This window comes from Gigantopelta aegis, chromosome 10 (assembly GCF_016097555.1).
Source record: "Gigantopelta aegis isolate Gae_Host chromosome 10, Gae_host_genome, whole genome shotgun sequence".
NCBI classification, from domain to species: Eukaryota; Metazoa; Mollusca; class Gastropoda; order Neomphalida; family Peltospiridae; genus Gigantopelta; species Gigantopelta aegis.
In genome coordinates, this window is record NC_054708.1 from 24,515,984 (window position 1) to 24,588,072 (window position 72,089).

General features: G+C 38.2%; 1 protein-coding gene and 2 non-coding genes across 3 annotated transcripts; 1 reads left to right on the plus strand and 2 right to left on the minus strand.

The window, feature by feature from the left end:
* The first annotated feature begins 17,875 nt into the window (after nt 1-17,875).
* LOC121383545 lies at nt 17,876-20,410 on the plus strand. The gene has a single exon (XM_041513632.1). The coding sequence runs from the start codon at nt 17,876-17,878 to the stop codon at nt 20,408-20,410; it is 2,535 nt and encodes an 844-aa protein (XP_041369566.1).
* Nucleotides 20,411-38,467: 18,057 nt separating this feature from the next.
* Trnac-gca lies at nt 38,468-38,539 on the minus strand. Its single transcript has one exon. It is a non-coding gene; the product is annotated as a tRNA-Cys (tRNA).
* A 3,047-nt stretch (nt 38,540-41,586) lies between these two features.
* Trnac-gca lies at nt 41,587-41,658 on the minus strand. The gene has a single exon. It is a non-coding gene; the product is annotated as a tRNA-Cys (tRNA).
* Nucleotides 41,659-72,089: the final 30,431 nt, after the last annotated feature.

The window sequence follows — 72,089 nt, forward strand, 5'->3', positions numbered from 1 at the left end:
GACATCCAATAGCCGATAAATAACAAATCAATGTGCTCTAGTGGTGTCGTTAAACAAAACAAACTTTAACTTGTTTCAGATCCGAGATGTTACTTGGTTAAAGGAGAAGACATCATTTACACAGGACCTGTTAATGTCACGAAGAGCAACTACACCTGCCAGGCCTGGTCATCACAGACGCCACACAAACACAACACCTCTAAAATAAAGATGGGGGCTCTCACACAGACTCTGAATGAAGCTGGCAACTCGTGTAGACCTTCTCTTGGCCATCCGCCGTGGTGCTATACAACAGACCCGGATGTGAAATTTGATTACTGTGATATTCCACAGTGTTTCGCTGAGATTTCTGTGTGCAACCAGTTTAACTATAGTGCCGCGGCTTCATGGTATGAATCTCGTCTATGTCCAGTCTGATTCAAATTAGCTCTACTGGGTCTACCAGTAGATATAACAGCATTGTACGAAAAACTACATTTTAGGAAATAACATGAAATTTAACCTAGTACAAATATTAGAACGGTCAGAAACACGTTTAATATACAACCACTAATATGTTCTGCAGAAAAATATAAAATGTTAGTCGATAACATCTTAAAAATTGCAGCAAACTCAAGAATGTCCCTTTAAATTAAAAATCAAACTTATATAATTATGTGAATAACCTGGTGTAAGGATCTCTGGGTCAAAGCACAATACAATATGAATATCAAGGTAGATATATTTTAAAACCTTGTATAAAAACCGAAATATTATAAAAGTAATTGCGGATGGAATTTAAAATATTCTGATATATCTGTTCTCGTCGGCTTTAGACGATTACTGTGCACCAATGTGTGGCGTACTGTCCGAGTACACTGGCGATGTTCACACCGAGGAGGAGAATTCTTCTTTAAAATAAATGAATTTAATTATCTAAGAATCCGAGGGTAATAGGCATACACGTGCATCATATGCTGCTGAAATTGTTTGAAGAAAATCTGTTATAATTGTATAAAAACATGTTTAATTCACAATAGTTTAAGATCCCACCATGAAAATTAAATTCATTCATTCAGTATTAAGCACATTGCCAACCAGCGCTGTTTCTAGTCCAAAATATCTAGGAGGCAGTAGAAATATATCAGGGCACAATGATATAACAACTTCTCCAGCTTGAAAGGGACATTCCCGAGTTTGCTGCAATTTGTAAGATGTTATTGACTAACAGAGACTGTTTAACGATTGCAATTATATATCAAATATATTTCTCTGCATAAAATATTAGTGGCCGTATATTAAACGTGTTTCTGATCGTTCTAATATTTGTATTAGGTTAAGTTTCATTTTATTTCCTAAAATATTTTTTTTTTTTTCGTACATACGTAATTATTTGACGACAAAACCCAGTTTGGGCTTCTTACAAATATTAAGACGACGAGTTCGTCGTTAAATAAAACGTTTTCTTCCTTCATTGTTACTAAACCAAATTTCCATTGTATAGCCACATATTTGGAACACCCCATTAATATCGTTTCAGGCATTCGGTGTGGCAGACAGCCAAAGGTTCCCTACGCTGAGGTTGTATTTTGTGAACGAGATATGTCTGAATGCACTTACAAGTGCATGGATGGCAGCATACATATTAGAGGGAGTAAACTTATAAACTGCCAAAATAAACGGGCAATGGGGAAAACCTACTATTGTATGTGCACGTGAGTATGAGGTTGATTTAGCATATAACATAGCCATTAATTATTGCTTTTTTAAGTTTCCAAACTGAAATGGTCTTGGTAATGAAATATAAGGCACAATGTATTGTAGTTTTTAATATAAGTCAGAATTTGTTTCTTAAACACCCGTTGGTGAGGACATCATTCGTTATGTTTGATAACACATACTGGTATCAATTTAAAGCCATATGACTGGATAGTCCTAGGTGATGGCCAGGTCGCCAGTGCCACACTACCGAATTGAAAAAACATAATCGAAATAGATTACCCTGTTGTGTATAACTGAACTTGAAACCGATTTGTCTATAACACTTAAGTTAACTAAGTATGCCAAATTGGCCCAATGCCGTAAATAGGTTTTCGTTGGAAAATACATTTGAATTTAGTTTAAAACTGTTTTTTAAAGATATGTAAGAACTAAAATACTACATTTGTATCTGTTAGATACCATTTATATTACAACTCCTTGTTTTAAACTAAACAAACTGATTCTACTCATTAGGCAGATTAACCTCTTTTTTTTATTAGCATACACATCAATTATATTTGAGTTAAATTATCAATGTTTGCAAACTCAACAAATGTCTAGCCATTCTGGTGTTTGTTGTAGCTCATGTTTTCAATGATAGGTACTTAGCTTGGAAACAAAGTTTGTTTTGTTTAACGACACCACTAGAACACATTGATTAATTAAGCATCGGCTTTTGGATGTCAAACATTTGGCAATTCTGACACGTAGTCATCAGAGGAAAGCCGCTGCAGTGTTCCTGATGCAGCAAGGGACCTTTTATATGCACTTTCAAACAGATAGAAAGCGCATACCGCAGCCTTTGACCAGTTGTGGTGCACTGGCTGTAACGAGAAACCTACCTTAAAACAAGTCCAATAGTTCACAACATTAATAACAAACACAACTCATATTTAGCAATATTTGAGTGAAAAGACTACCAATACTGTGTGTTTTAAACATAATGATAATAATACAATAATAATAATAATAATAATAATAATAATAATGATTAATATAACCGCAAGAGGTAATGGCGAATTTCCAAGCTGTACTTATTTATATCTTATTTAATTATAGCAATAATTGCACCCCCCTCCCCTCCACACACACACACACACACACACACACACACCAGTATACATACATACACACACTCTTACCTAACCAAGTATCATATGTCGGCCAAATCGGCCCAAAAATTTCTGTACATAATACCAAAAAATAAAACATGATAAGACTCCTTTAAGACGGCTGACCTCAGAAAAAACAGGCAGAGGTTTCTCACAAAATGCAGACAGATGGTGGTGTAGATTGACGGTAAACTCACTGGTACCATCACTCTCCAAGCAAATGACTGCAGTAGTCACGCGTGCAGTTTGTATCTTGTCTTGCCATATTTACAAATAACATTGCACTTAGTTCATGTTCTACACAATAAAGCAGTAAATGGTTAATTCTAGCATGTAAATGTTATTTCTGTCAGCGTCATAGATTTAAAGATACAAACAGTGCCAGACTGTGTACCTTTCATTTGAAGAATCTATCTGCAAAACTTCAAACATTAAAAAGTGTAAATCGACAGTTTATTGCACTCTTACGAGTAGATTATGACAGTGAAAACCATATTTGTGTAATATTTCTCGAGTTACACTGATGTTCGTGTTGAAAACAAAATTTCCCGAAACAGGCCGGGGTCAACATTAAAAATCCCTATTTCTCCGAATGTTGTTATGCGATTAATTCAATAATTTGATACTATTTTTAGATAGGCAGTAGAAATTAAATCTACTTTTCAAGATATTTTACCTGTGAGATTCACAGAAACTGCCGTGCAAACAGAAATTATACATAATTCGCGATAGAGGTCAATACACATCACACATCACCATTTTTATACAGTCAATGTCCCCCGAAGTAATCAACTACCTACCAAACTTCAACTAATTCGGCCCAGAAGTTTTTTTTACAAAATGACACAACAGAGGCGACTAACATAATAATAATAATAATAATAATAATAATAATTTTAATAATAATAATTTTAATAATAATAATAGTAATCATAATCATAATCTCAGCGAAAAAGGCTTGGGAACCTAATAATAATGGACATTATTTGCATTGCAGCTACGATGTGTTACTTAGATAACCCGGAACACGGAATTCTCTACAGTGGAAACAAGTCCACGACTATGAGCGGCTTGGTGTGTCAAAGTTGGACAGTTGATTCCCCACACAAAATTGACCGAGTCTACCTAGAGGACCACAATGCGACTTTTGAAAACAGGCTTCAAGAATCATCAAACTTCTGTAGAGGTTTTAGGGATGGAAAGGCTCCTTGGTGTTACACGATGGATGAGTCTGTTAAAACGGAAAATTGTGGAATTCCTCAATGCAAAGGTAGACTTAGTAGGTAGTTATTGCTGTGTCTGATAATTTTCCAGCATCCCCCTCCCCTCTCCAACAATCGGTGAGAAATACTCAGCAAGCTCCACATGTGTCTGTGACATTTTTGTTATATGGGTTTCACTTAGATGGATTGGCTGTGTATAATACGTAGCCTACCTGTCTGTAAATATATAAATGTGATGTGTGTTGTCGAGAGTCCTGTTTTTATTACAGCGATCACTTGAGGTTTGCATTTACTATAGTTTGACACCCAATAGCCGATGTAATTTTCGTGCTGGTGTGTCGTTAAACATTAATTCATTTATTCATTCATTCATTTATTCATTCATTCATTTATTCATTCATTCATTTATTCATTCATTCATTATTACAGTGGTATAGGTTCATATTTAAGACACTTGAGCTAAAATGTCGTATTTTCAAATCCTGAAAGATAAAAAAATTATCAGTACCATTCACAAATATTGATATCAATATGTCATTAATTTCGCATAATCCAGCTGTTGCCATTGTTTCAGTTTGGGGCGGGACGTAGCCCAGTGGTAAAGCGTTCGCTCGATGCTCGGTCGGTATAGGATCGATCCCCGTCGGTGGACCCATTGGGCTATTTCTCGTTCCAGCCAGTGCTCCACAACTGATGTAATAAAGGCCGTGGTATGTGCTATCCTGTCTGCGGGATGTTGCATATAAAAGATCCCTTGCTGCTAATCGAAAAGAGTAGCCCATGAAGTGGCGACAGCGGGTTTCCTCTCTCAATATCTGTGTGGTCCTTAACGATATGTCTGACGCCTTATAACTGTAAATAAAATGTGTTGAGTGCGTCGTTAAATAAAACATTTAGTTCTTTGTTTCAGTTTATTGCGCCTGTGTTGCAAATTAAATAAAATGATATACCTGACATTTTTACGTGATCTGTTTTTTTCAGAAAACGTCATGTGCAATAGGCCACCAGACCTTGTTGATGCCATTCCATCTGAAGAATGGGACACAGGCGGAGTAATGTATAAGTGCAGGGAGGGATTCAACTTTATTAATGGATCTGGAGCTTCCAGGTGTCTGGCGAACGGCTTATGGTCCATACCTACTATTTTCTGTGCTCGTGAGTAACATATACTCATTTATTACATGTACCTATTCAATCTTACTATAGTGATAAAGACATTTTCACACCGTGTGATCAATTTATCTTTTATCGGACGTGTGTGAGATCTGGACCGGAACTTTTAAACAGGGAATTCCCTCTTTATCTTTACTGAAGTTAGCGCCTTTTTGTTACTGACATCATATATGATTTACAAATTACATCACATCGTATTTGAAATATTACACAAAACTGCCCGCATAGTATGATTTTTAACGTTACGTAAATGAATGAAAGGAGTATTATCCATAGATTTAAGAAATTTTTGTTGTGATGTTAAATTAAAAACCGTTTTCGTAAACCATTTTCGTGCTACAAATGGGAAGCGAAAAAACGTATGTGAAGTTCTGTATATGTATGATATATATAAATAATGAATACACTGATAAATACACACGGACTTACACAGGCTCAAAGGTAAGCAGACAAACTGGCATAATACATTATTTTATTCCTATATATGATACTGACGATACCGAAACACACGACGGTAATAATCTCTTTATCATATAATCTCAAGCTTACTATAAAATGCTTTTGTAAACTGTACTCTCAACATTCTTCTTTCCTCGAAGATGGACAACTCTTTGCCAAACTGCTACTGTAACTCTTTTAGAGAGGATAAAGTTAACATGTCCACAACACCTCTTTAGATGTCAAACCATTAACGTCATCAGTATGCCTTGTAAGATTAGTTTTATTTAACGACGCCACTAGAGCACATTGATTTTTATCTTATCATCGGCTATTGGACCTCAAACATATGGTCATTCTGACACTGTTTTTTAGGGGAAACCCACTGTCGCCACATAGGCTACTATTTTACGACAGACAGCAAGGGATGTTTTATTTGCGCTTCCCACAGGCAGGATAGCAAAACCATGGCCATTGTTGAACCAGTTATGGATCACTGGTCGGTGCAAGTGGTTCACACCTACACATTGAGCCTTGTGGAGCACTCACGCAGGGTTTAGAGTCGGTATCCAGATTACAAATGCCTCGACTGGGATCCGAACCAGTACCTACCAACCTGTGGACCGACGGCCTAACCGCGACGCCACATGGTCCACATAGGCTACTCTTTTACGATAGGTAGCAAGGGATCTTTTATTTGCGCTTGTTGAACCAGTTATGGATCACTGGTCGGTGCAAGTGGTTTACACCTACCCATTGAGCCTTGCGGAGCACTCACTCAGGGTTTGGAGTCGGTATCTGGATTACAAATCCCATGCCTCGACTGGGATCCGAACCCTGTACCTACCATCCTGTAGTCTGGTGTCTTAAACACTGCGCCACCGAGGCCGGTTTGTAATATCAATACCATTCCATTGTACACAGTGACACATGTATATTTATCATTATGCTTTCTTCAGCGAGGGGCAGGATTTAGCTCAGTCGGTTGGTTGCTCGCTGGGGGTTCTTGCGTCGCAAGATCGAACCACCTCGGAGGATCCATTCAGCTGATTGGGGTTTTTATCGTTCCAACCAGTGCGTCACAATTGGACAAAAGCCGTGATATGTGCTTTCCTGTTTGTGGGAAAGTGCATATAAAAAATCACTTGCTCCATTAGGAAAAATGTAGCAGCTTTCCTCTAATGACTTTTTTTCTTCAGCGAACACTTGTGCATATAGACATCATCTATACAAAATGGTTTATGACGGAAACATCAGTACGACAAATACAGGCCACAAATGTCAACAGTGGTCTGTCGATGTGACAAATATACGAAATCCTAAATATAAGAATCTGGAAATTAACGTAGTGGATAATTCCTGGGAAGAAGCATCAAACTTTTGCATATGAATGCTGGACAATACCTTCGTTTGGTGCTACACCACCAGACCAGATGTTGTTTGGAAAGAATGTGACATTCCAGGATGTCAAGGTGAACCAATGTTGCCTTTTTTGGTATTAATGGTAAACTTTCCCTAATTTCTTTTATGACTAGCGATTACTAACGGTAACAGTTAATAGCACATTAATTAGTATATTTCTTACTAACGATAATAAACCTAAGGGTATAATAAATATGTCACGAATATCTTCAACCATGTTTCATAAATCATCACCAGTTTCTTCTTTAACTAACGACAATGGATTTTAAGATTTATTTGCACATGTCAGATCTACATTGGAGGATGTTGCATTTAAACTAACACTAAAAATAAACGAAATGGCACAAGTAATAAATAGGCATATATATATATATATATATATATATATATATATATATATATATTACTGTAGGCTAACGTCAGACAATGTACACCGTAGAGTGCATAACGTGTATACCTATACACCTAGAATGCAATGTACACCGTAGAGTGCATAACGTGTATACCTATACACCTAGAATGCAATGTACGCCGTAGAATGCATAACGTGTATACCTATATACCTAGAATACAATATACGCCGTACAGTGCATAACGTGTATACCTATATACCTAGAATACAATGTACGCCGTTGGGTGCATAACGTGTATACCTATATACCTAGAATACAATATACGCCGTAGAGTGCATAACGTTTATACCTATATACCTAGAATACAATGTTACGAATGTACGCCGTAGAGTGCATAACGTGTATACCTATATACCTAGAATACAATATACGCCGTAGAGTGCATAACGTGTATACCTATATACCTAGAATACAATGTTACGAATGTACGCCGTAGAGTCCATAACGTGTATACCTATATATCTAGAATACAATGTACGCCGTAGAGTGCATAACGTGTATACCTATATACCTAGAATACAATGCACGCCATAGAGTCCATAACGTGTATACCTATATACCTAGAATACAATGTACGCCGTATAGTGCATACCGTGTATACCCATATACCTAGAATACAATGCTACGAATGCACGCCGTAGAGTGCATAACGTGTATACCTATATACCTAGAATACAATGTACGCCGTAGAGTGCATAACGTGTATACCTATATACCTAGAATACAATGTTACGAATGTACGCCGTAGAGTGCATAACGTGTACACCTATATACCTAGAATACAATGTACGCCGTAGAGTGCATAACGTGTATACCTATATACCTAGAATACAATGTACGCCGTAGAGTGCATAACGTGTATACCTATATACCTAGAATACAATGTACGCCGTAGAGTGCATAACGTGTATACCTATATACCTAGAATACATAATCCTCTGAAATATTTCCTTATGGCTAGATGTGTAGACATGGCTATAGACAGAACAAGCTATAGGTGTGTAGACATAGCTATAGACAGAACAAGCTATAGACGTGTAGACATAGCTATAGACAGAACAAGCTATAGATGTGTAGACATAGCTATAGACAGAACAAGACATCGACACATTTTAAATATGTGCAACTATGTTTTAGTGCCAGACTGTGGAATACCACCAGAGGAGATGTTTGCCACATGGGCCACGACAGAAGGAACAACATATCCAGCTGTTGTTGTGTACACGTGTGATACTGGGTATAACATGTCAATCTATGATCCTTTAATAAGATGTCAGAAAAATGGACAGTGGAGTCGCCCATCTTTCAGTTGTGAAGGTTATTTGGCCTAGATAATCTTGAAGTACAATGCATATAGTATTAAGCTTGTGCTTTAGTCATTCACTATAATGGAACTTTTCGGTCAGATTTAATATATTAAATGTTCTAGTTAGTTCAACTCGTATACCGCATACACTTGCAACACAGTTCCTAGTACGTCATCGTGGGCCATCAAGTCGAGGACCCAGGTTGTCTACAAAGGACAACATAGTGTAAGTGAGGAAGCTAATGGTGTTAAAATAATATGTTGCCTGTGATACGCAGCACATAATTGCTTTAGAGAATGAACAGTAAAGTGTATAGATCGCAGGTTGGAGTTCAGTACACTTGGTAGTACTAAACCAGAAACTTCCGTCTGGGTCAAGGTTCGAGGTTCGAACTTTTGATAGAGAAGTTAACACAAGTCCTGTGATTAGTGATAAATGTGAGTGTGTTGGTTGTAAAAAAAATAGCTTCATCTGAGCAAAAAAAAATGTATGCAATTTTATTTTATCTAGTACCACTGTGTGAAGTAGTCTTTTGCTTGAAACATGTTTGGGGCACCTGTAAAGAAAATACTCAAATTTTTTGTGGAACTAGGGTAGTTATACACGTTACCCGTATCTCTGAAACGAGCAGCTTCACCCCCATTTTTTTCTGATTCACTTTAAGAGTGAGGAGTGATAGTATTTATATCCGTGGTGTTTATGTCGATTGATACGCTGTATGTACGTTACTATTGTTGTCTATGGGATTTGATTTGGTTGTATACACCCACTAGTGGTTATGCTGCTATGAAAGAAAGAAAGAAATAATTTAATAACGCACTCAGTCCATTTTATCTGTGGTCATATGACGTCAGACATATGGTTAAGGCTTACCAAAAAAGATAGAAAACCCGCTGCCACCAATTCATGGGCTCCCTCAGTTCTCTTGGCAACACGGGGCGTTTGATATGCATCATCCCACAGAGACGATAGTACATACTACAGTCTTTACCCGACAGTGTTAGCTTGCCAGTTGGCACTTGGTGTTATTAAATATTATATTTACTGGGTCGACTTTCTGCTGGTGGACTATTAGTCCCCGAGTGCGCCATTAGTCCCGTTGCAATTCAAAACTTGCCATATATTAATCCTAAAACTGTTACATTAACTTCCAACATAACTTTGAACAGAGTGTTTGAGAGCACACATCGTTAACCACGGTTAATTGGTCTTCCATTCTTAAGGAAGGAAGGGAAATGTTTTATTTAACGACGCACCCAACACATTTTATTTACGGTTATATGACGTCGGACATATGGTTACGGACCACACAGATATTGAGGGAGGAAACCCGCTGTCGCCACATCATGGGCTACTCTTGTCGATTAGCGGCAAAGGATTTTTTATATGCACCATCCCATAGACAGGGTAGCACATACCACGGTCTTTGACGAGCGAGAAATAGCCCAATGGGCCCACCGACGGGGATCGATCCCAAATCGACCGCGCAGTACGTTACAATCTTACCAATTGACACTTCATGATTTTAAATATTATATTTACTACGTGGACGTTGCTGCTGGCTATACGTTCCAGCGTGCGTCATTAGTACCGAAAACGTTGTAATGTAAATAATGTAAAGTATATTATTATTATTATTATTATTATTATTATTATTATTATTGTAAAATTAGTTTTCGAACTGAGTGCCAGTATCATTTATTAACTATGTTTAATTGGTCTTCAACGTTTGTGTAAGACCTGGTTGGCCAAGTTGTTAAGTTCGCGGTCCGTCGAATCGTTGCAGTACGTTCGAATCCAGCCAATTGACACTGTATTCTTTTAAAATATTATACTATTTGTGGAGCACTGTGATTGGAATGAGAAAGAGCACAACGGACCCTCTGGTGGGAATCGATTCTAGACCGATCGCGGAACAAGCGATTGTTTTACAACTGAGCTACACCCTTCCCTCTTCTGTTATGAGTTATTGTTAGTCGGTTCTGAGGTGTTGTGAAACAGTTGGCATTTCATCATCCACACAGTAGCTTTACAATGGTATATATGTTTAACGAGATAGACCCTACCCATTTAGCAAGTATACCTGGAAAACACGAAATGAAATCACCATAAAAATAAATGTTGAAATGTTTTGTTTTTATAAAGTGCATATCGACTTGTTCAAATTAGGCCAGTAGGAACGAGGGCGTACAGAACGCACTCACACGACTACGTATACGCACTACATACATACAAGTAAATTATATAGTACATAAACCTACGGCTACATACGCATTACACACACACATACAGCATTATTAACACAGCTACATACACAATTGTAACACCCAGTCACATACATTTAAAACTAGATCTCAAGCCCATAAACAGAGAGAGAGAGAGAGAGCGAGAGAGAGAGAGAGAGAGAGAGAGAGAGAGAGAGAGAGAGAGAGAGAGAGAGAGAGAGAGAGAGAGAGAGAGAGGAGGGAGGAGGGAGGAGAGAGAGAGAGCGAGGGAGGGAGAGAGAGAGAGAGAGAGCGAGGGAGGGGGAGAGAGAGAGAGAGAGAGAGAGAGAGAGAGAGAGAGAGAGAGAGAGAGAGAGAGAGAGAGAGAGAGAGAGAGAGAGAGAGAGAGAGAGAGAGGCAGATACAGAGATAGATAGGGAGTGAGGGAGGGAGGAAGAACACATACTCACGCAAAATATTTATTTACGACAATTTGTTTAACATAATTTACCGATGTGATCTCAATGACAATCTTAATAGTTTTGTGAAATACGAGTGTTTGTTGTCGAACATTCAGTGCTAAAAAGCTGGACTGGGAGATAAATCCTATTTCAAATATTTGTCAGACTGAAATAACATTTATTCGCCCTTCCTCTCTCCTTCATCATTCATCTGATGTCTTTCGTTCCCTTCAGTACACCACGGTTGGTATATCAAAGTCTGTTTTATGTACTGTCCTGTCTTGGGAAAGTGGATATAAAAACTCCTTTGCTGCTAATGGAAAAAAGGTGGCAGGTTTCCTCTGATGACGATGTGTCAGTATGAAAAGCTATTTGACATCTAATAGCCGAATACATTAGTCAATGTACTCTAGTAGTGTCGTTAAACAAAACAAACTGTTAACCCTATTTCTATATTATGTTCACTCGGTCTCTGTCTTGTTCACGGTTTGTCTGTGTATCTCGTTGTTCTTATGTTTCAGTGTGTTTATCTCTCACTCGCTGTATCCAAATATGTTTCAGCTACACCACCTCTCTCTTTCTGTCTGTCTGTCTGTCTGTCTCTCTCTCTATGTGTGTGTGTCTGTCTGTATGTCTCTCTCTATGTCTGTCTCTTTGTCTCTGTCTGTCTGTCTCTCTCTCTATGTGTGTATGTCTGTCTGTCTGTCTCTATCTATGTGTGTGTGTATGTATGTATGTGTGTGTCTCTCTCTCTCTATCTGTATGTCTGTCTCTGTCTCTATGTCTCTATCTGTCTGTCTGTCCCTCTCTCTATGTGTGAATCTGTATGTCTGTATGTCTTTCTCTCTCTCTCTATATCTCTGTCTGTATGTCTCTGTCTCTGTATGTATGTATGTGTGTGTGTCTCTCATTCTCTCTCTCTCTCTCTCTCTCTCTCTCTCTCTCTCTCTCTCTCTCTCTCTCTCTCTCTCTCTCTCTGTGTCTGTCTGTCTCTCTCTCTATGCCTCTGTCTGTCTGTCTCTCTCTCTCTCTATATGTGTGTGTATGTATGTATGTGTCTCTCTCTCTATCTGCCTGTCTGTCTCTCTCTATCTCTCTATCTGTATGTCTGTCCGTCTCTCTCTCTCTCTCTCTCTCTCTCTCTCTCTCTCTCTCTCTCTCTCTCTCTCTCTGTTTGTCTGTCTCTCTCTCTATGTCTGTGTCTGTCTGTCTGTCTGTCTCGGTCTGTCTGTCTCTCTCTCTCTCTCTCTCTCTCTCTCTCTCTCTCTCTCTCTCTCTCTCTCTCTCTCTCTCTCTCTCTCTCTATTTCTCTCTATGTCTCTGTCTGTTTGTCTCTCTCTTTATGTGTGTGTCTGTGTGTATGTCTCTATATGTCTCTCTCTATGTCTCTGTCTGTCTGTGTGTGTGTGTGTGTGTGTGCCTGTCTGTCTGTCTCTCTCTCTCTATGTCTCTGTCCGTCTGTCTCTCTCTCTCTCTATGTGTGTGTGTGTCTATCTCTCTCCATGTCTGTCTGTCTGTCTATCTGTGTGTGTGTGTGTCTGTATGTCTTTTTCTCTCTCTCTATGTATCTGTCTGTCTGTCTCTGTCTCTCTCTATGTGTGTGTGTGTGTGTGTGTGTGTGCGTCTGTCTGTCTCTCTCTCTATCTCTCTCTCTCTCTCTCTCTCTCTCTCTCTCTCTCTCTCTCTCTCTCTCTCTCTCTCTCTCTCTCCCCTCCTCTCTGTATGTATCGTCAATATCATATATTAGGAATACAAATTGTTATAATACGTTATGTTTATTCCTGGTTTTAGTGTAGAAGCATATGTAGCCATAATAAGAACCTAACATAGTTCTTATTACTGTTATATATAGATTCAGAACAAATATGGTGCCATTTTTGCAGATGACTATAAAGGACATTTCAAGGTAAACACTAAATGTTTTAAATATTTGCGTGCCATATAGTAAAAGAAATGTCACAATGTAAAATACACTAAAATATGTTTAAATATTTGTTTGGTTGACTTTAGTTGTTGTTATGGTTACTTAAATTTCCTTTTGTTGTCATTTATTACGTGATGTACGCACTACACAAACATATGTACACACATATAAATACAGGCACCCACATCCACACCCGCACACCCAAATCCAAAACCCACACACACACATCGGCATAAAGTAACTAAACTTAATAACAACTGTGCCTTGTTTTCTTGCTTCTATTTGCAACAATATAAAATAAAATCTTATTAAATATGTTATTAGTGGTATTAAATTTATTGTTAATGATTAAGTCTACAGGTAACGCATGGCTTATGACAAAGGTAGAAATAAATTTATTTCAAGATGAATGGTGTAATACCTTCCCAAGTAGCTGAATTAAAACAGAACCGATCACTGTTTGCCAGACAGCTCATTGTTGCTAGAACTCGCTCCGAGGTAAACCTTCAGGAAGCAATTGGCTTGTATGCGTTCACCTGCCTTCCAAGATCTCTCTTCTCTCCAGATGGTTCTCTCCTCCCCTGTCTGGATAAAAGCAAGCTTATGGCCATATTAGAAGCATCCACACAGTATGAGAATCAGTCAACTAATATGTACAATAACGAGCCATTTAGATAATCATTTCATTGATGGTATGTCTATAGTCGAAGAACTATCAACATTGTGTGTAACAACATGTCAAGAATTTGCTGATCACTTCATCCGAACAGTTGCTTGCAGAGCTAAGAACTATACTGCAGTGCACCTCATCTTTGACGTAGAAACATCTTTTTTAAAAATGACAAAAAGCCATCGTTACGGAAAGAATGCCAGTGCCTACAGCTATGAAGTGACAGACTCAACACAGCTTAAGTTTCCCCTGAAGACGTTCTTTAGCGGCAGAAAGACTAAAGACTGGCTAACAGTTTATTTAGCAAGCACCACACTAATTAATTTTGAATTAGGTGACCAAAGCTGTGTTGTGTCTACAAGAAAAGGTGTTCAGTCAAATCGCATTGATGTAGATCAGTTGTGTAGCAATCGTGACGAAGAAGACACTGTGTTAATCGTCCATGCACTGCATGCTTCTCGACTAGGTAACACAGTGCATATCATGTCATATGATAATGATGTGTTTGTTCTGGCTGTAAGAAGACAACCACAACTTGGAGACGGTGTATGCATGATAGTGGGGACAGGTTACAAACGGGCAAATGTGGCACAAAGCTTGCCAGGATTCCATGCTTTTACAGGGTCAGACACTACTGGAAGGTTTGCGGGAAAGGGTAAGCTGACATGCTGGAATGCTTTGCTCAAAACACGACGAAATATTCTTGAATCTTTCAAGCAGCTTGGTAAAGAAAACACCCCATCCGAAGATGCGTTTAGTGGACTGGAAAAGTCTGTGTGTCAGCTGTACTACCCACGCTCAAATGTAGTTGACATTGAAAAGATCAGATGGCAACTCTTCAATAAAACAACAAAAACAACAAAAAAACACTCAAGCAGAAGCAGAAAATCTTCCTCCTACACGTGCTATTTTGAATTTTCATATTCAGAGAGCTCACTATCAAGCAATGGTATGACATAATGACTCGATAGCGAATCCAGTCATACCTTCACCTCTGAAATATGGTTGGACAATGGAAGATGAACGTTACATTCCAGTGTCATCAGACTTGCCATCAGCACCCACAGCCATTTTAGAAGTGGTCAAATGTGGCTGTAGTGCCAGCAAATGTGCTACAACATCATGTTCTTGCAGGAAACACAACGTAGCATGCACATAAATATATGAATATGAAGCGGACGATGCACGCTGTGAGAACATTTCAAAGGAAGCTTTCCTGGATGGTGGGGAGTCAGATGATTATACAATTATTCACTGAATACGGTGCACATTATTCAATATAACTGAGCCACAATCAAAGTAAATAGGTGATATGTTGGCTTAGAAATACTGGTTAATATTAACCTAACAATTCAATGCAAACAGATTCATTTCAATGAAGCACATTTTTTTCACAAATTTAATTATTTAAAAACAGTTTGGTAACCCTATATCCAATATTCATATGTAATATAGTGTTTTTGATAGTCTTTGGATACCTTACATGCCTATGTTCTGATAAGTTTGTGAGATATATTTTCGCTGACATTGATGCCATAAGTTAAATTTGTGTCCTGACCTTGAACTTTATTATACAAAATGGCACCATATGTTTTTAAATCTACAACCTATAACCGTAACAATCATCATTTGTTAAAAAAATTAACATGAAATTCCCACGGATTTACATATGCCCCTACACTATATGTGATATTGACGATACCGAAACACAGAAGAGAAATAATCTCTTTATCATAAACTCTCAACGTCTTTGTAATACTTTAATTCCAGTCAGCCTTTACTCGATATTCAAATGGAGTTTCAATATTTGGTGCCGTGTCTTTTCAAAAGGAATATCCTTACATTAAATAAACTAGTACCTAACATTTTTGTTTGTTTCCACAACGCTGGGCAGCTTTCAGCGTGAAATTGTTCTATTAAGCGTTTTTGTTTTATGATTATGAATGCATACGCCAATTCTGTAGTGTCGCTGTAGCACGTTTACTTACATGTCAATAAACGTGCTTCTGTGAGTTGCTTAATTTACATTTAATTTGAAGTAGTATATGTGTGTGTATGTGTATGTGTGTGTATATACATACATACATAAATACATACATACATACATACATATATATATATATATGGTGTATAGTATCCTATCTGCAGGACAGTGCACATGAAATATCCATTTTTGCTATTTCATAGGAGTAACCAGTAACATTGTAGGTTTCCTTTCTATAGCCGTAATTTAAAAATGGCAAAATAATTGATGATTTTATGATTATCTAACCAGTGCCTCGTCTGTAGGCCACTCCCAAGGCCCGAGGAAGTTTAATTACTGGAGATTTCACCCTTCTTGTAGAAAGAGGACTGCCATTTCCGAGACTAGTTTACTGAATCTAAACTAGCATAGGACAGAGCTCATTAGAATAAGTAAAGCTGTAATGACATGCACTTATGAATCACTGTCAAAACAGTGATGATATCAAGTCATTCCAATATACATATATATATATATATATATATATATATATATATATATATATATATATATATATATATATATATATATATATATATATATTATTTTACAACAACAATGCAATATACATTGTCACTGTATCATTTTCTATAGGTACTAAATAGACATAACTAACACTATACAGTTTATCTGTTATGTTCTGAATACGTCGTGTCAAACAGACCAAAAGTTATCTCCGTCACTTCATCCAAAATGATACAAAAATAAACAAAATGTGCCAGAGTTTCACCAAAGAGATGAGAATCCACGTGTGATTAATGCCTCTTGTCTCGGAGACGTTTTGGCAATGCCTAAAAAGGCCATCCTTTATAGCGGTCAGTCTTTTAACAAATATTTGGTGGTGTATTTGCTGGACACAGCGATGTATCTCTCCTTGTATGGATTCTCATGATGTATTGGAATCCACTATATAAGAGGAATAGATATGATTTTGTATTTTAAGCTCAAGCCAAAGGTCCAAACGACAGATTCGTGTGTTTAGCATATTTCTTCTTGAGATAACATACTGGTTTTATATGTAGCTCTACTCGAATTATGAACCCCAAGTATGTTTAGGAGACATTTAATATAATATTGCTTAACTATAGTGGTTATGTTATTTGATGCTTTGTCAGCGGGCCATATCATAAACTGTTCGTGTAATGTATAAAGAATGTCTATTACCGACGGCCACGACAAAAAGGGCTTTCTAACATAATTGTCTTCTTTTGTAGTTTGATTATTTCAGTGCTGTATTTTGTCTCGAAGATTTTCTTTTTACCAGTATCACACGTTCCTGTCTGTGTGTTGATTGTATATATTTGTCACCGTTAACCTTACTTTTTCCGTCTGTCAAATTGTTAGGATATATGGGGTTAATCATTGTTAGAATATATGGGGTTAACTTTAAATTCGTAGTTCAAGTTCAAGGGGGTAAATTAAGCCATATAAAATAGTTTCTACTTGGGAGGGGAGATACTGGTCCGGATGTGTGTAATTAGCAAACCCGTGTCTCTCGCAGTGCTGAGATAAGAGCGTTTATGTTTAATTGTTGGCACCAGGGAGGAAGGGCTAACCTTGTCAGCACACATTAATTTGCATACTGTTTTTCTTTGCTTGTTTTATATATTGCTGTAGTTAGAAATAAAATCAGTTTTCACTTGGTCTCTTTGGTTGTCTGATGGTGTCAGATGGGTAGTGATCTTAGAACTTAACAACTGGGGGCTCGTCCGGGATTGTATAGTGAAAACTCACCCGTTAAATTCTAAGAACTACGTTGTGCAAGATGTCAGATGTTGGTGCTGAAGAAATGCAGCCTGATCAAGAATTGGTTGAACTTTTGGAAATGGACAAACAAAAACTAACAAAGAAACAATTACAGAAAGTACATGACAAAGAAGTAGAAATGGCTCGAATGAAATTTCAACTGGAAATGGAGAAGTTAAGAATGGAAAGAGAAAGAGAGAAGGAAGAAATGAATTTTAGGATAAAAGAACTTGAATTAGACAATGCTAAACAAATTAAAACTTTGGAAGTGGAATTACAGAAATCAAAAGATACACAGGAGTTAAAATGTTCGAGTTTGTCCATGAAAGTGAAAATGCAACAGTTTGATGTGGAAAAGGAAGATATTTTAACATATCTATCCGAGTTTGAGGCTGTGGCCCAACAAGCCGGGTGGGATGATAAGGTTAAAGTGCTGCAGCTAAGAACCTTATTACCCGGTGTTGCACGAGAAGTAGCACGCGAATCAAGCCAGGACTTTAAGGGTCTGAAGAGGGCGTTGGTTACCAGGTTTGGACGGCGACCGGCGGACTACTTTGTTTTGCTTGATCAAATCAAGCGGAAGAGGAAAGAGACATACAGGGGATTGAACTCTCGTATACGGATGTACGTGGAGAGGTTTCTCGATGATAAAGATCCAACTGACCAGCTGTGTGAAGCTTTCTTTCTAAAAGCGTTACCTCCAGCACAAGCACAGTGGATTGTGAGAAACAAAGGTTCAGGCAGTGTAGTGGAAGCGGCGGAAGATTACGTAGAATCAGACACTACAATCAGAGAAAACCGAGATCAGCATGATGGAAGGAATCATTCAAGACAAATAAAACCAGATATCAAGTGTTTTATATGTCACAAACAGGGTCATCTGGCACGCCACTGTAGAAAACGATACGGTGACAGCCGAAATCAAGCGACTTTCTTTATCCAAAATCACCAGACAAATAAGCTAATCTACCTTCCTGGAAAGGTGAATGGAAAAAACATTTCATTTGTTAAGGACACAGGATGTGAACTAACTTTAATAAAGGCAAAGTTTGTTCCCCCAAGCTGCATTCTAGAGGGACAGAGCACAGTGCTGTATACAGCAGTAGGGCAACCATTCAATGCCAAACTTGCTGTTGTGGAGATAGACACTCCATTTTACTCTGGACATGTACAGGTTGGTGTTGTGCCGGGTTTGGTTGAAGATGCTTTACTTGGAATCGATATCATTGACAGAAAAGCCAAAGTTAATGCAGTGACAAGAGCCCAAGCTCAAGCAGAAGAAATACTTGAATTCCCTCAGGTACAAAAACAAATGGCTGAAACATCAGAAATAAATGAGAATATCCTGCCAAATGCTGAGACATTAGCGACCCAACAACGGGAAGATGAAACACTGAACAAGATTCGAGAAACTGCTCTGAAGACAGAAGAAGAAGCAAGATCTGAATCCAGTGCTTTCTTCTGGGAAGACTCAATTCTTTATCGTCACTGGAGAACCAAAGATAATTCCAAAGAAGGAAAGCAATTAGTTGTTCCACAGTCTATGAGAAAGAAGATATTAGAACTGGCTCATGACAGACCACTAGCTGGACATCTTAGTGTTGAAAAAACCAAACAGAGAATCATGGCAAGGTTCTATTGGCCTGGAGTACTCAAAGAGGTTGCTGGACACTGTAAAACGTGCGACGTCTGCCAGAAGTTTGCCAAAAAGAAACCAGGCGAAATCGCACCAATGCGGACAGTACCAAAAGTCACTGAACCTTTCAGAAAAATATCCATGGATATTGTCGGTCCACTGGCCAGAACAAAGAAAGGTAACAAGTTTATTTTAACCATTGTAGATGAAGCCACACGTTATCCAGAGGCCTTTGCTCTGAAGTCAATTGAAGCAGAGGTGATTGCTGATAAACTGATTGAAATGTTTAGCAGGACAGGTGTACCTGAGGTAATCTTGACGGACCAAGGCTCGAACTTCACAAGTACATTGATGAAGCAGTTATATGAGATTCTTGGAGTCAAGGGTGTGACAACATCGCCGTATAATCCCAAGGCGAATGGTGTTGTTGAACGTTTTAATGGAACTTTAAAAGCAATGCTGAAAAAGTTATCCATGAGTGGTAGTGATGACTGGGATGTTCTGTTGCCATATACATTATTTGCGTACAGAGAGGTACCACATCAGGAGACCGGGTTTGCACCATTTGAGCTTTTGTATGGATGGCCTGTTCGTGGACCTCTGGATCTTGTATATGAAGCCATGACGGGACAGTCTGAAAATGGTCAGACATTGTTGGATCACATTACTAAGGTCAGGGAACGCCTGGCACTAGTTACCAGTGTGGTTGAGAAAAACTTGACAAGACGACATGAGTATACCAAGGCATGGTATGACAGAAAAAAACAGGCCAAGGAACGGAAGTTTTGGCCTGGTGACCAGGTACTGGTTTTGTTGCCGTCCAGTTCAAAGAAGATGCTTGCACAATGGCAGGGTCCGTTCAGAGTGGTAAAGCAAGTGTCTGATGTCAATTATTCAGTTCAAGTTGGCGGTCGTTGAGTATGTGTTGTATATCACATCAATTTGTTGAGAAAATATCATCCCAGAACTATCATGTATGTTGGTGCACATAATGATACTGAAGAAGAGGAATCGAGTGGATTTATCTTTCCTGATGATACTGAGTCTTACCGAGATGTCAGAATCAATCCGGTGCTGTCACAAGAACAAAAAGAACAACTGCGAGCAATCTGTGAAGAATTCTCAGATGTACTGACTTCAAAGCCTGGCTGTACAGACTTGATAGAACATGATATCAAGTTGACATCTGATACTACTATCTGTCAAGCGCCTTACAGAATTCCCCATTCTAAGTTGGGTGAAGTCAAGAATGCAATTGACGATCTACTAAAGCAAGGGCTGATCAAAGTGTCAAGAAGTCCATATTCGTTTCCAGTCGTTCTTGTGCGAAAGCCTGACAAGACACTAAGAATTTGTATCAATTACAAGAAGCTAAATGACATTACAGTATTTGACAGTTACCCCATGCCAAGGATTGATGAAACAATCGAAGCTGTGGGGAGATCCAACTTCATCAGCCGACTTGATCTGACCAAGGGGTACTATCAAATACCTCTCTCCAAATCAGCACGGGAGAAGAGTGCATTTACTACACCATTTGGGCTCTACGAGTTTACTGTTATGCCTTTTGGAATGAAAACAGCACCAGCATGTTTTGCTCGATTGATGAAATTGGCATTGGGATCGGTGAGAGATGTAGAAACGTATTTCGATGATGTCATAATCCACAGTATGGAGTGGAATGACCATGTGGAAAGCCTTCGGGAGGTTTTCCATAACCTTCGGAAAGCTAAGCTGACAGTTAGACCATCAAAATGTGAGCTGGGAGCATCCGAAACTAAGGTACTTGGACATATTGTTGGACAAGGTCAGGTAAAGCCAAATCCTGACAAGGTTAGTGTCATGAAAGAATATCCACTGCCCATCACAAAGAAAGATATCAGAGGGTTTTTGGGAATGACATCCTACTACCGGAAATTCATCAAAAACTTCGCCGAAATTTCCGCTAGTTTGACTGATTTGTTGAGAAAGAATTGCCCAAACAAAGTTCATTGGACTGATAAAAGTGTACAAGATTTCAGAGCACTGAAAGACGCATTGACCAATGCACCTGTGTTGATCAATCCAGACTTCAGTAAGAAATTTGTGTTGCAGACTGATGCAAGTGATCATGCTCTTGGAGTTGTATTGTGTCAAATCCAAGCAGGTGACGAACACCCAGTGGCATTTATGTCCAGGAAGTTATTGCCACGAGAGCGAAACTACGCCACAATTGAGAAGGAGTGTTTAGCAATTATATGGGGAGTAGAATCCCTATCATACTACTTGGCGGGAACACCATTTACCATCCAAACTGACCACAATCCGCTTGTGTGGTTAAACAACTTGAAGGCGAAGAATCAGCGCTTGTTAAGATGGTCACTGATCCTGCAAGCATACGAGTTCATTATAGAATACAAGAAAGGAACTGATAATGGAAATGCAGACAGTCTGTCAAGAATCTACTATTTGTGAAAAGTGTTGACTATCCCGCATGTGAAAAGTGTTAACTATCCAGCATGTGAAATGTTTGACAGTCTAGCATGTGAAAAGGAAAATAATGAACAGTGATAACAATATTTTCAATTGGATAAGTATTAGACAATGGATAAGTAAGTGTAATTCTATAAAATGATTATAGGGTGAGTACCAATTTACTTAAAAATAAAGGTACATTTTATTGGCGTTAACTTCTGAAGAGAAGTTTACGTTTTATTGGTGGAGGTGTTAGGATATATGGGGTTAATCATTGTTAGAATATATGGGGTTAACTTTAAATTCGTAGTTCAAGTTCAAGGGGGTAAATTAAGCCATATAAAATAGTTTCTACTTGGGAGGGGAGATACTGGTCCGGATGTGTGTAATTAGCAAACCCGTGTCTCTCGCAGTGCTGAGATAAGAGCGTTTATGTTTAATTGTTGGCACCAGGGAGGAAGGGCTAACCTTGTCAGCACACATTAATTTGCATACTGTTTTTCTTTGCTTGTTTTATATATTGCTGTAGTTAGAAATAAAATCAGTTTTCACTTGGTCTCTTTGGTTGTCTGATGGTGTCAGATGAGTAGTGATCTTAGAACTTAACACAAATACACAAAATACACATATTTTGAAAACAGGCAATGTGCAGGATTCGAACGTGACTGCCCGAAACGCCAACCACTCGACCATCGATTAACAGTTTGGTATTAATACAGTTTGGTGTTAATATACTTCTACGCAGCTGGATGTCTATCTACTAATATTATCCGTTGTATAATTGTTGTTGCATTTACCCTTAACGTTTACCAATGTGATGATACAGACGTTGCAATAAAGACATGATTTCTTTTCATTGTATTGAAATGTAATGTGTTGTGTTGTGTTGAACTGTGTTTTGTATTGCATGGTGGTTGTACGTGCGTTATAATTAACAGGACTTTTGTAGTCAAAGAAGAAATGTTTCGAAGAAATAAAAAAAAAAATTTATTACTAGAAACACTGTTTCTAATATCTGGAGTTTGTTTTGCAGAGAAAACAAATGAACTGAAAACCAGCGGATTACCCTTCCAACCCTCCAATAATAATTAAAAAAAGCTAACCAAAACACATTAGAAACAAAAGAACAAGAAATACAGATTGAAAACCCGTCATGTGGATTCGGCTTTTAAAAGGAAATGGAATCAGATAGAACAAACTGCATGTGGGATGGGGTACACAGAACATCCGTTTCTGCTAATGTGATGCAGTTTGGACATTTTGGGCCGCCTTGGTACATATGTGTTAGAATTGGAACATCTTGGGCCGGTGCTCGGCCCAAGATGTCACAATTGGGACATCATGGGCCGAACACCAAACGAGTGGGATTTCCCCTCCGTTTTAATCCGTTCCTTTGAAGTGGACTACAATGAAGGGTCAATCCTCTTGGTGAAGCTATTGAGCTTTCCTATGACAACATAAATGCATACATACATACATACATACATCATAGACAAATGAAAAAACCCACAAGTAAAATATCTAGAAGCCGGGTCTCAATCACAAATTTTTGAACTTTTATCTACTCCCTAAAATCCACATGTACTGATATTAACACACCACCCAGTCGACCAATCATGTCAGCCTGTGGTTCAGAATCATACAATATTTCGGGATATATAGACTTTCATTTAAAACCAATTGCAAATAGGTATGAAAGTTTGGTGAAAAACACCGAAGATCTATCAAAACTATCAAAAAGAAAAATCCCCAAAGATTCATATTTTGTTACCCTTGATATTGACTCCATGTATACCAGGATAGGCATTGATGCGGGCATTGATTCAGTTAAAATAGCACTTGATAAGAATCCAGAAAGACCTGATACAAACTTTATTGAGTTGTTAGAATTAAGCCTAAAAGGAAATGATTTTGAATTTGATGAAGAAAAGTGTGTTGTTGTGCAATAGGCAAACGTTTTAGTAAACATTTAGCATCTATGTCGTTGAATAAGAAGAGTCTGCATTAAAGAAATCAATCAAAACTCCTCTTTTATATCTCAGATATATGGACGATATACTTATTATTTGACCACACTTAAAACAAGAATTTTGGAACTTTTTAGAACTATTAAACCAGCAAGATGACAGTATCAAGCGTAAGGCAACACTATCAGATAAGTTAGTTTATTCTGTTTGGATGTGACAATTTACAAAGGAATGCAGTCTGAAACATCACGTTACTTAGACAACAAAGTGTTGCTTTTTTTTCAAACCCACACACACAGCTTTTCAATTACAAGTCATTCCATAATTTTAAAGGCATTATTAAATATCAGATTATCAGATTTCACAGAAATTCGGGTAAGAAAAATTATTTCAACGAGGCTTGTTCACTTTCATTTAGTGCTTTAAAAATTCTGCACGTTTTCTAAGAAACAAATAATTCTGAAACTGTGAAAATAGAAAATCCCCTTATTTCAACCGAAACATATGCACCATACAAACTTCAACATTACAACCCACCCCATACGACCACTGGGTCTTCTGCTACTTGTAACAAAACTAGATGTAGACTTCACACCTTAATTAAAACGCAGTCGATCTTCACAAGTCTGTTTGTTAAAACTGATAAAAGTTGGAATGGGAATTTGTTTTCCATGTCCTGTTGAGCATTGGCAGCGATTTTGAGATGTTAATAAGGAACATAACATATGGAAAATATAGTTTATTACAAAACGACACTTTAGCGCTATTGCTCCAAAAACACCCTTAACGCACTTACAACAATATGGGTAATTTCCCAAGTCTGTGGGTCGACAAACTAATGAAAAAATATGCCAAATTTCGTCTGGTGGTACATATTTCGGCCCCAAGATTAAGTTAGAGTAGATTAGAATTAAATAAAAAAACAACTTTTTTTAATTACAATTCGACACTTTATTACAAAACGACACTTTGAAAAATGTACCAGTGTGTCGTTTTGTAATAAACTGAAATAATTATGTTTTTTTGTTAAAACTGATAAAAGTTGGAATGGGAATTTGTTGCCCATGCCCTGTTGAGCACTTACAGTGATTTTGAGATATGAATAAGCAACATAACATATGGAAAATAAAGTTTATTACAAAACGGCACTTTAGCGCTATTACTCCCAAAACACCCTTAACGCACTTACAACAATATTGGTAATTTCCCACGTCTGTGGATCGACAAACTAATGAAAAAATATGCCAAATTTGGTCTGCTGGTACATATTTCGGCCCCCCAAGATTAAGTTAGAGTAGATTAGAATTAAATAAAACAATTTTTTTTTTTTTAATTACAATTCGACACTTTATTACAAAACGACTATACAGGGCTTAGTGTTGTTTGTTTGTTTTGTTTTGTTTTTTTATCCCCCCCAAACCCCCCCCCCCCCAAACAAAACAAAACAAAACCCACACGCGAAACCCCCACCAAAAACACAACAAAAAAACCCAACCTCTTAAGCAGTGAATCTGCGTAGAAGACGAAACGGACAATGACATTGTTGTAAAACTGTTGCTTATTTAGGTCTGTTTAATATTGCACATAATTAAATATAGTGCTACAGTGAAAAATGATCATCGAGTATATATTTTCATCTATATGAAACTATGTTTTATGCCTACTTGTTCTTTGTTCTCAATTGTGTAGTTTGTTTTTGGAAGGATTTTGTTATTTCAACAAACGTTTACCGATATCAGGGTTCACGCGTGTGTAGATTCCTTAAAAGTAAACAATTTGTAAACAGACCAGTTTATGGGGTAGCCCGGTTCACAGTTTTTTCACGATACACAGTTTGACAATAGTTTTAGTAATTATTTTGTGATTACATGTATAATTGCATATCGAGCAAAATATAACATTACTACGGGTATGTCCCGTTTTTATGAAGGTAACCTGTTATTTCTGTTATTAAAATATCTAAATGTTTCCTCGTGATATAAATGTGTTTGTTCTTATAATTATAGGATAAGTGCACACAATAGGAATATGTGTTTGCTGATATAATGTTTCAAATATGCAGATCAAGACTATAACATTTTATTCACTTTTCTTCTGAAATGTAAAGACTAAACCTTGAATTACATGCCCACAAAAAACATCAAAATAATTGTATTTGTTATTATTTATTTTAAAATATGTATTTCTGCAAAAGCTAAAAAGGGTTACCAATGATTTAACATGTGAGTTTATAGTTTAATTTTGATTTGCATCTCCAAAATGGATGCAATTTTAATGGATGTGACAGGAATATTTTCTTTGTATTTCATGTTTTTTCAAGAATACTTAAGAAAATCACTGCTTATTCCGAATGGCAACACAGCTATTTTCATATTCTTTAGTTATTTACGCAAATCATTATATTATATGAGCTCGATAAAGTTGTAGCTACGTATCAGAAATACGTGTAATCATAACGAGATATAGCTTTTGAATCTTCAGGAATGTATATGTAGTATCTAGTATATGCCTATTTCTTTCAAAACACGAAGTTTAAAGCTTTTACTTTAAAACCATTATATGTTTTGTCGAAAAAAAATCCCAATTAATAATCCAATGCCAAGTTGTGATAAATTGTATGAATAATTCAATGTGTTTCTATTTTAGGTGATGTATGTACCGACACTCAGTATTACTGTATGTCAAATGGCCTGTGCATTTCCTGGGACTTCTACTGTGACCAGATCAACGATTGTGTGGATAAAAGTGATGAAATGATGAGTGGTATGTTTCCCTTAAGTGATCGTACATGCTATTGTTTTGTTTCCTATAAGATAGAATAGCCCTTTGCTGCTATTTAGTATGAGTTGCCTATGTGGAGGCAGTGCATGTTCTTTTTAATATTACAGATCAGATGTCGAGACAGTCATATAAAATGGTCAAATAGTCTTGGTTTAATAATAGATTGTTCAAAATATTATTTACAAATAGTGTCAATGTAGCGGGTTTTCTCTCGTTATCTGTGTGTCTCTTAATCATAGGCCAACGCTGAATAATCGTAAATAAAATCTGTTTCATTGAACTGTTCGCATCACTTTGCATCACTCCGAAACATCTTGAAAACAAGCAAGGTTATTTTGAAGACAACGATGCGTTTTTTTTAAAAGCACTGGCTTAAGCACTCTACTGTATGGAGCAGAATCTTGGAAAATGACCAAGACCATCGGTCAGAAGTTGGAAGTCTTTCATAATCTGTGCCATCGCAGGATTCTGAATATATTTTTTGGTTACAGCCTTGTGTGCTTCTTAGCACGAAGGGGATTAAGTACTGAACTGTTTAACACAAAGTCTTACTAAATATGAAAATAAGTAATGAAGTGTTTTTGTTTTAAATCTCCAATTGAAACTATGGATCCAGCACATTAAATATCGCATGACATAATACACGAAGAACAGTTATAACATTTAATTTACCTTGTACTATTTTACTTTTTTGTTGTATTTTTATTAAACGACGTATTTTCTGGGTTTTTAATTTCTTAAAAACGTGACTTAAAGTTTGATTAAAAATCGTGTACTTGGTGTAAGAGGATCCATTCCTCTGCACATAGTGGCATTGCAGCGAGGCTGGTATATTTTGTTGCAGTTCCGAAGCCGTATGATAATGATGAATGGCGTTGTTCGAATAGTCAGTGCATCAAAAGTTTCAAGGTGTGTGACCTAACACCTGACTGCCGAGATGGATCCAATGAACTCACCTGTAGTAAGTAGCTTCTTGATACTATTTGGCGAGAGAGTCCGTATAATGAATATTCTTAAGATTGTTAAATTGTATACCCCGTACCGACTCCCACAACACCCATTTTTAATTTATAAAACAAATTACAAACAAGTATGTTAATTTCTTTTCTTGTAAAGAGATGAAGGTAGATGCTGCGGCGGCCAACATAAACACTTGCTCCTGGATACACACGTGTGTTCTACTGCTATTCAGTAACAATGGACACGGACTAAAATGCAGAATTAAGCTCTTCATTTAGATTACAATTCGTTAAAAAAAGTTTTTATTTACGTTGTTATTTATTATAACGTCATTCTGTTTTAGACCGGCCTCGGTGGCGTCGTGGCAGGCCATCGGTCTACAGGCTGGTAGGTACTGGGTTCGGATCCCAGTCGAGGCATGGGATTTTTAATCCAGATACCGACTCCAAACCCTGAGTGAGTGCTCCGCAAGGCTCAATGGGTAGGTGTAAACCACTTGCACCGACCAGTGATCCATAACTGGTTCAACAAAGGCCATGGTTTGTGCTATCCTGCCTGTGGGAAGCGCAAATAAAAGATCCCTTGCTGCCAATCGGAAGAGTAGCCCATGTAATGGCGACAGCGGGTTTCCTCTAAAAATCTGTGTGGTCCATAACCATATGTCTGACGCCATATAACCGTAAATAAAAAAAAATGTGTTGAGTGCGTCGTTAAATAAAACATTTCTTTCTTTCTTTCATTCTGTTTTGGGGAGTGGTTTGGGGGGTGGGGGGGGGGGTTCGGGTACGGGAGTAACAACATCGAAAGAGTTCCCAAATGTTAGCTATATAAATGAATATCATTATGTTTCATATGATGGTTCGTATGTTGTATATGGTGGCTACAGATAATTACACTACATAAGTGGCCGTTTAATATCATTTGTTCTACAACGAGTTGTTTTAAAATGTATTTAATGAACGAACGCGAGTTGGATACGTTTTTAAGCAACACATTTTAAGATAAATGGTATTTAACGGACACAAATATAGTATTCTGTTTCCGACATATACATAAAAATACAATTTTAAAATAAATTTAAACAACTTTTTCAAACAAAACCTATTTACGGCATTAGAGTAGTTAACTTATGCATCACATTTCAATGTCATGTTACATTGTACGTGACAGCCTGATCGATTTCGGTTGTGCTTTTTTTCGTAGTATGGTATGGCTGAGTGACTTGGTCATCAAGTAGGAGCTGTCAGGCTTCAAATTTGTATCACACGTATATGTTTTCACAATATATAGTATCATAAATAAGTAATGATGTTCTCACCAATGGGTGTATAAGAAAATATTTTTTTCTTAGACAGCTGTAAAGGATTTCGTTGTACGGATGGCACATGCATACCTTATAGCTGGCAGTGTGATGGAATTGTGGATTGCCCAGGAGGTCTCAAAGAAGATGAATTTAACAATGTTTGTAAAGTGCTAAATATAAGATATACAGGTAAGAATACATTCATCGGCACTAAAATCGTCTAGATTATTATCTTCTTATGACCCTAGTTATTTCTATTTGTTTCAGTTAGAGATTTTCCCTGAAAGTTAAAAATATTGCTTACGTTTTGAGTATTGGCATATTCAGTGTGTTTTTGGTCATCCAGGTGTGTGTCGTAGCTTAAAATGCGAACCAGAAAAGGTACGTGCATTTGGCATGATAACGAGTGCCTTTAGCTACTTATCAGTCTGTGTTTTACTACTAATATTAATAGGCTACTAAATTCTGTGTTATTTTAAAAAATAAAAACGTATACCACAAATGACTTTGCTTCCAAGACAAATTGCTGCAGATAGGGCAGTATTTTGTTTTCGAGGACGAAGTCTCCCAAAACATATCTCAAACACCAATCAGAATACTAAAGCAAATCGCATAACGTCAACAGTCACCCGATACTTTATTAACAGCAACTTTCCGAAATTCCATATCTAATCATTTAATATACTTTATATCTGGAATAAATTAGGTTGTACGTTTCTACAAAGGTGTCTATGTCCTAATTTTATAAATATGATATGTACTTAATTACTATCATATTATGTATTTATACCAGACACAATCTCGTTATGCTACTGGAAAGCAAAGGGAGTGTATAACGCAATGCCTCGTTATCTCACTGGAGTGGATGAATACGACAAATGTATCGCTCCACAAGATGATTTCTCGTCATGTGAAGACCTCATGCAGAACAATGTCCTTCGGATATTTATTTGGGTTCTTGGAATGGCTGCACTTGTTGGAAATAGTTCGATAATTGTTTATAGGTTGTGTTTTGATAAATCGCCACTATCAAAAGGATGTGGGTACTTTATATTAAATTTAGGATTTTCAGATTTTTTCCTGTCTTATACTCAACACAATTAATTAAGGGTCCGTAGACTAGTCTAGCTATTCTTTGCTTTTGTTAAATTAATTTAACACGTTTTGGTCAAACATTTTTCAAAACTACCAGAATGCCAGTTTAGCTGTAATTAGTTGTATGTTGAGTCGAAATAACACTTGCCATTTTGTTTGCTTTAAATTATTGTTTAAATTACCAAGTGCAAAAACATGTCACAATATTTATACCATACTATGGAAGAAGCTGCATTTCGTTTTACCAAGTTTAAAGAAAAATGCTGTAATATTATCTACTGTCCACTACATAATTCAATTGAGTAACTCTGGTTTTATGTAACCTGTTTTGACAGTTGGTGTCTTCCAAATTACACTTTGCAATGTTGTCGGTGACTTTAATGAAAATTAATATATTGCTTTGTTGTTATCTCCTGTCCCAGGGTCATTAAATAACATAGCTTACATGTACTACCACAAAAATTACGGAGATGTATAATATCCAATGGAAATAAACAAGCTTTTGGTTATAATTTTATGTCATTTTCAAGAGTTTATAATGTTGGATCTAGAACAGTAGAACTATTATAATTAATTATATATTATATATATATATATATATATATATATATATATATATATATATGTGTATGTGTGTGTGTGTGTGTGTGTGTGTGTGTGTGTGTGGTGCCATAATCCTCTAATCAATTACATTATAGTAAATGAATACGAAATACACATTTTTCAAACACATGATGGTTTTTTTAAATATATCACTTATAGACACATTGCTTTCTTTCTAATTGCTTTGAACAAATGAACCATACAACAGATGTCCTCTTGCTTGAATTGAAAAAAAACCGTGAAATTATTATTATAGATGACTGTGGATTTATTATATTTTGGCCCAGATTCCTATAGCTGTATCTAGTAAAGGAACACTATATTATTAATATGAAGAGACTTGCAATGAATAAAATATAAATAACGTATCTTGAGACATATTTCCGGTTTTAAACTCTGGCTGTAGTATTTTATATTTCATGGAATGTATCCCTCTTTCAATTTGACACATTCCTTTATTTTAAAGAAGGACTCTTCTCCTCGGTGTGAACATTGTCAGTGTACAATGACTGTGCAACACATTTTGGTGGAGTGTAGTCTTCTGAAGCCTACGAGAAACGATATATTTGGCAACAGAAATGTTTTGGAATTTTTAACATTTCATCCAGATTTAATTTTAAAGTTTTCAAAATACTTTTAATTTGTATAAAACAAATTAAAATATACTTACCTTGATATTTGTATTCCATTATACTTTAACCCCTCAGCTTTTTACACTGTGGTTTTACATGGTTATATCGATTGTATTCTTGATATTTCCATGTACTTACCTTTTCTGACAGCTGATGTATATGTTTGTGCCAGGGTGTTGTTGAACTTAAGCATCCATTCATTCTTCCATTGATTATCCCTATTTCAGGACTGGCAGCACTCGGTGGAGTTCATATTGCTGGAGAGATATATGCCTGGACAGCTCTCATCCCATTGCTGTACAACTTGTCAGCATATATGCAGAAACGAGTAATCTCTACTTAATTTATAGCATCGTCTTTAGATTGAATGCACTTAATTTGTAGCAAAGTCTTTAGATTGAATGTACTCAATTTGTAGCAAAGTCTTTAGATTGAATGTACTTAAATTGTAGCATAATCTTTAGATTGAATGTACTTAATCTGTAGCATAGTCTTTAGATTGAATGTTCTTAATTTGTAGCATAGTCTTTAGATTGAATGTAACTAATTTGTAGCATAGTCTTTAGATTGAATGTAACTAATTTGTAGCATAGTTTTTGGATTGAATGTACTTAATTTGGAGCATAGCTTTTAGATTGACAGCATTTCATTTTGTACATCTGCAATTCTTGCCCTGTTTTTCTTTCTTACCATATAATCTTACCACACGTAGAGTAACCTTACAAAAATGGTAAAACACTACAATGTTTAAACGTGTTCTATAAATGTATTTGCATGCAAATAATTCTTAATTTACTTTCAGAAAGACGAACATAAGTTGGAAATGTATCTGCAACCTCAGACACGTATTTCCTGTAATTGTTGTGAGCATAAGAATTCTAGTAAGTACCCCAAATATCCATGACTATTCCAACTAGGCACACGATACAATTCTGTTGGTTTTGCAGGATTAATTATTTTTGATCGAACCAGTCTTGTGCGTGGAATTTCTCCTTCAGGCAGGTCATGAAGGATGTATGATTGTAGGGAGTGTCATTCAACTAGAATAATGTATGGTTGTAGGGAGTGGCATTCCATTTATAAACAAAGCACTTAACAGTATTTTGTGGTTGCAGTGGAAACCTCCATTTGACTCTAGTTTTGTGCGTAGATGCGAATGTTGAATGTAGTAACGGTTTTGTAGACTATTTTGGAAATGTTTTATGACTGCATACCAATATTGGACTGATCTGTCCTGTGCTGGTTTTAATTTTAAAACCTAGTTAGGGAGTGGCAGTCCTTTTTTATTTTGAGCGGTGCAGAAAGAACAACGTATTGTCCAGTAAATGATTTCCTCGGGAGTGGCTGTCTTCCTATAGGCGCGATACTGGATAGGAAGGAAGGAAATGGTTTATTTAACAACGAACTTAGCACATTTTATTTACGGTTATATTGAGTCGGACATGTGATTAAGGACCACACTTTTATTGAGAGGAAACCCGCTGTCACCACTTCATGGGCTACTCTTTTTCGATTAGCAGCAAGGGATATTTTATACCCACCATCCCACAGACAAAGTAGTACATGCCATGGCCTTTGATATGCCAGTCGTAGTGCACTGGCTGGAACAAGAAATAACTCAATCGGCCTACCGACGGGGATCGATCCCAGACCGACCGCGGATCAGGCGAGAACTTTACCTCTTGGCTACGTCCCGCCCCCTATTTTGCTGAATGTCCATTGGACTGCATTGTGCAGGGATACGATCTTGATATGTGGATAACGATTTTGTTGTTCAGATTTGTTGTTCAGAAGTGGAATCATGGATACATTGTTAAGTTATTGCACCACGTCTGTGAAATGTCACAGGTATATATCCATTCTTCGAGTATCCATGTCAAGTTCTGTTCGTGTAACAATCATGTTATAACTTTATTATTATTACACATTATAAGACGATGATTCAAAGCATACCCAACCTTGACATTGTCAGTGATCTGGGGTAATATATTGTTTTATAAATTCTGTTCCTGTATATATACTGAGTAAAATTTAAAACTTCACAATCTAAAATTTGAATACAGTCAATGAGTTTTGAAAGCAAGTATTTTTCAGGAATAAATATTGTAATGGCAATGTCGACACTCCATTTGAAGCCCATCACAGCCCACGTGACCCCGTCAATAGCACGTGCATAGCACCATTGAGGCAAATGTGGTTTTGCATATGCCACTGGTCACGTGACTACAATAGCACACGTGCTTTCATCGTTACTTGCTCACAGTAGTCTGACACGAAAAAACATATTAAAACGATATTGTTTACGACCTGTCCCGATACCATGCCTCAAAAATGTGCAGCGTGAACGTGCCGTCGGTATGTTGTACGCGGGAACGTCAGCAGCTGACGTTGCAAGGACATTGGATTGCAGTCGACGGGCAATCTATGATCGGCGGACACGTGTACAACAAACGGGCACCCCAGCTGATCGCCCCCGACCGGGTAGACCACGTGTGACGTCACAGGCAGATGACCGTCATATTGTGATACGTCACCTCCGCAGCCGTTTCATAATAACTACAGCAACCAGTAATGAACTTTTAAGACGTCGGGTGTCCAAAAAAGTATCCGAAATCGGTTGCGAACCGCTCATCTCCACGCACGGCGCCCATATCTTGGACCCATTTTAACCCAATTTCTTCGACGTCAACGTCAACTGTGGGTACAACGCCACTTGCGATGGACTCAGAGGGAATGGAATAGAGTCGTGTTTACCGATGGCAAGCAGAGGGTTTGGAGACGATGAGGTGAACGTCATGCTCATTGTTGTGTCAGTGAAGTTCACAGATTCGAAGGCGGAAGTGTAATGATTTGAGGTGCTTTCTGTGAAAATGGACGTTCTCGAGTTCCCTGTGGCAACTTCAGCGCTGCTACATACTGCGACGAGATGCTGATCCAGAAGCGTGTGCCCTTCATGGCAGCTCATGGTCCAGGCTGATCTTTCAGTATGACAACGCCAGACCCCACACGACCATCTTGACTACGAATTACCCGAGTAACGCAGGCATCAATGTCATCGATTGGCCTTCAAGGTCGCCCGACCTGAATCCCATCGAGCACGTCTGGGGTGTGCTGGGAAGACGCATGCACAATCTCAGGAACCTTCCAAAGACGTTGCAGGAACTTGGTGTTTCATTAGTGGAACAATGGCGCCGTATCCATAATGCAGTCTTTATACGAATCGGGCAGTCAATGGGGAAACGTTCCCTTGTAGTACACATGGAGAGCATACGCGCTACTGAGCCTGTGATTTCATCAGACGACCCTGCTTGTGAATTACAATTTTGACTGTTTGTGGTTTTGATGAATGCTGTGGGTGCATCGAATAGATTTTTGACTCAACATTTGTTCCTATTATTTCTTTGGACGTCATACAATAACACCCCCCCCCCCCCCCACCACCACCACCACCACCACCACCACCACCACCACCACCTTATTTAACACGTTCTTCTGCCATATTTGCTAATTACCCAAGATGAAACGGTTGTGAAGTTTTTAATTTGACTCGGTATACATGATGATTCTTCCTATCAACTATAGACTCTTGTGTCCAATACTATTGAATTAGGTCGAAGTCGAGAACCAGGTGATGGCTGCCAACCAAGGACACAGAGTGAGAAGATCGTATTCGTCGGCTGTCCAGATGAGGACATGCAGCAACTCCAGTCATATCTGCAAAGAGCCTCGCCATCGGAAGCAGTCTCTACCATGGCAGCAGTGTTTGAAGCTTTACCAATCATATATGAAACTGTTGGAAAACATGACCCGCTTACTGGAGAAAACATTTTTATCGGCTGTCTAAACAAGGTTTGTATATAGTAAAAACATTTAATAAAATAATAATAATAATAATAATAATAATAATAAATTAGAATTAATATTAATTTTTTTAAATTATTTAAATTTAAATGAATATTTATATTGTTATCAATACTAATTATTATTATAATAACAATAATCTACATAAAAATAGTTGTGCGCCAGTCTCTATTAAACCTATACTACTATTATGTTTTATTATACACATGGGTCAACATAACCGAGTTAAAGCTCGTTATGATCAGCTTGACCATGACTGACTTTAGTTTAATTTTACATAAAACTGTATATTGTGTTCTGGATTTTGTAGTAATATTTTACATTAAACATATATTACTTTGTTTCAGCGCGTGAACAGAATCTGTTTCAACGTGAATGAGTCTGACACAGGTAGTGTTTCTACTGTGACGGAAGATTTTCAAAATGTGTGTCTCATGTTTCAAAACCTGCACAAGAAATATTAACAGGATCCAACACTAGAAATGACAATATATAGCTGCATTTCTTAAAGTGAAATACCTCACTCATTTCAAGGAATGACTTGTTTCAACACGTCGTGCGCTCATATACAAACAAACACACGCACTGAAGTATTATAGCAAGCCAGTATACAGTTTTTATTGGAGTTATTGGCCTTGATATAAGGTTGGAGACAAATCTATTATCGGCCTTGATATAATGTTGGAGAAAAATCTATTTAATGAAAGAAGAAAGAAAGAAGTGTTTTATTTAACGACGCACTCAACACATTTTATTTACGGTTATATGGCGTCATACATATGGTTAAGGACCACACATATTTTGAGAGGAAACCCGCTGTCGCCACTACATGGGCTACTCTTCCGATTAGCAGCAAGGGATCTTTTATTTGCGCTTCCCACAGGCAGGATAGCACAAACCATGGCCTTTGTTGAACCAGTTATGGATCACTGGTAGGTGCAAATGGTTTACACCTACCCATTGAGCCTTGCGGAGCACTCACTCAGGGTTTGGAGTCGGTATCTGGATTAAAAATCCCATGCCTCGACTGGGATCCGAACCCAGTACCTACCAGCCTGTAGACCGATGGCCTGCCACGACGCCACCGAAGCCGGTCTATTTAATGAATTCACCAAAATTACAGGGGTACGACCAACTATAATGGTAGATACAAATATTATCCTTCTTGCTTACATGATTTAATACACTGTACTGTCTATTTCACGGATCAATTCAACAAGCAAATCGTCACAGTACACAGACAGAACCGAAATACATCGGTCCACAGTTTTAGCCAATCATTTCGAAATACACATGTACTAGTAAACAAAATATGAGGACGCGTAGGCGTCAGAAACTGGGTGGGTAAGACAGTGTTCCCCCAATTTTCAAGATGATGCATACATCAGATTAGTCTTCTCAGTTGAAATTCAAATTAGCATTAAACTTCTTTCTCTCTTCTTGTCATCGTCCAATGCCTACATAATGGCTATTCTTACACACCTTTTTGTGCGAACATCAGTCGTTATTTTTTATTACACATATACTTGTTTATATATGTACGTGTGTTAACAGTTTAAAGACACAAGGCTGGATGCTCCTAGGCGATGACCAGGTCACCAATGCCATTCATCCAATGAAAAAAAACAGCACGATCTAAATCGATTACTGTGACGTATAGTTAACATGACAAACATTTGTCTGTGGCGTGTAAGTGCAAGGGGTGTAAATAACTTTTAGTCGAAAAAGATGTTAAAATTTGCTTAAAACCTGGTTTTTGAGGAGATGTAAGAAATAGAATAATACATTTGTGTCCGTTAGATACTATTTATCTGACAACTCGTTGCTTAAAAATACCAAACACGCTTTCGCTTGTTAGATACATTTTAAAACAACTCGTAAGATAAACTGTATCTAACATCCACTCATGTAGTATTATATATATTAAAAAAAATCTAGCTAGGTAATATGTTGTATATACTTGAATTTGTAATATTTATTTATTATCAGGTAATTTCTAATTCGTAATATTTTTCATACCATGTGTTCATTGGTTTGTAATCATTATTACGTAATGCATTACATTTACTATTGTTTAATACAATGTATGTCATTTGTAATTATTGTGATCTAATTATATTGTGGTAATTGGTTATGTTGTTACCTAGCATTTGTTCATTGCTTTGTAATCTTGGTTACATAGTATCTATTGTTTAACATGAACGTGTAATACTTACGATATCATATTTGTCTTTGATAATAATTTAGACTTAATAAAATTATATTGGAATATTTTCCTTGTCATAAAGTGTTAGTAATTTATTGGTGTGTAATTATGCCGAAATATATGTCAAATTGGTTTGAAATGTGTGTGACATAATGTTTATCATTTGTGGTATGGTTTAGAATCCGTGAAATAAGATTTATTTAATAGTAGTCATTATGATGTTGATCAATAAATGGCTATGGAAAGTGATTTCAGATTTTTAAGGTTTTTTTCTTCTTTCCTGGGAGCCCAGCGTTTGCCTACCTGGCTGCGAAATACAGCAATGCAACGTAATGGAACGTTATACAAAAGCCTTTGTTTTGTTTAACACAAAATTGGAGCACATTGGTTTATTAATCGTCGTCTGTGGATGTCAAACAGTTGTTAATTTTGACAGATTATAGTATTAGAGAGGAAACCCGCTACATTTTCCAATTAGTAGCAACAGATATTTTATATGCACCATCCCACAGACAGGATAAGACATACCACGGCCTTTGATATACATGTCTTGGTGTACTGGCTGGAATACGAAATAGCCCAAATGGACCTACCAAAGGGGATCGATCCCAGACGGACTGCGTACCAGGCGAGCGCTTTACCACTGAGATACGTCACGCCCCGAAACGTTTAACAAGTTAGTGTATTTGGTTTAGTTGAGTTTTGTTTTAGTTTTGTTTTATTGCTGTGTTTTGTTGTTTGTTTGGGTTGTTGTTGTTTTTTGTTGTTTTATGTTGTTGTTGGGGGGGGGGGGGGGGGGGGTGTTTTTTTTTTTAGGAAGAGGAGGGTTGTTGTGTGTGTGTGTGTGTGTGTGTGTGTGTGTGTGTGTGTGTGTGTGTGTGTGTGTGTGTGTGTGTGTGTGTGTGTGTGTGTGTGTGTGTGTGTGTGTGTGTCGTATGAACATTAAACACCTTAAAGTGATTATCTATAGATACGTTTCACTTATAATGCCAATAAGTGTCAAATGCAAAAGGAAATCGCGGTTGGGACATATTAAATTGGAATAAAAAGAAACAAACATTCCCAAACCTCGAAGAAAACAAATACAAGAAGACAAAGGAAAATTAAAAGTATAGGGGACACCCGGGATCGAACCAGGGACCTCTCGATCTGCAGTCGAATGCTCTACCACTGAGCTATATCCCCTTACGAAACACATTGTAAATAAATCCTAGATATATGAAATATAACGCCAAAGGTCGTGACATGTGGTGCTTCGGTAAATTTATATACAAGGGTAGTGCCAGGGACAGATATTGCGTGCTAGGCCAACGACGTAGATCTGTGATACGGGCACATATTTAATCACTGCATTGTGAAGTAGTCACTGAATCGATAGAGAGGAAATAAAAACAAAAAACAACAACGTAGGAGCGTAACTTTACCAGTAGTAGTGGTAGTAGTGTATGGATGAATGGAAGAATGAATGAATGAAGGGGACATAAAAAAGGCGCATACGCGTAGCCACAGTAAAAGTATTGGCAGTAGTAGTTGGAGTGTCCTCTATCCCTTCCCTGTTTATATGTAAACGAGAGGGCCAGAGAACCCTCGAGCTATAGTAATAGTAGTAGTAGTAGTAGTAGTAGTAGTAGTAGTAGCAGTAGTAGTACGTAATAGTAGTAACGAAGAAACGCTCTCTCTCTCTCTCTCTCTCTCTCTCTCTCTCTCTCTCTCTCTCTCTCTCTCTCTCTCTCTCTCTCTCTCTCTCTCTCTCTCTCTCTCTCTCTCTCTCTCTCTCTTATAGGGGTTTTAATCCAGATACAGAGTCCAAATCCTGAGTGAGTGTTCCGCAACGCTCAATGGGTAGATGTAAACCATTTGCACCGACCAGTGATCCATAACTGGTTCAACAAAGGCCATGGTTTGTGCTATCCTGCCTGTGGGAAGCGCACATAAAAGATCCCTTGCTGCCTGTCGTAAAAGAGTAGCATATGTGGCGACCGCGGGTTTCCTCTAAAAAAAAAAACTGTTTCAGAATGACCATAAATCTGACATCCAATAGCCAATGATAAGATAAAAAATCAATGTGCTCTAGTGGTGTCGTTAAATAAAACATACTTTATTTTTTTCACATAGAGTATTACAAGAACGCAGTGGGGGTGGGGGTGCATCTCCGAACTGTGCATCAGCAGGAATTGCTATTTCGGGCCCTGGGAAAGGGGTGAGAAAGAAGGAAATGTTTTATTTAACGACGCACTCAACACATTTTATTTACGGTTATATGGTGTCAGACATATGGCTAAGGACCATACAGATATTGAGAGAGGAAACCCGCTGTCGCCACTTCGTAGGCTACTATTTTCGATTAACAGCAAGGGCTCTTTTATATGCACCATCCCACAGACAGGGTAGTACATACCACGTCCTTTGGTATAACAGTGGTGGTGCACTGGCTGGAACGAGAAATAGCGCAATGGGGCCACTGACGGGGATCGATCTCACACCGACCGCGCATCGAGCGAGCACTTTACTACTGGGCTACGTCCCGGACCCCTGGGAAAGGGGTGAGAGCAGTGGCGTAGCGTGGGTTGCCAGCGCCCGGGGCAAGGCAAGTATTGCGCCCCCCTAACCAGTGGACCGTTAGCACTCCCCGAGTCCCTTTCACCAGTCCAGAACTTTGCGCCCAGGGTAATCGCCTCGTTGGCCCCGCCCACGCTACGCCACTGGGTGAGAGACACATGCACTCCCCAGACTTGTGACAGTTATAATTGTATTATATAATAATTAACAAACAAAAAAATTGCGATCCGCTCCCAAAACCTACCCCAAAGTTCCCTTGACATTCTGTCACATGTCATTGCCCCCTCCCCTCAATGCATTTTCTGGATCCGCCTCTGCTCCTATCTGAGGACAAGTATTTTTGGTACAAAACCACAGTTATTTGTGAATATTCAGCTGAGATGTAAGCATGCCAGCTGACAACTCGTTGCTTAAAAATGTATCAAACACGCTTTCGCTTGTTAGATATATTTTAAAACAACTCGTAAGATAAACTGTATCTAACATCCACTCATGTAGTATTATATATATATATATAAATCTAGTCAGGTATTATGTTGTGTATACTTGAATTTGTAGTATTTATTTATTATCAGGTAATTCGTAATATTTTTCATACCATGTGTTCATTGGTTTGTAATCATTATTACGTAATACATTACATTTACTATTGTTTAATACAATGTATGTCATTTGTAATTATTGTGATCTAATTATATTGTGGCAATTGGTTATGTTGTTACCTAGCATTGTTCATTGCTTTGTAATCTTGGTTACATAGTATCTATTGTTTAACATGAACGTGTAATACTTGCGATATCATATTTGTCTTTGATAATAATTTAGACTTAATAAAATTATATTGGAATATTTTCCTTGTCATAAAGTGTTAGTAATTTATTGGTGTGTAATTATGCCGAAATATATGTCAATTGGTTTGAAATGTGTGTGACATAATGTTTATCATTTGTGGTATGGTTTATAATCCGTGAAATAATATTTATTTAATAGTAGTCATTGTGATGTTGATCAATAAATGGCTATGGAAAGTGATTTCAGATTTTAAAGGTTTTTTTCTTCTTTCCTGGGAGCCCAGCGTTTGCCTACCTGGCTGCGAAATACAGCAATGCAACGTAATGGAACGTTATACAAAAGCCTTTGTTTTGTTTAACACAAAATTGGAGCACATTGGTTTATTAATCGTCGTCTGTGGATGTCAAACAGTTGTTAATTTTGACAGATTATAGTATTAGAGAGGAAACCCGCTACATTTCCCAGTTAGTAGCAAGATATATTTTATATGCACCATCCCACAAACAGGATAACACATACCACGGCCTTTGATATACATGTCTTGGTGTACTGGCTGGAATACGAAATAGCCCAAAAGGACCTACCAAAGGGGATCGATCCCAGACGGACTGCGCACCAGGCGAGCGCTTTACCACTGAGATACGTCACACCCCGAAACGTTTTTCAGGGTTTGTTTGGTGTGTGCGTGTGTGTAGTGTGTCGTATGAAAAGTAAACACCTTAAAGTGATTAGCTATAGATACGTTTCACGTATAATGCCAATAAGTGTCAAATGCAAAAGGAAATCGCGGTTGGGACATATTAAATTGGAATATAAAGAAACAAATATTCCCAAACCTCGAAGAAAACAAATAAAAGAAGACAAAGGAAAATTAAAAGTATAGGGGACACCCGGGATCGAACCAGGGACCTCTCGATCTGCAGTGGAATGCTCTACCACTGAGCTATATACCCTTATGAAACACATTGTAAATAAATCCTAGATATATGAGATATTACGCCAAAGGCCGATACATGTGGTGCTTCGGTGAATTTATATACAAATGTAGTGCCAGGGGCAGATATTGCGTGCTAGGCCAACGACGTAGATCTGTGATACGGCACATATTTAATCACTGCATTGTGAAGTAGTCACTGAATCGATAGAGAGGAAATAAAAACAAAAAACAAAAACGTAGGAGCGTAACTTTACCAGTAGTAGTGGTAGTAGTGTATGGATGAATGGAAGAATGATTGAATGAAGGAGAGGACATGAAAAAGGCGCATACGCGTAGCCACAGCCTCTATCCCTCCCCTGTTTATATGTAAACGAGAGGGTTAGAGGACCCTCGAGCTATAGTAATAATAGTAGTAGTAGCAGTAGTAGTACGTAATAGTAGTAATGAAGAAACTCTCTCTCTCTCTCTCTCTCTCTCTCTCTCTCTCTCTCTCTCTCTCTCTCTCTCTCTCTCTCTCTCTCTCTCTCTCTCTCTCTCTCTCTCTCTGTGTCTCTCTCTCTCTCTCTCTCTCTCTCTCTCTCTCTCTCTCTCTCTCTCGCTCTCTCTCTCTCTCTCTCTCTCTCTCTCTCTCTCCTCTCTCTGTCTCTCGCTCTCTCTCTCGCTATCTCTCTCTCTCTCTCTCTCTCTCTCTCTCTCTCTCGCTCTCTCGTCTCTCTCTCTCTCTCTCTCCTCTTCTCTTCTTTTCTCTCTCTCCGTCCGCTCTCTTCTCTCTCTCTTCCTCTCTCTCTCTCCTCCGTCCGTCTCTCTATCTCTCTCCCTCCGTCCTCTCTCTCTCCTCTTCTCTCTCCTCTCTCTCTCTCTCTCTCTCTCTCTCTCTCTCTCTCTCTGTCCCTCTCTCTCTATAGATCTACCTCTCTCTCGCTCTGTCTCTCTGTCTCTCTCTCTCTCTCTCTCTCTCTCTCTCTCTCTCTCTCTCTCTCTCTCTCTCTCTCTCTCTCTATGTGTGTAGGTATTGGGTTCGGATCCCAGTCGAGGCATAGGTGTTTTAATCCAGATACAGAGTCCAAACCCTGAGTGCGTGTTCTGCAACGCTCAATGGGTAGATGTAAACCATTTGCACCGACCAGTGATCCATAACTGGTTCAATAAAGGCCATGGTTTGTGCTATCCTGCCTGTGGGAAGCGCACATAAAAGATCCCTTGCTGCCTGTCGTAAAAGAGTAGCATATGTGGCGACCGCGGGTTTCCTCTAAAAAAAAACAATGTCAGAATGACCATATATCTGACGTCCAATAGCCAAAGATAAGATAAAAAAGCAATGTGTTCTAGTGGTGTCGTTAAATAAAACAGACATTACTTTTGTTCACATATAGTATTACAAGAACGCAGTGGGGGTGGGGGTGCATCTCCGAACAGTGTGCATCAGCAGGAATTTCAATTTTGGGCCCTGGGAAAGGGGTGAGAAAGAAGGAAATGTTTTATTTAACGACGCACTCAACACATTTTATTTACGGTTATATGGTGTCAGACATATGGCTAAGGACCATACAGATATTGAGAGAGGAAACCCGCTGTCGCCACTTCGTAGGCTACTATTTTCGATTAACAGCAAGGGCTCTTTTATATGCACCATCCCACAGACAGGGTAGTACATACCACGTCCTTTGTAGTTAAACATTTGTGTTACTTTTATCATGTGTCCAAACTGCATGATTTTGGGTGCATTTTTTACAATGTTCACACTTTGTTCATCAAACCTTACAAAAACCATCATTTGTATAAAGGTTTATCTATTCAATTTTTTCACAAAATAATCAAAGTTATTGCGCTCCATTGCCACAAGGAAAGCCTGGTGTATGAATGAATACCAAGCCCCATTTACAGCTAAACCGTTTGCACTGCTGGTGAAAAATCAATTGTCATTTTTTTTTTATTAACTCCTTGGCTATTAGATAACTAAGCTTAAGAATTTACTTCCTGTATTAAATAGTTAGCCTTCAAACATGGATCTGTGCAAAACCAACACGCGAACACTTTGCCTGAGGGAGCTAACTGGAGATACTGTTACCTTTTGTTTTCTTTTTCTACTCTGTATACTGTAAACCGTGAAAAAAATGCGTGCGTATAAATGTCGCGTCGTTCGCGTCCAACCTTATGTCGCGAAATTAATACGCACGCACTATTTTCCAGTTTGAAGTGTGCTTAAAGTAATTTGTTTTGTTTTGAAATATTTTATTGAGAATAACATTCACAAAAAGATTCACTCAACAGGCACAGCCTATACACGAGCTCTTCTTGATGGCGACTAATCGTTAATTGTTTTATGTAACTTCAATCGATGGCGACTAATCGTTTATTGTTTTATCTACCAAAGGGTGTTAACAGTTAACAACTGAAGCTGTCAGTTGTGATTATAATGCAGGTGAGGTGGGTAGGGCCTAATCCCCTCTATAGACTCTGTACCAGGCACAATTGCTTGATGTAGGATAACAGAATATTGATTTACAGACAGTAACTTTATAACAATTACACTGAGCTGTCTTTATCCACTTTTTGTTTGAGCTGTCAACGGTCGTTCGCGAAATTAACACGTCGCAATATTAATACGGTTTACAGTAATTAAATATAAAAATCAGATTTCGATTTGTGCTCCCCACTAGACATAGTGCCTCTTCACCCCCTCTTCAGATATTGTTTCTACGGGCCTGAAAATAGATGAAAATGAAGAAGAAATCAAAAGAAAAACTCACCGATCTTCCAAGCGGTTTCATAAACTTACCGTAATAATCATGTGACGTCAATGTATTGATGACGTCAACAATGTTTGTCGCTAAGGGGATCAGCAGCACCTCCTAGTGATGTTTCTAAATAATGTTCTAATGTTTCTAAAGCCGTGTCTACACGACTATACATTATTAAATTTGTCCAAAAACATTGTTGGACAAGCCGGGACAAAGGTTGCATGTGTTTGACATTTGTTTATAATTTTTTTTTTTTTTTAAAAGAGGTGAACACGATCGTGTTTAAACTTTTTTATTTACTTTTGTTTTTGAAAAACAGGAACGGCGGAAGTAGACATTGGGGACCGACTGAGATCGAGGGCGAAAAGCCAATTTGCTAGGTTCCTAGGGGTATGCTCCCCCGTACAAATGTTAAAAATAGATGTCCTGAAATGCAATTTCCTGCATTCTACAAGTAAAATTCATGTCTGCTTAAGATTTACTACTAATATTTTTTGATTCTGTAGCATATTATTTTCTAGATTCCCTGCCCCTGCTCCGTCGTGCCTGATAATAATGGTTTAAAAAGAATAGAGAGAAGTAGGCCCCTATTTTAGCAATTGTGTTCATTTCTTACACCCCGGGGCGGAATTCGGCTCAGCCAGTTGACAGCTCGCTTGAGGTGTTTGCGTCGCAGGATCGAACCACCTCGGTGGATCCATTCAGCGGACTAATGTTATCACTGCCTGGAATAAAAATATGAACGTCTTTATATATTACAGAAGGACAACGTGTATGCCATGTTAGTGAATTAAATGGCTACTATTGACATACAAACTTCCATTGTAAACACCGTGGCGTTATGCCTTGGACTCTTATAAATAAGTTAAATTGTAATACCTGAATTTAAAGGGACATTCCTGAGTTTGCTCCATTGTAAGATGTTTCCGACTAATAAAATATTTCTACGATTAAACTTACATATTAAATATACTTTCTTGTTTAGAATATCAGTGTCTGTATATTCTATGTGTTTCTGGTCGTCTTAATATTTGTAAGAAGCCCCAGACTGGATTCTGTCTTCAAATAATTTCGTACGTACGAAAAAAAAAACATATTTTAAGAAATTTAACCTAGTACAGATACTAGAACTATCAGAAACACGTTTAATATACAGCCACTAATATATTATGCAGAAAAATATATTTGATATATAATTACAATCGTTAAAAAGTCTCTGTTAGTCAATAACATCTTAAACACTGCAGCAAACTCAGAAATGTCCATTTAATTGTAATAAAAGTGTCATGAATTGTAATACTGACTTGAATTATAATAAACTACCTAATTTAAATTGTCAAATATTGACCTGATTTATAATAACCAAATCTGCCTTGAATTGTAATAACGCAAAAAAAAAGAGAAAAAAAGTTAGTTTTGTATAATGACACCACTAGAGCTCATTGATTTATTAATCATCGGTTATTGAATGTCAAACATTTGGTAATGTTTAACGTATTATGTCTTATAGATGACAACCCGCTGCCATGTTTTCATTAGTAGCAAGGGATCTTTTATATGCACCATCCAACATACAGGATAGCACATACCACCTATGCCACCTTTGGTATATCAGTCCTGGTGCACTGGCTAGAGCGAGAAATAGCCCAACAGGCCCACCGACGGGGATCATCCTAAACCGACCGCGCACCAGGCGAACGTTTTACCACTTGGCTACGTCCCGCCCCTCAAAAAAAGAGGAAAATAACATTTGTACCATTGCTGGCAGAGAAGCTGCTCGTTTCTGTTATCAGCAAATAGGTATTTTATACGATCTCCAAAATAGTATTGATAATATGTACCATAGGTGTTGGTATACCAGCTGTGCAGCACAGAGTCAAATGGCACAAGGGCCAATGGAGAAGAACCTCGGCTGTGGGATGATGCTAAGTGTGGTTAGTATATATACACAACGAAACAAGTTAAGCACCCCCTGTATTTTTCACAATGACTTGTCTTACGAGGTTTGGCGTTGAAAGCCTGATAACATAACCTCGGAAAAACAAATGTGTTTTGCAAGAATACATCTTTGCCAGTAAGAAAACATAAGAAGTGTATCCAATTTTGAAATTTTAATCATGATTCTGAGAAGAATTCCAATATGCTGTATTTGAGCCAAAAACTGAGGCACAATAAGTATGGAGGTGCAGAGTCAGAAACACAAGTCAACATCATGTTTGATGATGAAAAATATAATTTGAAGTCCACAGATGACATTCATGACACAAATCATCAATAGCGGGTAAACCCACCACGTGCCCGGATGACAACTTCCACCCTTCGTCTCATCCCTCCAGTAAGTCGTCTGATTTGCTGCATGGGCAGCTGCTGCCATTCTCGATGAAGAGCTGCCTCTAATTGTGCCAGAGTCTGTACATGTTGGGTCAGTGCCTGTACTCGATGCCCCAAGATGTCCCAAACATGCTCTAGCGAGTTTAGGTCAGGACTCATGGCCGGTCAGGGCAGGGTCGTCACAGCTTCAGTTTGGAGTAAAACTGTTACTGCTTGGGAACGATGTGGCCTAGCTTTATCATCCATAAACAGAGGTTTGGTGGTGAGTAGATGGTTGTCAAAATCCGGCACAACAATTGGTTGCAGGACGTTACGAATGTACCAATCACCATTGAGGTTGCCTTGGATGGTGACAAGATCCAGCTTACAATCATGTGACAGGCAACCCCAAACCATTACTGAACCTCCACCATACAAGGTCATAGGTCGTATGTTCCTGGGTGTGTAGGCAGCATTTGTATGTCTCCAAACTCTCAGTCGGCCATCTGTGACATGGAGCAGGAACCGGCTTTCGTCGGACCAATGGACTCTTCGCCAGGACCTTTGATTTCAGCCTCTCTGGGCCAAACACCACGCTAAACGGCGTCTCTCATGATGATCAGCAAGAAAGGGACGCTTGATGACCCTTCTGGTCTTCAATCCTCACTGTTCTGGCTGACATCCGTCTATTGGGTACCGTAACCATTGGCTCTTCAGAACAGGAGACATAGCAAAGGGTTGACGACGTACGAGCCGAAGCAGGGCCCTGCCCTCGCGCTGTGACATCAGGCGCGGACTCCCTGACCGTGGGAGATCCTTTACAGCATTGGTATGCCCGTGTTTTCGTATCAGTCTGCTGATTATGGTGTAATGATACCCCAGTTGACATCCTATACTTTTGAAGGTCATGCCGGTTGCATGCATACCAATAATATGCCATCTTTGGGCCCCTGATAACCGTCGACATGCCATATTCAATGATTAAACTTCAACAATGCAAGACAGTGATGTTAAATGGCAACAATTGCAGTGTATTGATACTGCATTTTGAGCAAAGCATGGGTGGCATGATAGACGTGCATGTCGTTCTGTTGTGGGATGTCAAAGTTGTCATTGTACTCTCCTATTATTTCAATGGAACACCATTCTTGACATATTCGTCACATAATTTGCAGTTTTTACGAATGGGGCTATTTCAGTACTAATTACATCTAGGGGTGCTTAACGTTTTTCTTTGTGTATAGGTTATTTGTAGAGCGATTAAGTGAGATGGTTAGGGTCATGAGATAGGACACCCTAGGTTGCATTAGGAGAAATATAGCGGGCTTCCTCAGATGACTACGTATCAGAATTACCAATTATTTTATTTCATTTTTGTTAACGACACAACTATAGCACATTGATTAATTAATCATCGGCTATTTAAAGGGACATGCCTGAGTTTGCTGCAATTTTAAAGATGATATCGACTAACAGAGACCTTTTAACAATTGTAATTACATATCAAATATATTTTTCTATATAAAATATTAGTGGCTGTATATTAAATATGTTTCATCGTTCTAATATTTGTACTAGGTTAAATTTCATCTGATTTCCTAAAATATTGTTTTTTCGTACGTACGAAATTATTTGAAGACAAGATCCAGTTTGAGCTTCTTACAAATATTAAGACGACCAGAAACACATTGAATATACAGACACTGATATTCTAAACAAGAACATATATTTAATAGACACGTTTAATCGTTGAAATATTTTTTTAGTCGGAAACATCTTACAACGCAGCAAACTCAGGAATGTCCCTTTAATGTCAAACAGACTGATCTATATTTGACATCCAATAGCCGATTATTAATTAATCAATGTGCTCTAGTGGTGTTGCTAAACAAAACACACTTTATATTATGGCATGGTGCAAGCATTCTGTACCAGAATCCAGCCAGTGCACCACGACTGGTGTAACAAAGGCCGTGATATGTACTATCTTGTCTGTGGGATAGTGCATATAAAAGATCCCTTGCTGCTAATCAAAAAGAGTAGCTCATGAAGTGGCAACATCGGGTTTCCTCTCTATATATATCTGTGTGGTCCTGAACCATATGTCTTACATCATATAACCGTAAATAAAATGTGCTGAGTACGTCATTAAATAAAACATTTCCTTCCTTCCTTCTGTACCAGAAATAACCCCGATTTTGTCGTGTCCGCCATATTAGCTATTAGCTAGTGGTCATTAAAACTGAAAAAAAAATCATATTTTTTTCTCTTTAATTATACAAGTGGAGTGATAGAATATATGACCCCCCCCCCACCCCCATCCCCCCCCCCACACACACACACACACAATAACTGTCTTCCTCTGACCTCAATGATAATAAAATAAAAGCTGTGAATTATTCTAAAAACATAAATACTAAAATATACTATACCGAAATGTTGTTTTATTCTTGAATAGTCCAGACTTTTTCAATGTTGTGCAGAACATAAGCAATTATTGTCTATTTATAAGTTAACCTGGAACTGACCTTTGTGACGCAAAAGTGCTAGCGTCGTGAATAATGTTTACTTGGAAAAGAAGATTAAACTTGTTTTAAACTCTCTTTTTTTTTGGTTTTGGAGGACATTTATACAGTGTGTAAAGCGGTTTTACGTTACATACTAGCATGAAACTCAAAAATGTTCACGTTCAATTCTTAATTACTTCTCAGACGCATGTGCGTTTTTAAAAATATGAAAAATACATTATGCCGTATTAGAAATACCAGGATGACCAGAAACACTTCGATTTTACGGAAATGAATAATCTAAATGATAAAATATAAGTAATGTTTGATTTCAGTGATCATAAACGGCTCTAATAGTGAAAAATATGCCTTAGTGTTTAAAAACTAGGGTATGTCCTTATAAATTCAGTGAAAATATTACTTTTACCGTGAAAATGCTGATTGTATCTGAATATAACTTTTATAGTTTATATAGATGTACATATTTGAAATTTTCTTAGCTATGTATATAATAATGTGTATTGTTTTGCTGTTGTTTATTCTAGTCCTGAAATTGCTGGTTTAATTGATATACAATAGTTTAATATTGTTTTGTTGTTGTTATTCCAGTCCGTACAGTGCTGTTTTCAGTACTATACTACCGTGTGACACTGTAATGTTGTTTTGTTGTTGTTATTCCAGTCCAATCATTGCTGTTTTCAGTACTATACTACACTGTGACACTGTAATATTGCTTTGTTGTTGTTGTTAGAGAGAGAGAGAGAGAGAGAGAGAGAGAGAGAGAGAGAGAGAGAGAGAGAGAGAGAGAGAGAGAGAGAGAGAGAGAGAGAGAGAGAGAGAGAGAGAGAGAGAGAGAGAGAGAGAGAGACGGAGAGAGAGACAGACAGAAAAAGGCAGACAGACAGAGCGAGACACAGAGTGACACACACAGACGGAGACAGCGAGAGGTACAGAGAGAGAGAGAGAGAGCGAGAGAGCGAGCGAGAGAGAGAGAGAGAGAGAGAGAGAGAGAGAGAGAGAGAGAGAGAGAGAGAGAGAGAGAGAGAGAGAACGAGAGAGAGAGAGAGATCCTTAACCGACTGCACATCAAGCAAGTGCCTTACCACCGGGCTACGTCCCACCCCAGATATACATGAGATACATATACATTAGATGATATCTGTTGATAACGTGATCATGTAGTTATATCATCTAATGTATATGCAACTCCAGTCCGGACATTGCTGTTTTCAGTAATATACTACACTGTGACACTGTAATATTGTTTTGTTGTTGTTATTCCAGTCCATACATTGCTATTTTCAGTACTATACTACACTGTGACACTGTAATATTGTTTTGTTGTTGTTATTCCAGTCCATACATTGCTATTTTCAGTACTATACTACACTGTGACACTGTTATATATTGCTATTTTCAGTACTATACTACACTGTGACACTGTAATATTGTTTTGTTGTTGTTATTCCAGTCCATACATTGCTATTTTCAGTACTATACTACACTGTGACACTGTAATATTGTTTTGTTGTTGTTATTCCAATCAAAAAAACAATCTGTGATAATGATGATGATGATGATGATGTTGATAATTACAATAATAATTACAATAATAATAATAAAAAAATATATATGTTTCTAGTTGTTCGACCACCCGGAAACGTAAATGCAGTCGCCAACAACGACTTCATCGCGCCATCAGCATCCTACGGAGGTACGAACGATGATTATATATTGTTATTATATTATGACAATTATGTTTGTGATTCGAATGAATACAGCCTAGCTGTTTATCGTCAATGAGAGAAGTAGCCTTGACCTTTAGAATATTAAGCCCGCGAAAGCTAATTACATACCCTGGGTATTAAACTAACAGCACCTCCTCTCTCTCTCTCTCTCTCTCTCTCTCTCTCTCTCTCTCTCTCTCTCTCTCTCTCTCTCTCTCTCTCTCTCTCTCTCTCTCTCTCTCTCTCTCTCTCTCTCTCTCTCTCTCCTTCCTGTCTGTCCCTATTCTTAAATCACTCTCCACCCGTATTTTTATGTTTGTATATATATTGTGATTATATATATATATATATATATATATATATGTATGTATGTAGATGCGTGATTATATATATATATATATATATATATATATATATATATATATATATATATATATATATGTATGTAGATGCGTGATTATATATATATATATATATATATATATATATATATATATATATATATATATATATATGTATGTAGATGCGTGGTTTCGGACGGGTGGATGTTTTTCAGCTCCGGCTATGGGTATTTCTGTAGCAGAATATAGGGCGATAATTGGTTTGTTCAGTCAAATGTGGCAAAAAGACGTACTAGAGGTATTAGAAGTATCAAAATTCACGGAAAAACTTTCTCGATGTTTTTGAAGCTGTTAATTCTTCTTGGTCTGCTTTTGGTGCAAACTGGCGACATCGAGTCCAACCCCGGTCCGGGTCCTGCAACACGACAGCAAACTTTCGGTGAGTGATACTGGTTCTCTTGGGCTGACTAGTGCAGAGAAAAATAACGGAGGGGTAGTAAAATTGTTGAGGGAGATCAAATTTAACATTTGTGTAATGAATGAAAAGTTCGAAATGTTGAGCACGAAGGACATCAATATGGCGGCTGATTTGCACGTGCAAATAACATTGCTACAACAAGAGAACAGATACTTGAACATTTCCCTCAAAGTGTGGGAGGATAAGATGGAAGATATGGAGTGTCGTGACCGACGTAACAACCTTATATTTCATGGATTACCGAGTGAGAAAGGAGAAACATCGGACAAGTCCGAGGAGAAGGTGCGTAAATTCTTGACGGAGTGTTTACATATGGAAAACGCCAAAGACATTGCTATTGTGAGAGCGCATCGATTGAATTCTAGAAAAAAAAAGACTCGCCAGTTGTTGCCCGGGAAAAGCCCGGGAAAAACGGAATGAAAATATGCGATCTCGTGTAACGGAAGACATTCCCCAGAAAATACGAGACGATCGACGGGAATTATCGAGGTACTTCGTTGAAGCCCGTGAGGCTGGTAAAAGGCCGAATATGAGACTGAATAAGTTGATTGTTGACGGAAACGTGTTTATCTTTGATAGGGCAGCCAGCTGTGTCAAAAATGTGTATTCAGGTAGAAATCTAACACTCGCACTTGGGCAAGTTTGTTCTGAATCGGACCCCCTGCCCCAAAAAGGGAATAATCTACAACTGAAGATATAGTAAGGGAAGTAACTCTCTCGCCTGGTGGTACTAATGACAGTAGAGCATGAGGTTCCATTAGACCAAATAAATTCCTAATGACGACCATAGTAACAATTCTTAATAGCGAGCGTTTATGACAAGGTGAAATAAACCAAAAAAATCGGAGTAAATGGGTAACAGATCTGCGATAAATGCAGAAAAAGGCTAATTAATCTTATTTTCGTAAATACCTTATGATCGAGATCGTGTTGATATATTTTTAGAAAATACATTCGATACATTACCGTGCAAAACATGAATGCACTGATTCTGTTAAAATAGGATTTTAACAGAAAAAAACAAAAACATGGCGGATTCGCATATGCATTGTGGGTGAGACGAATTTTTTATATATATAAATCTAATCAGTTGATTCATAAATACATCAACTGTATAAATGTGCTTTGTCACGTATAGTGATCTATTAATAAAAGAACAAACAAAATAATATGACAAACAAACGAACATTTACAGAATGTTTCGACATGATTCGTAAACACACATTTCAGTTAACGATAATTTAAAACAAATACTAATGCAAATAGTACACAGCCTAAATCATGTCAATGTTTTTTTTTCTTTAAAATATTAATCTTACACAAGCAATCTGACAATATTTTTTATCTTATCGACTGACTTTTAATATTTGAAAAATATGATATTTACACATCGAACGTACGATGTAACTAATATTACATTCTGGACCGTCCCGTGTTTTAATGCCACTTAAATTATTTGGTTTTAAATTAACATCAGCTAGTGCACTTCATTAATATGGCTTCAATACAGATTGCTACACAGAATTCTTGGTACCAATACATTTCTACATATCATAAATTATATTGATTCAAATAAATGCGTTTTCTGTAATAATCTCCTGTAACAACACCTGTTTTGCGATTGTGACAAAGTCCGAGAACTTTGGGAAAATGTTGAAAAATTGATATTTATAAAAACTGGAATTCGCATTTCATTTACTAAAAATATAGTTATTTTTGGTATGATAGGTGATAAAAAAGGAAAAAAATAAACTGGTTAATAATTAATGTTAAATATTATATTTATTCAATGAAGATGGTTAAAAGAAATCTATGTATTGATACTATAAAAGTGATTCTACAAAAGAAATTTCATATCGAAAGATATATATCTATTATAAAAACTGACTTAATCTTTTCGATTAAAAAATACTAGAAACAACATTGATTTTATCTACAGTATATAAATGTCTACACAGTTTCAACTTTACAAAAAATATTCTTGTTTTTTTTTATCTCTATTATTAAATGTCATTACTCCATCTCCATTATGATAGTGTTACAATCACGATATTTCAAACTAACTAATATCTTCTCTTTTTTTTTCCTTTGTTTTTCTCATCGTTGTCCACCTTTGTAATACCACAACCACTTTGTATGTTTGGGTTTTTTTGGGGTTTTTTTCAAACTTGTTTTCTCTGTACTAGCCAAATAAACATAACAAATAGCTTACGGGTGTATATTGAGTCCATTTCAATATCCATGATTTAGTTTATAAAAAAAATGAATGTACTGTACAATTAAACAAACTGTGTAGATTTTATATACCTATTTAAATGTGTGCATATGTTGAATATATTTGAATATTTTCAATGCATATAAATTCTGTAAGGCATTGAGGCAAGGCACCCCAGCCTTGACTTTGCCAAAATGATCTGGGGAAATAAAAAAATAAAAAAATAAATAACCCCCAAAACCCCAACAAAAAAACATCAGCTAGTGCAACTAAAATGGGTTAACATTCGAACCGTAATATACTTTGGTATCTACATGTATATTTTACCAGGTTATCTCCCTTTGGATATTTGGATGTTCTTTTAATTTGTTTCAGTTAATTCTCTGAGGATGGTCTTCGTAAAAATGATATAATGTTAGTTCGACCTATTTAACAAAGAATACATCTACATGTATGTATGCTCTGTTTTTGTTGTATCGTATATATACCATGTTTAAATAAAAAAAGAAATGATTTAGCTTTCTCTCTCTTTTTTTTAAATTTATAAAAATTAATGGGGCTACCAATGTTTTACTGATTTCATAACTTGGTTGCAGGGCTACCACTCAAAACGTTACGGTTGAGACCTGGAAGGTGCAAGATCACTACCCCTGTTTATCTCTCACTGAACTCAAACTACCAACCATTGACTCCTGTTCAGAACTGGTAGCTGCAAAAGCTGAAGCATATGCCCAGGACATGCTACTGAACCTTGATGGGTTATATTCATGCTAATAAATGGACATTCTGTACATGTATACTATAATAAAGTAAAGTAATAATGTCGTTTTCAAATCATAGAGTTTTTTGATAAAGACCTCCAAGAGACAGCGGAATAGGATCTAAAGGAAGGAAATGTTTTATTTAACAACGCACTCAACACATTTTTATTTACGGTTATATGGCGTCAGACATATGGTTAGGGACCACACATATATTGAGAGAGGAAACCCGCTGTTGCCACTTCATGGGCTACTCTTTGTTTTATTAGCGGCAAGGGATCTTGTTATATGCGCCATCCCACAGCCATGATAGCATATACCGCAGCCTTTGATGTACCAGTCCTGGTGCACTGCATGGAGCGAAAAATAGCCCAATGGCACACTGACGGGGATCGATCCCAGACCTACCGCGAATCAAGCGAGCGCTTTACCACTGGGCTACGTTCTGCCCTGTGAATAGGATCCGATTACAAATCGGATTCTAATCAGTTTATGCTCAACGATCTGGACATTGTTTATTTTGTGATTTTGTTTGTGTGAAGAATCAAGTAAGACGACGAATGTGTTCTGAACTTTACTAAGATGTGATTCCTAATGGGACAAAATATCTGTTAGGTTTTTGATCAGATTTTTAATTTATGGAACGACGACAGCAATTTTATGGCATTTGTTTTGAGCGCTTGGTATGATTGGAATGCTTTATGAACGTGTCTGTAAACTAGTGGGAACATGCGACATTTTAAAGGGACATTCCTGAGTTTGTTGCATTGTAAGATGTTTCTGACTAATAACATATTTCTACGATTAAACTTACATATTAAATATATTTTCTTGTTTAGGATATCAGTGTCTGTATATTCAATGCGTTTCTGGTCGTCTTAATATTTGTAAGAAGCCCAAACTGGATTTTGCCTTCAAATAATTTCGTACGTACGAAAACAAAATATTTTAGGAAATAAAATGAAAATTAACCTAGTACAGCTATTAGAACGATCAGAAATACGTTTAATATATATATATAACTGTCGATTACATTATTTGCAAACTATATTTAGAATCATACTTTCTGTTTTTCTAAAAATATTTAGTACGCACATAAAAACAGCATTCACATATGTAGATTTATTGTATGTATTCATTCTTTTTGTCTAATTTATGTACACATATTTGACAGATCTGTTGAAAAGCTCATGGCAGAAAACCTTTTAAAAAATTGAACTATTATTAAATGTGATAAAAGAAGGTACTAATGATGTTATCTGCCACTCTACTGCAGTGAAATACATTATCAAGCTTTTTTCGTTTCTTTTTTTTTTTACTTTTTGACTGCAGCTTGCCATCTTCTGGTTTTGTCTCGTAGCTGTATTCAGTCATCAAGACAATTATTATTACTATTACATGCATGCACACACACGCATATCTTAAACATAGTTAACATATCTCTGATACGTATTGATTTTGTGTACCAAAAATGAAATAATGCATTTACAAAGCTAAATATACTCAACAACGAAAGTTTAGCTAATGTTAAAAGACATGACATAACATTAATAAATTAACCTATTTTTATTAATTAGTATTCACATCTGAAATGTTTACCATTTACATACAACATAAACTCATCAACCTTTGCCTTAACACAACAGGAGGACCTGGTTTTCTTTTAAGTTTATTCAACCATGGCAAATTTAGACGTCATAAAATATATTTGCTAAACTTTCGTTGTTGAGTAAATACAGTGAAACCTGTCTTAAGCGGCCACACAAGGGAGTAGATAAACGTGGCCGCTTAAGACAGGTGGCCGCTGATTACAGGTTGCGACATATATTCTTTAAAACATGTGTTGCTGTTTCTTGTTTTAGCGTCTATACTTCTAACTAACGGATATATGCTTCACAGTTTACTATAAATAAACTTTTGACATGTCGTCTCCTTCAGAAAAAAATGCAACTGAAATGTATTAAATTAACCATTTTCAACAAGTTTGTTTTCTCTTTCCATTTAATTATTTAATTTCTACTTCATGCGGTGTATTGTCATAGTAAGTGAATCTACAAATGTCAAGCGTAGCCTGTCCAGAGGCAATTTGCTGCATTCATACTTTCTTAATTGATACACAGTAGAGATGTCGGGACTGAATGGGTACTAGTATTCCTAAAGGTGTGAAGATCGTTTTTTTGCTACACCTTATCGCTGTTGTTAAAATATCCCTTTTATGTAATAGTAAACATTTAATTTGGCCGCTTAATACAGGTATTTTAGCGATTTGGGATCCGATTTGGGTGGCCGCTGGCGTTAGACAGGTGACCGCAGGTGCATTTACGTTATAAATCATTTGGGAGGGAAAAAAGTGTCCGCTTAAGGCAGATGACCGCTGCATACAGGTGGCCGCTAGGACAGGTTTGACTGGATATATCAAAAGAAAAAGGTTGTGAATTTCATATTTTTAACTAAAATCGTGTAACTATAATTGTGAAAAAAAAATTCAATTGTAAGAAACAAAATAGTAATATGTTTATTACAAATAATGTTTATAGGGATATTCTGAGTTAGTAGTTATAATAACATGTATTTGTTTTGTTTTTCTTCCTTTTTAAAAAAAAATCACGATACTGACAAGTTTGTTTAGAATTTTAATCTGTATATTTAGTGACTAATTGGCCATTCTCATGTTTACAATACAGTATAGTATTTCAATATGGATTTTTACTTGAAAAGCTTTTGTGACTTGACAGTAATTTAATGCACTGTGTTAATGACTACAATGTCTAGATAATCCCTTAAGTATATGTATCGAACAGTGAGTATGAGTGAACGTCATGAAGCTTGCGACATGTATTGAAACCGTTTACAATCTCATATATATATATATATATATATATATATATATATATATATATATATATATATATATATATATATCAGCCACTTCCAAAGCTGGTGATTCTTTTTCGTCAATTCAACATTTGTCAAACAGCACCAAGGGATCTTTGCTGAACAGTTCCCTACTACAGATAAGTCAGTCGCTCTCTCTCTCTCTCTCTCTCTCTCTCTCTCTCTCTCTCTCTCTCTCTCTCTCTCTCTCTCTCTCTCTCTCTCTCTCTCTCTCTCTCTCTCTCTCTCTCTCTCTCTCTCTCTCTCTCTCTCTCTCTCTCTCTCTCTCTCTCTCTCTCTCTCTCTCTCTCTCTCTCTCTCTGAACTGATATTTGGCCCGATTTTTAATTTCGAAAAAGAAAATCCTAAAGGAAAAAGAAATAATAAAATGTTGCCCAAATAAAACAAACATGCTCAGGCAATAACCAGCGTTTGTCATGAGGAATTTTATTTGTAGAATGTAGGATATTACATTTATTTCAGGACATCTGTTTTTCAAAATCGTCGTTGAAAACATGCCCATGAACAGTAACATATATATGCATATGAGTATTTGGCACCTTTAAGCCATCAACATTTTGTGACCTCCGCCTTCAAAACCATAATTGTAATAGTAACGTAAACGTAAACCCGTAACAAAACTATCGAATATTAGATTAATAGAAGCTATTAATTTTTGTGGATAATCTGGGGGGCATGGAGGGGGAGAGGGGAAAGGGATTATATGGAATAAAGAGTAGATTGTGTTTGTGGAATATTTTTAGGGCTGGACGAATGATCATGAGGGTAGATTCTAATACTTAGTGGAAATGTGGAATTTCGTACACAAAAACAATCAAAATAATTAATCCATGAACCTAGAACTGACATAAAGGAGCTACCAAGGGAGTCGATCCAGTTCAGCTAAATGTTTTAAATACCAAAAAAAAGAAGAAGAAAAAAAAGAGAAAGAAATATTTTATTTAACGACGCACTCAACACATTTTATTTACGGTTATATGGAGCCAGACATATGGTTAAGGAAAACAGAGATATTGAGAGAGGAAACCCGCTGTCGCCACTTCATGGGCAACTTTTTTCGATTAGGAGAATAGTACATACCACGTTCTTTGATATGCCAGTCATGGTGCACTGGCTGGAACGAGAAATAGTCCAATGGGCCCACCAACGGGGATCGATCCCACACCGACAGGGCATCGAGCGAGTTTAAATACAAAGTCCTACATACATGTAGTGACTTGAAAATAATACATTGCAAAATATGTTTTGGTTATTATTATTCATATTTGCGCCTGTAATTGTAACATATTATTTGACTGTATCACATTGTAAGAACTTATTTCATTTGATCCTACAATTCGGTACATGGCTGTGGTTGTTATATCGTGTACGCCTAAACATACATCTGTAATTTTTCTGTATTGGATTTTATTTGATGAATACAGTTAAGTATGTTTCAAGACATCTAGTTTTATTTTATTTTATTTTTGTGTTTAATCTGTAGTATAAATAGATTATTTTGTTTATATAGGTTTAGTTTATTTTGATCATGGTTTCAAGATCGATATGTCGGTGGCCCATTAGAATGTTACGATATTTGAAGAACAGAATCTCCAAGACTAAAACAAACTTATAATAATAAAATATTACATACAATAGCTTTCGATTATCATACAGCTGTATACAGAATTTTATGACCGTGTTTCACTTTGTTGTCATACTGAACAAAAGAAACTAGAGTAGACATAAAAAACGAAAAAAACAACAACACGTATTACATACAGCAATGCAAATTACGTTTGTTGAATATAAAACTACATTGCCAAAATGGTTATTCTTTATCACTGGCACATGCATTTCTATATATATATATATATATATATATATATATATATATATATATGTAGAATAATACATGAGTGGCCGTTAATAGATACCATTTATCTCACAACGAGTTGTTTTAAAATTAATCTAATGAGCGAAAGCGAGTTTAATATGTTTTTAAACAACGAGTTGTGAGATAAATGGCAGCTAACGGACGCGAATGTATTATTTTATTTCTTACATATCTTTAAACAATAACAGGTTTTAAGCAAATTTTAACATCTATTTCGAAAAAAAGTTATTTACAGCCGTTGCACTTGTAGCTAACTTAATGCGTCACAGAGCCATGATTGTCAGGTTAACTATACGTCATAATGTAATCGATTTCCATCGGTGCTTGTACCCGGTTGGATGTCTGTCCAGTGCTGGGATGTTTTATGTTTAACATTCACCCACGTCTCATCTTGATATACTATTAAATACCCCTGTTCTCGTAAACTGGATACTACATGGAGGGAGATAGGAGTCTCCTGTCTGATATATTGGCGTCCTCAAAAATCACTTTCCCAGTTGTAGAAATATGTTGATATTTAAAATCGAGGTCGTGAAGTGTTCTACGTAATGTTGACAACGATATATTGATTCCGCATTCCTCCCTCAAAGCCAAATTAATCTTATGTAATGTAGGTAATTCGCACTCTCGATAAAATCGGTATACTCGTCGTCTAATAACATCTTTATGAAACAAATCGATGAGTTTTCGGTCAGGTTCTTTATCAATGCATTCTGTGGTGCAGAATGCATTGTTAAATAACCTGACTGAAAACTCGTCGATCTAGCACAGCCAACCACCTGCCTGAATTAGACGCTACTCATTGAGTTACTAAACTCAGTTCGATGACTGGGAAGAGGAAACTACGTATTATCTGCCATGCTGGCTGTGATAAATATGGACTGATAGATGGTTGCGACTTGGTATTTGAAGCTAAAAAACAGACGGAGACTACCATGGTGAGACGAAGCATGAAAATTTTATTAAATGGTTTAAAGAACAACTTATGCCTTCTTTACCAGATTCTTCTGTCATCGTCATGGATAGTGCAAGCTATCACAACACAATAACTGACATAACACGATGTCCTACACTTAATGTCAAGAAGGACGACATACAGTCGTGACTACGAATCAAGAAAATACCTTTTGAGAATAGCATGACAAAACCAGTCCTTTGTCATCTTGTGAAAAGTAGCAGATCAATCATAGTAGTACTTGTATGTCCGTGAAAATTCATCACAGATCAAACAACCGTAAGTAGTAGGGGGGCCTGTTGGGCGTCATGAACTACTTTCCGTGACCTTCACCTTGATGACGTCACGGCCTTGTCACGTGACCTCGTCCTACTGACCCGGACATGACCTACTTAGGCTGGCCTACTGTACCGTGTGCAACGTCCTACTGACCCGACCCTGACCTACTTAGAATGCCCCCTGACCTACTTAGGTTGGCACGAAGAGTATAAAAAGGATAGATACGGTTTAATTGTCATTCACTAGCCGATAACGACTAGATCTACGTTCGTTCTACTAGAGAACAGACGTGTTTTATGATTCTGAAATTTTTTGTGTCTTGTTGCACTCTATCTGGAACGAAGAAGATGGCATCGGGATATTCGAGCAGTGTTAGTAGCAGCAGCAGTAGCAACGAGGACGACATCTTGGTCTGCAAATGTTCAGAAAGACATACAATCAAATGTAAAAGAGTGGCTACCAAACCAGAAGAACATTTCATGGATCAAACGGATGCTGCCTGTGACAATATGGATGAAAATGAAGATGGTGAAATCAAAGAAGCCGTGGTTCAAACAGATGCCGCTCGAGAATATAAAACAGACGCTGCCTGGGATGAAGAAGACTGCTGTTCGAGACGTTACCTGTTATGCCATCGTCCCGAAATGCGCCACGTTTACACACGGATGCAGACATTTGGGTGGTGGCCCATACAGTTACGCCAGAAACTGAGGGAGCTCGCCAAGGCCGGTTTCTTCTACACAGGGGATCACGATGCCGTCGTCTGTTACTGCTGTGGACTACGCGCCTACCGATGGCAGAGAATAGACGACCCAGTGATGGAACATTACAAACTGTCCCCGAGATGTCCCCATGTGAATAACGTGTTCAGACATTAACTGTTTCAAACACGTGTGAGACACTTGAATGTTTTTGACATAACTGTATGTTTTGTCATATATTTTATGTACTACATTTTTGTTGTTTAGTAATAAAATTTTGTGTTGTATCCTTCCGTTATTTATAAATAGCATGACTTTGTGACATGTATGTTAGTTGAGAACCATGTCTCGGTGGGAAAGGTACCTAGAGTCTACTACGATGTAAAACATCCTGGGAGTTATGCAGTTCCTAGTAAACTATATCAAGCTGTTAAAGCAGAGGGTAAATTTAAAATTCCTTTGACACGTATTAAGTCATGGTTGAAAGGTCAAGAGACCTATACCATGACACATCAAGTGAGGCGAAAGTTTCCACGTAATACCTATGTTGTGGAAGGGTTAGACAGTCACTGGATATGGTCAGTTTGGCTAAATACAATGACGGGGTGAGATACCTCATGGTGATCATTGACCTGTTCTCCAGGTACTTGTGGGTGCTACCACTCAAGTCGAAAACGGGTAACGACGTGGTAGATGCTTTGACAGCATTCTGGAAATTAGAGTCCAGAAAACCCAAACTGTTTCAGTCCGATTCAGGGTCAGAATACAAGAACCATAAGGTCATAGCATTGTTTAGTCGCATGGCATAACACAGCTGTTTGCTCTAAATGAAACCAAAGCAAGTTATGCAGAACGGGTCATTAAAACCACTAAAATGCGTCTCTATCGCTACATGTTAAAAACACTTTACTTACAAGTACATGGATGTCCTAGAGAAAGTCGTCTATAGCTATAACCACACCAAGCAGCGAATGTTAGGTCAAACACCAGCCAGTGTCAACCAAACGAACGAAGGAGAGGTCCGTCTGTCTCAGTACCTGATCAAACCTAAAAAGGCAATCCACAAAAAGAAGTTTATATTTAAGATAGGTGATAACGTACGAGTCAGTCATCTTCGGGGCACCTTTGATCGGGAATACCAAGAGAAATGGTCTGGCGAAATATTTACCATTGAGAAAAGGTACTGGTCTCAAGGTAAAGACTTGTACAAATTAAAGGACTGGGGTGGTGATACCATCGAAGGGACATTATATGCAGCTGAACTTCAAAAGGTGACAGAGAATCCTGATCAACTGTACCGTATCCAAGACATTGTGAAAAGGAGAACTTGTAACAAACAGAAAGAAGTGTTGGTCAAATGGCTTCACTGGCCTAAGAAGTACAATTTGTGGATTCAAGAAGCAGACATTGTTCGATATCAGACAGTATAACAGACCTCAGCACATGTTTGACTTTTCATTATCATGGAAGAAATTGTAGAGACACAACTTCTGTCAAGAAGTCATTCAGGTGATACCTGGACATTTTTTTGGTAAACGTGTAGCCAAATCGGAAACGGTATTTTTCTCTCAAATCATCATCATATACGTGGTGGTGATTACGTGTATCATCAACTTATCTCTCGATCGAGGTAATTCTAACTTGGGTTATTTGCTGCCAAATCCCAAGATCAAAACGAATAAGCACCATGGATAAGTAAATTACCATTCGAAGTACAGACAGCACGTCTTACTTTCCTGACAACACACACTGGTCTTTTAGAGTCAATCTATATGACAGACTACATCTCGGAAAAAAGTGGGTGGTAGCAGCCGCCGAAATCACCATTCAGAACTGGGAAGTTTCGAGAAAATCGGACAGCCATGACATTTACGTGTGTTCCAACATCTGCTACAGCTCACACGTTGGAGAAAGAAAGGAGCCCATGCTGAGACGCATCTGTTTGATGGGGAATACAATGGAAAGATCTTTTGTGTTTCCAAACTATCATTACGTACCCCTGAGACTGGAAGATGTGCAGATCGTGGACATCTATATACAGGACGCAGATGGCAATCCAGCCTCATTTATCACGGGACCAGTGACGGTGACACTGCACGTAAAGCCGCAGCCTTTTTGGTTTTGAAACATTGCTGAATACGTTCTAAAACATTACAATTATTTAAAGCTGATAACGAATATTCACGAGGTTCATATGACTCTGGGATTACTGAATGATATGAATGAAGAACAAATGTTGGCCTTGGTGGAGATCGTTCAAGGGTTGCTGAACGGACGTATTCACGTCGGAGCAGGACAGAAACGTCGACTTTTACAGTCTAACAATGAATATCTGAACATGATGAAAATGCTCGTATCCCCTGCCGTGATGAATAGAACTAGAAAACGTATATTGAAACAAAACACCCCTTTGTTAGCCTCCATTTTGGACGACAGTCACCTGGATCAGATGAAAGCAAAAACCGTATGGTCAGTGGTCACGGATAGCTGGAGATATGCAGGATCTCTATAAATAGGATGTCTGTCAAAAACCATCATCATTTAAGATAGAACCTTCAGACCAACATGTCAGACCAGTACAAGCTGTACGTTCCCGACGTAGACAAATGGACCCGTTTCTACAAACTGCAGGCACAAGGCAAACTTCAACCTCACTTCGAAATTCAACGTGGTGGGCAAAGTCAGATCATGTACAGTGTGGATCGATGTCTAGAACTCTACGATCCCACGTGGAAAAAAGAAAAAGAGGAACAGAACAAGCCCCGGCACCCAATGTTGTCATGGTCTCCCCAACGCAACAAGTGGTAGAGCAAGCCAAGGCCGAACTGAAACGGAAACGAGAACAGACTGGCGTGGAACAGAAACGACGAGAGCAGACTGGGCAAAAACGGCACAAGCATTTCTGAGAAGGCTATAAAAGAAGGCAGTTTCAACATCGCCAGTTCACTTCAACAGCCAACAACATGAATCAGTGTCGCATTTGCGAAAAAAAATATGTTTGGACCCACGACCTAACTCGGCACGTACGAAATAAACATGGACTCTTGGAATCTGAAAATAAGTCTTTCAGCAGCAGCAGCAGCAGCAGCAGCAGCAGCAGCAGCAGCAGCAACAACAACAACAGCAGCAGCAACAACAGCAGCAGCAGCAGCCCCTAAGATTGTTACATCCGTTCACCATGATCGTGTCGGGACCCAAGTCGTGTGGAAAGACCTTTTTGTTGTACAAACTGCTAAGGGATGGTAAAATACAGCCGCCTCCCAAGTGCATCATCTGGCTGTACAAACGATGGCAACCCCTCTATGATATGATCAAAAAGGTTGCTCGAGTGAAATTTGTTCAAGGCATACCCGAGAATTTGGAAAAGGATCGTTATTTGGATTCGAGAGTCAGAAATCTCATCGTGTTGGACGACCTGATGTCTACAGCTGGAAAAGACCCTCGCATCACCGACCTGTTCACGGAAGGAAGTCACCACAGAAACCTCTCTGTGATTGCCATCAACCAGAACCTGCATCACAGCAAGGACCCGACACAGAGAAGAAACTGTCATTACCTGGCACTGTTTAACAACCCCATCGACAAGCAGCAAGTCCTAACCTTGGCACAGCAGATGTATCCTGGAAATACTCGTCATTTCATGTAGCGGTTTGAGGAAGCTACCCACAGGCCCTACGGATATCTCTTGGTGGACTTGAAACCGACCACGCCCGAACATTGGCGCCTTCGACCTAATGGTTTAGAGACGGGGCCGTCCGAATGGTATAAAAGCACGAACGTAACGGCGAATGTCTCAGAAGAGTTGCAGCCACCGACGAAGAAAGAGCTCTACATGCAAATCATGCAAAGAAACGCATTCAAAAGAAAACTACCAGGCATACCCGCCTACGAAAGTGACGACGAAGAAGAAGATGAGGTGGAACCCTATATAAAAAAAGTCAAGAGGATGCAGTCTTGCGATACGTGTGGTCTTGTCTTTAAAGACCGAAGTGAGGAGGGAAATGAAAAACAAGAAGAGCTGTCGCCCGACCTGGAAAACGAAGGCATTCGTCTCATGGTGGAACGTGAATTCGACTTCAATCATGACTATATCGAAAGCAAGAGAAAACGCTACGAAGAAAAAAACATGTCCCAAGGTGCCATCGAACGAAACATGAAGACTTTACAATGGAAGTTATTTAAAGACACGTACTCTCGCTTTCTGACCTATATGCATTACTTTGACAAAGGCCCCAACACGAGGAAACTTCTACAGTCTGTGAATCCTAACCGAGATGTCAGACCACAGATTCGTTCTAAATTAAATCAGTATCGTTCCTGGATCGGCGAAAATTTAGACGAAGTAGACGACGACGATACTGAGGATGAGGAGGAAGATGAAGCGAAATGAACACTAATATTATTCACATGTCGCCCTTAAGGCCTCTCGATGTAACCCAATGTGTGCCCATTTTATATATGTGTCAGTGATTTGTAATTTAGAAATAAATGAAAAACCAAACCATTGCGTTTGTTTTTTGTGTTTTTTACTCTATCACTAGATTTGTGATTGGATATTTCTACCGCTATTTTATAGTAGCAAGAGCTGTGTGTACAAGACAGAACATACCACGACCCTTGATATACCAGACATAATAAACTGGTTGTACTGGCTTGTACTCTAGGGAAATACTTAAAATGTGTTTAAAATGTAGTTAAAAGATCATAGGTTACGTTGCAGCGTTGAGTTGCAGTCACGCGTTCTTTCTTCAAAGCAATGGGCTGTGGTGTTTCACACACACACACACACACACACACACACACACACACACACACACACACACACACACACACACACACACACACACACACACATTCCTCTCTTCCTTTAACAAACATTCCTTTCTTCTCCTTAACACATATGCCTTTCTTTTTAACAAACATTCCTTTCTTCGAGACAAATATGTCTTTCTTTTCCTATGACTAAAAGAAAAGAAAATATTTGTGTTCAATTAATCTTTATTTTACAAGGAAGGAAATGTTTTATTTACTCAATATATTTTATTTTACGGTTATACGGACATATGGTTAAGGACCAAACATATATTGAGGGAGGAAACCCGCTGTCGCCACTTCATGGGCTACTCTTTTTGAATAACAACAATGGATCCTACACCATCCCACAGACAGGATAGTACATACCACGGCCGTTGTCCAGTTGTGGAGCACTGGCTGGATATAGCCCAATGGGCCCATCGACGAGAATCGATCCCAGACCGACCGCACATCAAGGGAACACTGAGTTACGTCCCGTCCACACAGGGTTATTAGAGGTTGCTTGTATTGGGTTCTGCTTGAATATAACAAATAAATAAACAAATAAATAAATAAATAAAATAAAAACAAATAAATAAATAAACTAATTAAACAAATAATAATAGAAAAAAAAATACCCATCTCCCACATGAGATACGAACGACGTACTTTTCACGCTCAAGTCGACTACGCTAACGACTGAACTACCGAGATATCAGCAAAGCCTGTCATTTAAACCATATATATGTGTGGGTTTGTGTGCGCTCGTGGGATGAAGCGATGAAATAGGTCAGTTCATAATAATCTTGTGAATGCGCTATCAGATAGTGTAGAACGAGAATTCCTTTTTTTCACCTATTTAAATCATTTCGTCTTTCTGCCAGACTTTGAGAACGTAACTTTTAGAAGTTCCGTAGAGTATTTTATTTAGAGACTGACAACACAAGATACCATCACTTGCCGGATGTAAACCGTGATAACCATTCATCATTCAGCGCGCTAAAGTTAAATACACTACCTCGCGTCGGGGCAGTCCTTAGAAGTGGTAGGTTAACGACACCACTAGAGCATCTCGATTTATGAATCATCGGCTATTGGATGTGAAACATACTTCTGACAGTTTTAGAGAGGAAACGTGCTGCACTTTCCCATTAGTAGCAATTTGGGATCCTACACCATCCCTGTCAAGGCTAGGCTATGAGTCACACACCAAGTACGTCAAGGATATGACTTACACCAAGGTCGCACACCTGCCCAGGTATACCAGTGACTGCCTTCTAAGTCGGTCAATGCTAAACAAATCGGTCAGGGCCAGTCCAAGGACATCAGTACCAACCTAAATCGGTCAAGGGCACGGGCGAGCGTTCACCCTAGGAGACCACACCACTATGACTCACACGAAGGCCAGACACCAAGGTCAGGGTCAGTCTAAGTAGGTCAGGGACCGGTCTAAGTAGGTCAGGGCCGGATCAGTAGGACGTTGCACACGGTACAGTAGGCCAGTCTAAGTAGGTCAGGGGCCGGTCTAAGTAGGTCAGGGTCGGGTCAGTAGGTCGTTGCACACGGTACAGTAGGCCAGTCTAAGTAGGTCAAGGTCAGTCTAAGTAGGTCAGGGCCGGGTCAGTAGGACGTTGCACACGGTACAGTAGGCCAGTCCAAGTAGGTCAGGACCGGGTCAGTAGGACGAGGTCACGTGACAAGGCCGTGACGTCATCAAGGTCAAGGTCAGTCTAAGTAGGTCAGGGCCGGGTCAGTAGGACGAGGTCACGTGACAAGGTCGTGACGTGATCAAGGTCACGGTCACGGAAAGTAGGTCATGACGACCAACAGGCCCCATACTACTACCATAGTAGATCCTTAATGATCCGTAGAAGAACGTAATAACCCGTAATAAACTGTACTTAAACCGTAATTAAACCGTACTTAATCGTAGTGATCTCCGGCCTCAAGCTCCGGTCACACTGTCGAGGATCAGGACGCCGGGTTAGCCACGGATACGATCCGGCATCATTCGTGACAATCGGTTGTGGTCCCGTATTAAACTGTACCGATCCTTAGCAATCCGTAGCTCCCCGTTGTCAACTAATCCTTGGTTTATCCGACAAAAACTGTAGTTAAACCGTGATGCATCCGTAGAGGACCGCGGGTAGGCCACTATCCAGTGTGACCGGGGCTAACGAAGACAGTGATGAAGATATGAGTTCGTCGAGTGATTAATTTGCTTGTCCCTACCCATCAAGCATATAACGTTCAGTTCTTAACTGTTTAACACAGAAACAATTTATTCCCATGGCATTCATTATCAGTCACTATCATACAACCTATCAACTAAACAAATATAAACGTGTATTACAAAACACGGACAATCAATATAAAACCATATAAAATACACCCACATACAAAGCAGGGTTGGGTGTGGGGTTAGGTAGAGGGCCTGTCACGGGGATCCTATAATACCCGTAACTGAATGAAACACGATTATCCAAATATCTCTCAAAACTATATATCTATTAGATCTCTCTGTAACGGGCAGTTCAACCCGCGTGGCTCGTCTAAGTATGATCAGAGATAAGATCTTATATAAAGTATATATTATTATAACACGTTTAGTTCACTAGAAAACACAACAAAAACACAATACACTTTGGAATCTGTATTAACCTACGCTGACAAATGTACTGCCGCAGTAGTTAATTAACAACAACAAATAATAACAACCCAGAATGATCACTTAATTAGTTAATCTCTAGGTGTCTAGTTTACACAATATGCTAATCGCTTCACCGTGACACAACACCCACACGTGTGATAATTGAGAAACGCTTCCAGGGGAACTTAATTAATAAAGAAATTACAACTGTATTCCTAACTGGTTAATTTTAAAATTAACCCTTAACTATTCATTCAGTAACCTTATAATACAGACTTAATACTGGTACCTATCACACTAAAGACAATAACCTACAGTTTACCTAGGTCCTCTAGGATGACTGGTTAAGCTTTATATATATATTAGAACAGTGGGCCTACAGTTTACTGCGTCAGATTACCGGCAGCACCGTCTAAATAATATTGGTATAATACAGTCACATCAATCACATCAAAGTCACATAAATCACATCAAGGTTATACAACAGAGCAGAAATAATATTTACCAAGTCCAAACGAACGCGTTCCCTGGAAGCCTTCCAATATGTTTCTCCCTGATATCTCTAAAACCCTAGCTATTTATCAAAAAATACGAATATCGCCTGGGGGTACATCGCGGCACCGAATACCTACAAGTGATATTTCCACAGCGACCAAGACGGGAATTTTCCTTAGATGGCCAGACTTGCTGACGCCTAGTTCGCCAGCAATACCCCGAACGTACCGAACTAGCGGAGGTATTACGTAACTACTGGCCACATGGCCTCCGCATCTGGGCTGGGTCTGTATTAGGCACAGCTCGACCACGGTCGCGCAGAGGTATTACGTAACAAAGTGCCCACCTGGGCTTAAGTGCATATTGGAACTGCACACGGCCCTCTAAAACAATTAATATCGCCACAGGCGAAAAGAAATAAGAGCATGTTCCGTCACACACCCCCACCTCAAAAGGGATATTTCCTCTACTCTAGGAATAGGGAAATATACTACATTTAAAACAAAAGGTGCGTTAACCGACGCATCCGGGCATTTATAACACATGTAATAAGGTGACTACCAGTAATCACACCGAGTCTCTGAGTCCCCGGTATACAAATAAAATATATAAAAACAAAATAGAAATCAAGAATGTCAACACATTATCATAACGTTCAACTTCGGGACAGGGCATCAGCGATTACATTAGAAGTGCCCTTGATATGTTCAATGGTAATTGGGAATTCCTGCAGAAGAAGACTCCATCTCAAAACCTTCTGGTTGTTGGCTTTCATTCTGTGAATAAAAGTGAGCGGATTATGGCCCGTAAAGACCACCACTTGATGCACTGCCGATTTCACGTAGATCTGAAAATGCTTCAGAGCTTGTACCCTGGCCAAAGCTTCCTTCTCTACAGTGGAATAGTTCACCTGGTGTTTGTGAAACTTTTTGGAGAAGAAACTTACAGGATGGTCCAGTCCATTTTCGTCTTCCTGGAACAGCACAGCTCCAGCTCCCACGTCACTGGCATCCACAGCTAGCTTGAAAGGCATTCGGTAGTCTGGTGCTGCCATCACGGGAGACGAAGAGCGCATCTGCTTGAGACGGTTGAATGACTTCTCGCATTCATCTGACCACTCGAACTTCGTTTCCGTCTTTTTCAGTGTCGAACGTTTTCCAGGTTTTCTCCGATAGGCATGCTGTCGAATCGGTGTAGCGTTGGGTTCCAAGCGCACATCCTGGCTTAAGGTATTGGTAACCGTTGGAAGGTCCTGACAACTGGAAACATTGTCTTGTTTCAACGTAGTCAACTTTGCTCGCTGGGGGCTCAAGTCTGCTATAATCTGGCTGTTGGTTAATTTGTTCTCTGCAGTCTTGACGTCATCACAGGAAATTGAGTGACTCTCAATTTGGACCGGTAACTCTGGAACTATCGGCAGTCTGTCAAAATAACCTTTTAGCAAATTGATGTGACAATACCTACTTTTTCTAACCCTATCAGGAGAGTTTATCACATACCCTGTCTCATTAACCCGTTTGCGCACAACATAGGGTCCGAAATACCTGTTCTGCACAGAACCCCGTTTAATGGGAAGGTAAAGCAGCACCTTAACCCCTGGTTTAAATTCCCGACTCCTAGCCTTCCTACCAAACACTAATTTTATTTTGCTCTGAGCATGGCTCAGTTGTTTCCTAGCTAGTTCAGTCGCCGGCAACCTCCTATCTCTAACTCTCTTATTCATTAATACTCTCTCTGTTAACAATGTAGTGCGAGCTGCCAACAAATTTGGATCAGCCCCCTGCTCTAGGATTAACTCTTGTCTATTACAAGGTAAGTCCCCTCTATCAAACACAACTGGTTCATTTCCCCTCTGCGGGAGGTCAACAGGTTCCACCACATTTAGTTCCTCAGTTGACTTATCTACCATTCTACTCCATTCATGGCTCACACACGTATCAGACAAATCACAAATATCCTCTGGGTCTCGTGTTACCCTTCTGGCCATAGCCCTAGTCTTTTCACGCGCAGGATATCTAATCTCATCAACCTCACTCTCTTCTATTGGTAAAGGGCTGTCTTTAATTACCAATTGGTCACATTTCGGCTGACAACACTGACTAGTCAAATCATTACCCAACAAAACTCATATGTTTTCAAAAGGCAAGTCCTTCACAACACCCATAATGATTGGTCCCGTCACAAACTTCGAACACAAGAAAACGTTATGTAACCGGACAATCATATTTTCACCAGTAACCGAGGTTAAGGCCAAACTACGTCCTGTATCTGAATTCTCTATACCAGCTAAACACTCCGACGTGATCAGCGACTGACTACACCCGGTATCTCAATAGATTGATATTGCCTCAGGACTCAATTCTGGTTTCACATCACAAACCATACCAGTGGACACATACGGGTTTACTTTCTCTGCCATGGGACTAACCATTAACTCTCTCGCTAACGGAGCTGACCTCACTAAACCGACCACTTGCGCATTATCGCGTTTCCTTTTAAAACAGTCCCCGACAAGATGGTTATCCTTTTTACAGTAACTGCAATGTGGACGAAAAGTTCGTGCATTGGCTGATAATGCAGGCCTATCTTTACTTTGCTTACCAGGTGCATTCCTTGCCTGACTAGCTGACCAACTAGATGACTCTCCCCGATAGTTACTTTCCCGGGAAAAACCTGGCTGAAATTTCTTCTTATCACCTTATTGTATAGAGCTACCCTGTAC

Excerpts from the sequence above, each read along its gene's own strand:
- LOC121383545 (XM_041513632.1), top strand. The coding sequence starts at position 17,876 with ATGTCAGATGTTGGTGCTGAAGAAATGCAGCCTGATCAAGAATTGGTT.